This window comes from Malus sylvestris, chromosome 15, assembly GCF_916048215.2.
Source record: "Malus sylvestris chromosome 15, drMalSylv7.2, whole genome shotgun sequence".
NCBI lineage: Eukaryota > Viridiplantae > Streptophyta > Magnoliopsida > Rosales > Rosaceae > Malus > Malus sylvestris.
In genome coordinates this window covers 43,219,298-43,291,386 of record NC_062274.1, presented here as the reverse complement: position 1 = coordinate 43,291,386, position 72,089 = coordinate 43,219,298, and the positions used below count along the sequence as shown (strand labels likewise).

The following is a 72,089-nucleotide window of genomic DNA, read 5'->3' as shown; positions in this document are numbered from 1 at the left end:
TAATTCTGAACAACACTGAATTGTACTCAGCCACTAACTTGAAATCCTGGATCCTTAGGTGAGTCCAGTCATAGCGAGCTCTTGGAAGAATCACCGTTGTCTGGTGATTGTATTTGCTTCTCAAGGCATTCCAGAGGGCTAACGGATCTTCAACCGTTAAGTACTCACTCTTTAGTGCCTCAACAAGATGACGACGAATAAAAATCATGGCCTTCGCCCGATCTTGAGATCATGAGCTGCTCTCTTCCCTGATGGTATCTCCAAGATTCGTTGCTTCTAGATGGATCTTGGTATCCAGTACCTAGGTAAGGTAATTCTTTCCAGTAATGTCCAGGGTAGCGAAATCAAGCTTTGCCAAGTTTGCCATTTTCTTTTCTGACTGAAAAATGAGGTGTGTAAGAACTTGTAATAATATGTGTTCTGGAGGAATATATTGTTAGAACTTCTGGTTCTTACAAATTTTGATCTTCAGGCCAAAATGATAAGTACTCGAAACTTCAGGCTCGAGATTTTCATGATTAATGAGAAGGGTGATTTTTCCGCACCACTTTAAATAGCAGGAAAATTTAAATATACATAGTAGGGTGGACGATTATACCGCACCACCTAAAAAATTGCAATAAAATTTAAATATACAAAGCAGGGTGGACGATTATACCACACCATCTAAAATTGCGATAAAATTTAAATATGCAGAGCAGAGTAGGTGATTATTCCACACCACCTAAAAATTGCGATAAAATTAAATATTTAGAGCAGAATGGGTGATTATTCCACACCACCTAAAATTGCGATAAAATTAAATAGCAGGTAAATTTAAATATGTAGGATAAGGAGGGCGATTATACCGCTCCACTTAAAATTTGCAGTAAAATTAGATCTGCAGTCCAAGATAGGCGATAGAACCACACAATCTTGGATTGCATAAATAATCAGTGGGTTAGTAGTCAATATTTACACCAAACAAGAAATCAAAGATATAAGTAACTGTTAGTTTGAGAACTAGAAGTAAACATGGTGCAAACAGTTCTTCGCGAGGGTATATCCAGCAATTGAGGCAGAGGAAAAAGAAGAACAGTAAAAACCTTAGAGGAAATTTTTTTTTCTTTCGGTGAAGGGAAAAGAGAAATGATTAGAGAGTCGTGCTGATAACGTGTTATAAATAGGCAAAAGTAGAGAAAAACCTTTGCTAAGAGTGAGGACGAAGTGGTGCAAAATATCACACTGACAAAAGTATTGCAGATATTAGAAAATGAGGGATACTGAGAGTATTATATTTCTTTCTTTTCTCTTCTTGACACTCTTCAATTTGAACAATCTAAGTGCTCTATTTATAGAACCATTTCAATGGAAAATTACAAAAGGATTACTATTTAGCTTGTGAGTTTATACTATACACATGTGATACTTTACTATACACATGTGGGCAAACATACCCACTATTTACAACAATATCAAAATTAGTTTGCTACTTCCATTGACAACGAATTAGTTTGTTTCAAAAATCCTTCTAATTTCATTTAGGACATCACTACTATGAGTTTCAATAATATATTGATGTTTCTTGAAAAAAAATTATGATGAAATGCATATTGAAATATTTATAGAATCAAAATAAGATTAATATAAATTTCATATAAGGTATTTGTAGAGTTAGTTTGAGATTGTTGCGGATTTAAAAAACTTGTGTTGAAATGTCTCACATCGACCGTATCAATGAGAAAAGAAAAGTTTAAATATCATAACCCTACTCCAACTAATACCGAGGCCTTTTGTGATAAAACCCCACACTTGACAGATTGTGCAAGTGGTAATTACCAAGTTGGGGACAATATCGGTGTTGTTTGAAGTGGGCCTTTAGCCCATCTTTCTAATAATTCTACATGGTATCAAAGTCAGGGAGTGAGCCCGTACTATACTGTCACGTGATGAGTGGGTTCCCTTGGCCCTGAGCGATGATAGTGGGCCCTTGGCCCCGCATGTAGGGTGAGTCCCCTTGGCTCCACGTGGTTGTGATTGTCTATGTGTGGATCTCCCACGTGTGACCCACTAATTGGGTTCGACGTGAAGGGGCATGTTGAAATGTCCCACATCGACCGTATCAATGAGAAAATAAAAGTTTAAATATCTTAACCTCACTCTAACTAATACCGAGACATTTGTGATAAAACCCCACACCTAACGGATTATGCAGGTGGTAATTACCAAGTTGGGGATAATATTAGTGTTGTTGGAAGTGGGTCTTTGGCCCGTCTCTCTGATACTTCTACAGTTATCATTATTTTTAGAATTGAACACGAGTACTATAATTATTTTTTAAACTAAACACTAATTATTTGTGAAAATGAACACATGTACTACACTGTTTATGAAATTGAATATTGGTACTATCACTATTTCTTAAACCAAGCGCTGATTATTTCTAAAACTGAACATGGGTACTACACTATTTTAGAAACAGGTTACGAGTATTACAATATTTATGAAACTGAACACGATTACTACACTATTTATGAAACTAAACACGGGTATTACACTGTTTATGAAATTAAACACGGATACTACATTATTTATGAAACTGAACACTAGTAATATCATTATTTCTTAAACCGAACGCTAACTACAAGTTCAACCAAGTCTGCTTCCATATCGTGCTCCTCACCCGCAGGCCCTGACCGTTCACTGCCACCCTCATGTCTACCCCTGGGTATCTCCAAATTGCAATTTGACTCATCTTTAACTAAACATTCAACTAATTAATAAAAAGGGCTTTCCTCGATTCTCGGCTTCCGAGCCCTTCCTCCCATATCTTCGTCTCCTTCGAAACCCCATTACTGCCATTGATTCGAGCCCCTATCTCAAGTATAAACAATCACACCATTCACAACCGCACCCTTAAACCTTTATGATTAACTCATAAACACCACACGGACTAGTCTCCAGATCTTTTGGTCACTGTTCGAAGGCTCCTAATATGGTGATTCGAAAATTTTGTGGAATTCGAATGAAAATGGAGATGTGGAAAGATCGAGAGAGAGGTAGAGAGATCTAATTGATTACAAAAGTGGATGAATTGTTTCTGTGCAAAGGAGAGATCGAGATTAGGCAGAGAGTTTGAGAATGGAGATCGAGAAATAAGGATTAGGTGGAAATATTGAGAAACGGAGAGAGGATGGAAAATGTTTGTCGTTAGGGGTAAAACTGGAAACTCATTCTTTGGGCTAGTCTTTTTGGGCTGGTTTGATGTTGGGTTTTGTCATAATCATTAAATAAATTGAGCTTTAATGAAAAGGCTTTGAGCTAAGTTTAATTTAATGAAAACCCATCCTATATTATTATTTAACCAAAAGGGCTTTATATTTAATTATAAGGACAAAACTGATTTATATCAGACCCACAAACATTTAACACACATGGGCTGAACTAAAAGCCCAACGAAATGATTTTTTTTTCCACATTTGCCCCTAACAGCAATGTTATTCTGTGAGTCAATTCTGTTAGAAATAAACTTCCCTTTATTTACAAGTATACCATTATGCCAGCTAGTTCTTTCTCTCTTTCTTTTTTCTTTTGGCCGGTCGTTCTCTCTTCAGGTTTTGCTTTTCTTTTCTTTTTTTCTTGTCGTCCCCCTTCCTCTTGAAATGGAGGTAAAACTCAACGTGGGTGAAGGAGAGTGCCCACTTCCTCAAACCATTTTGCACGTTTAAAGAAAGGGGTGTGCTATCCACACACCTCATTTTACCTCTCATACACCCTTTGATAATTTATGTTCGTTGATCTTCTTCAATTCATCCGATCCGACGGCCGAAAATTAAAAAGGTGTGTGAGAAGTAAAATAGGGTGTGTGGATATCACACCCCTTAAAGAAAATGGGTGCAATTGCTTCCCCAATTTCTTTTATTTTATATATATATATATATATATATATATATTATTGTTATTATTTTATTACTTTTTTGTAATTAGGTGGTTTGGATTCTTTTGTTGATCAATTTCCACCCTTAATTTTGCTTACCACTTAGAACCCATTTTCCTAGAATGCAGGAGCCACTCCATTGGAAATGATCCCAATTTCATTTTCAGTTTGTGAGTCTTTGTAGATTTGCCAGTGGGGTCTCGACTCTTGATGGATAAAACAATGGTCTTGTAGATTTGCTCATAAAGCTCTGGTATTTTCACAAGCTCAGGTGTTTTCAACATCACCACCTTCTTCTTATTATCTGCCTTTACCAGCAGTGTTGTTTGTGGCTTTGTTCTGTTCAAGCAACAACTTGAAAACAAATCAACAAAAAATGTATTGATATCATACTAACAATTTGATACTTTGCGTCTTCAAGTAAAAAAAGGAAAATCATATAGCTTCAATATTTCCCCAAGTAAACAAAATTATCAATTATAAACATTGAACACTAACTATTTCTCGAATTGGATGGGGGTATCGATACTATTTCTTAAATATAACACTAGTACTATTATTATTTCTTAAACTGAACACTGACATTATCATTATTTCTTAAACTGAACACTCACTATTTCTTAAACTAAGTATTAGTACGATCACTATTTCTTAAACTAAACATTCACTATTTCATAAACTGAACACGAGTATTATCATTATTTCTTAAACTGAATACTCACTATTTTGTATACTAAACACGGGTATTATCACTATTTCTTAAACATAAGACTAATATTATCACTATTTCTTAAACTGCATACTAATTATTTCTTACTATTTCTTAAACTGCATACTAATTATTTCTTAAGTTGAACAATGACTATTTTTAGAATTGAACACATGTACTGTCACTATTTCTTAAACTAAACACTGACTATTTCTAGAATTGGAAACTGACTATTTATTAAATTGAAAACTGACTATTTATTAAATTGAAAACTTGTACTATCATTATTTCTTAAACTAAATACTAACTATTTTTTCGAATTGAACAAAGATACTATCACTATTTCTTAAACTGAGTACTGATGTCATCACTAATTTTTAAACTAAACACTATTTCTAGAATTGAACATGTGTATTGTCACTATTTCTTAAACTGAACACTGTTATTATCACTATTTCTTAAACTTAACACTGACTATTTCTTAAACTGAAAATGGGTATTATCACTATTTCTGAAACTGAACACAAGTACCATTTATGAAAGTGAACATGAGAACTATTTATGAAACTGAACACTAGTACTATTTACGAAACTGAATATGAGTACTATTGCTGAAATTGAACACTCACTATTTCTAAAATTGAACATTAACATTTTATACAACTGAACACGAGTAATATCATTATTTCTTAAACTAAACAACGACTATTTTTGTTATGCATGAAACAAAAACACAATTTCAAAACACCTCCAAGTACACCACATAAATTTTCATTTACAAATTTATTATTTTCATTCACAAACACACGACACAGCACCCCAAATGCACACATATAATAGCCAGCCATCATCAAAGGTTTAAAAACTACATCACAAAACAAATCCTTGAGAACATAAGATATTACAAACAAACAAAAAAAATTAAATGAACCAAACTCTCATTTTTATTTTAGCATTCTAATGGCTTAGGTATCGGAGGTTGATCATTTGGAGCTTCATTAAGTAGTACAGTCCCAGAAGACGAAGGCAATAAATGCCTTTGGAACAAACCCACAAACCTCTGATGATCAAGTAAAATCTGACTATCAGATTCTTTCATCTGGTCAAGCTTCCTCTTCATGTTTGTAGCATAGTCATGTGCGAGCCGATGCAACTGTTTATTCTCATGTGCGAGCCCTTTAATCTCCTGTTTGAGACTTATCACTTCAGCCGCCAATGATTCAACTTGGCGGGTTCAAGCAAATAGGCGTTGGGCCATATTAGACACAGAACCTGCACACTGAACACTGAGAGCCAGAGAATCCTTAACAGCCAACTCATCAGACCGTTTGGAAAGTAGTCTGTTATATTTGGGAGTGAGAAGGTTCATGGTCATCACCGCAGCGGTCATATCATTCTTCATCACGGAATCCCTAACGGTAAGAGGACCAGTAAGGGATAAGAAAGATGGGCGCCATATGCTGTCTGGAGAAGGCGTGACTGCCTCTTCAACAAGGTTCAAGTTAAAACGACGGTCGGAGGGGCCTGACATTTTCAAAGGTGTTGAAGAGAGAAGAGGTCAGACAAATTAAGATCTTAGAAGTGCAAGAAGGGAGCTTCTACTGGTGGAGATTCAACTGTGCTTTGGAACTTAATGCCAGCCTCTATAAAAATCTGCACTCAACGGAGCTTCAAAAATCGAAAAGGCGCCTGCTCAGAAATCAAAGAGGCGTTTGCTTTCTTAAAAGATGGGTTGCTCAGAGACCACGAGGGCCGATCTCAGAAATCGAAGAGGCGTTTGCTTTCTCAAAACCAATCTTAGAAATCGAAGAGGCGATTGCTTTCTCAAAAGCTGGGCTGCTCAGAGACCACGAGGGCCGATCTCAGAAATCGAAGAGGCACCTGCTTTTTCAGCCTTGTCAGCACCTGTCACATGCACACTCAGCTTTGCAGAAATTACGGGCATTCTGTCGAAGATTTCTGGTGAAGTAAAAAGCACGTAAATCTTACTGTTCAATCATCCACTTTCCACACGCAACATCAGCTCATGGGTACCACAGATAACTTTGCCAAAGATCTCTGACAAAGTTTAGACACGTGAAGCTTGCAGTTCCCATTACATCACTATGACCAAGAAGGGTAAAAGAATAGCAATGAAACAGCATTAACAAAGTTTAGACACATAAATTTTGAAGGTCTAGCTACCATATTATTACCCACAAGGGTAAAGGAACAACATCACTGTTGGATAATTGGAAAGTCCCTGTGTGTCAACCTCTGTGCTTCGTGGCAAGGTAGACTAGCAAACATGCCCAACCTTTACTCACACTCGAGAAAACACTCCCAACAAGATTGCTTGCTCCAAAATTGAAGAGGCACCGCCCTCCGAATCTCGAGAGCCAGACTCCCAGCAGGATTGCTTTATCAAAAATTGAAGAGGCACCGTTCTCCGAATCTCGAGAGCCAGATCTCCGACAGGATTGCTTGTTCGAAAATCGAAGAGGCATCGCTTTCTCAATTTCGAGAGCCAGATCTCCTTGGATAAAGCTTGTCTGTAATCTTCACACGCAACATCAGTTTTCCAAATACCACAGACCACTTTTTCAAAGTGATTTGACAGAGTTAAAACACGTAAAGCTGGCAGCTCTCACTACCGTGTTATGACCAAGCAGGGTAAAGGAATATCATTACTACTTGTTTTTAGGGAGACTTCTATATATGTCGACCTTCATCCTCAACGGACAGGCAGACCTGCAAAAATGCTCAACCCTTCCTCATATCTGAGAGGGTACTCCCAACGAAGCCTCTCGAAATACTCAGCTTTCTTTCCCCCCGATAATACCTCTACAAACAAGCTACACCAGAGCAAGAATATCTCATATCATCAGGGTTAAAAGCAAGAGTATCCCATATCATGCTTTTTCCTTGTCTTTTCCTTTGGCCTTGTTCTTACCTGCAAGACAAGGAGAAAGAGAGCAATCAGTCAGCACTTGAAATCAAGCTTCCAGTCAGGAACTGACTGCCTGGAACCCCCTTACCTGATTACTTACCTGACATTGCTCTCGAGTACTCATCTTCAACATTTTATGCTTCCAGAGAAGATACCACATCTACCTGAGGAACAGATAGGGCAAGTGAGAAGGATACAAGGAAGCATGTGGAAACAAGCGTAATAGAACATGTGCCGATACATCCACTACTTTTTCAACAGCAAAAGTATCTCATATCAGCAGGGTCGAATGTACTCTAGATTTGATGGATTTGTTTTGACCCTCAAATTCTTCAGTCGGTCTTATACTCTGGAGGAAACCAGAAAACCCTCTAGCCCAGTTCAAGAATAAGCCTGTGGAAAGTTACTTCTTCAAAAGAAAAAGTATCTCATATCATCTCTTCTCTTTTTTCTTCTCTTTATCCTTCATGCTGCCTGCAAGATAAGGAGAATGAGAACAATCAGCCGGAACTTGAAATCAAACTTCTGATCTGGGACTGATTGCTTGGAGCTCTGATTGCTTACCTTGTCTGTCACCTCTTTCATTAGATCTCCTAGCTCGGCGACTTGGGGGACTCCTACTACATGATTTGTATCGCGCTTGACCAAGCCTGAAACTACAAGTAAGCTTCAAGTGAAATTGATACATTACCTTATGCATCTCCACCAGTTAAAGATACCACCCCTGGATGGAGGAAGAGTACTTCCAGAGAAGATGCCGCATCTACCTATGAGACAGATAAGGCAAGTGAAGACGATACCACATTTCGGTACTTAGAAGTTTCGTGATTACGAGATCATTCTCCTATAATATTTCCTAATATCATTTGTACTAAATCATTCACTTGTACTCACTAAATGAGAGCTTGAACCTATGTACTTGTGTAAACCCTTCACAATTAATGATAACTCATCTACTCCGTGGACGTAGCCAATCTGGGTGAACCACGTACATCTTGTGTTTGCTTTCCTGTCTCTATCCATTTACATACTTATCCACACTAATGACCGGAGCAATCTAGCGAAGATCACAAACTTAATACTTTCTGTTGTACCAAAGTCCTCACTGATTTTGTGCATCAACAATCCTTAAGTCCTTACCTTTTTACGTTGGTAATGGATGAGTTAACATGACATATTCAAGATGATATTCCTTGGTGTATGCTTTTCGCAAACGATATAGTGTTGATAGATGAAACTCAAGAAGGGGTAAATGCGAAGCTTAACCTTTGGAAAGAAGTGTTGGAATCTAAAGGTCTTCGCCTAAGCTGATCAAAGACAGAATATATGGAGTGCAAGTTCAGTGCAAATGGAGGCCAAAATGAGTTAGGGGTGAGGATCGAAGATCAGAAAATACCAAAGAGCGACCATTTTCGCTACCTAGGATTTATCTTGCAAAAGAACGGAGAATTAGATGAAGATCTTAACCATAGAATACAAGCTGGATGGTTGAAGTGGAAAAGTGCATCCGGCGTGTTGTGTGACCGTCGTAGGCCACTGAAGCTCAAGGGAAAATTTTATAGGACGACAATAAGGTCGGCGATGCTATATGGCACAGAATGTTGGGCGATGAAGCATAAACACGTACACAAAATGGGTGTAGCGAAGATGAGAATACTTCGTTGGATGTGTGGGCACACGAGAAAGGATAAGATTAGGAATGAGGATATCCGAGGTAAAGTAGGAGTAGCCGAAATTGAAGGAAAGATGAGAGAAAATCGGTTACGGTGGTTTAGACATGTGCAAAGAAGGCCTACTGACGCTCCGGTTCGAAGATGTGACTACGGGACAGAGGTTCAGAGCCGAAGGGGTAGAGGAAGACCTAGGAAAACTTTGGAAGAGACCCTAAAAAAAGACTTAGAGTACTTGGATCTAACGGAGGACATGACACAAAATCGAGCGCAATGGCGTTCTAGAATTCAAATAGCCGACTCCACTTAGTGGGAAAAGGCTTTGTTGTTGTTGTTGTTGTTGTAATGGCTTATTTTCCAAATCAATACAACTTTGCCTTAAATCTGCCTTCCTTTCCAATCAATGTTTTCTCGTACCCAGAAGTAACAAAAGAATGCTCACCAACACTTGCACCGTAACGCAGTAGCTTAGTGATTACAAAAGGGCAGATTTCCCTCAAGTACTTAAATCCATCAGTTTCTCCATTATTCCTTTATGAATTGAATCGAATATATCAACCATGACAAATATTTAATATTTTTCTCTCTAATTTCTTACCAAAAACAGCAATACAATCAAACATTCAACAGAACCCGCAGCCCGCATCTGCCCGTTGATATATTTTCTTCCACAGGAACTCTCCAACAAAAGGAATAACTAGCCAATCCTATGAAGAAATTAAACTACATTCAGAAAGAACACAAAAACAAACACCCTTCATTCCTCTGCAACAATGGTTCCCCTCTCGCTCACATAGATACCATCAAGAAACTTCCTGATATACAAGATGGCATTTCTGGTTGATCAAGGCACAAGATCGAGAAAAATTCATTTCCATCCAAGATGGGGTTATCCTTGACCTTTTCACATTGGGTGATAGAAACATCATCATATCCACCTTACTCACCTTCTTTCAAAATGTTACGTGTGTCGATCGACTTGGCCTCATTAGTGATGGAGGCATTGATGGAAAAATTAGCAAACACAAACGCACCTTGTAGCGATACCCCTTGGTGATGTCGGTGATGAGATTTCCGATGTGGGAGAGAGCAGTGCAGATGGCGGGGCTGATTTTGAGGGAGCCGAACCAGGCCTTGACCTTCAGCTTCCTCTTTCTGGTCTTATTCCCGTGAGGACCTCGATGATCTTGGCATGGACCTTGATCTTGACACCGTTGGGGATGTCCATGGTCTCAGAGGAGAGGATGGTCATCATCTTTGCTGCTCTGGTTGTTTCTCTCTCTCTCTCGCTTTGCAGCTCCTGTTGGTGATGAAATGAGATGAGGAATTTGAGGTTATGGAGGCAGGGAATAGCATAGAGAAGAAAGGAAGAGAGGATAAACGAACAAAGACTTGCCGTCGGGGCAAAATCAAAAATTTATAGTTTGGACCATTTTAATTGCACTAGTTTAATATTGGACTTTGTCTTAATTAGTAAATAAAGTTAGTACATAGTTTTTGGTTAACATTTAAAATTTTCAAGCCCTTATCATTAGTTTTCTTTTTATTTATTCATGCATGCGGAGAGACTCCTTTTAAGCAATTTGCCCAAATTGAAAGCAGTCACTATCGTTGGCCTTTCTTTTGGAGGTCTTTCTTGTCATTGTTGGGTGTTTTTTCTTCCTTGTCATTCTTTCTTCTTTCTCTCCACACAATTCCTATTATCGATATAAAATCATGCAAAAAGTGCCAAGTAAAGCAGAGGTTAAAATTAGAAGAAACCTTACCACTCCAAAGGGAAAAACTTAATTGTGTTCCAATGCTGAAACTGAGCTGAAATATTTGTTGGTAAGGTTATCTTGCATAATACACCTGAAAAATTAGGATTTAATCATTGTTCTAAAAATCCTCTCCTAGGCGCTAGACGGTTGGTCACCATCCCAATTAATCTCTAGATGTTTGAAAATTCAGAAATGATGTCTAAACTTACTAATTGACACTCTCTTTGTATTTGGATTTTACCAAAACTAAATTTTCAATTTCTTGACCCAAGCAACAAAAATATTCACATAAGTGCATGAAAGTTCTAGGATGGGTACTAGTTTAACTTAGAGGAGGGTGAATAGGTTCCAACTTAAAAATCCAATTTAATTTTCAGTTCTCAAATTAATTCCACATTCACATCACATATAAACTATCCTACACATATGCAATTATAAAAATAAATAAAATGTGCACACAGGACGTAGGATTTAACGAGGCAAACCCACCATTGGGAAAATCCTCGGGCTCCCAAGTCAGGACAAACACTAAGAGAAATAAGTACAGAAAGACTTACAAAACTCATCAACTAGACACACATACTAGTAGGCAGTTTTGTCTTCGCACTTTGCTACTCGATCTCTCTTCAGCCTTCGAGTTGAAGTGGCACGACACTAACGCGGCCGTCAATCACTGTCACCTCGAACTTTGCAGGATGCTAACTCGATCATGCAGAATGAATGTACGATGAAATGATTTTTGAAAAACAATCAATTACGAAAATCATAAGGCACATTTTCATAATCAATTTCTAATATAAGTGATGGAAAAAATCAGCGAAAGAAAAACTGAATTTGTCATTTAAACCACACGGACACAAAAACATTTTTTTCTTCAAATAAAAACTACTGATGACAAATCACACTAAAACCCTCACTGTGCTGCCATACAAAGGTTAGATTTACATGCAATTTTTATTGCCATAAATGCAAAGCATGAACATATATATTGGACTCCAAAAACATGCAGCAATAGAAAAGTAGAAAACCTTTTAATGCATGAGGTTTGTTATACGGCAACCATTCAAAATCCTTAAATCATGCATATGACAGCGTCAGCAAAATGTCGAAAACAAAGATGAAAAATGAAGCTCGACTGTGATGCTGCTCTATTCTTTTGTGTTATGCGGCGGCCGCTCAAATGCTATAATAATGATCTGGATCAAGGAAGAAAATATCGGTAATATCGGAAATATCGGTAGTCCGAAAACACGGAAATATCGATGGAAATATCGGTAAAATATCGATATCGATAAAAATTACATGGAAACCACGGAAATTGTAAGATTGAAACTTTGTAGGATGTTTATTTAGTCAATTATCTAATAGTTTATCACAAAAAATTGGAAAGAAATGCATTGCATGATGGATTTAACATTATCAAGTTGATTATATAGCGAGCTGACAAACATTGTGAGTGTAGAAAATATGTAGTAATTAATGAAAGAAGTCTAAACACACCATAATCATTTATATATAATGAATTAGTACAATATTTTACACTTTAGTACCACATAGAGTTTCTATGAGGTTCAAATTTTTCACTATCTTCATCATCTCTACGTGTAGAATGAGTGTATTGTGAAGAGTAGTTATCAAATGATAAATCCCAAAATAGTTTTGCATGTAATTGTTAATATGCCACCCATATGGATCCGAGATTGGTTGAGGTTGTCCATAAGAAAAATCATTTGAAGATTGAGTCTGGGATTGTTTCCATGAGTCGCTCGATTCCATCCCAACAGGAATGGGATATGAAGGGTAGGGAAATGGTTGGTTATGAGTATAACCATAGTTACTACTTCCCAATCCAACAGAGTCTGAAGTTCTAGATAACGAGTCATCTTCTTGACTTGACAAAATCCCCTTGCCTCTTTCTCTGCGAGTATAGTCCTTCCCTATGGCACCAATTCCTGGTCCTGCCCGCCTACTGCCATGGTCATCATCCTGTGTTGCATGCGTGAAGTTTGCCTCACCAGTGAAGGGGCTCATATATCCGGGAGGTAGTGGTCCATAATAGTTTCCATATCCACCACCACTACCTCCAGCTCCACTACCTCCAGCTCCACTATGTCCTTCATCATTCCTACCTCCAGTGGTAGGTGAGTCTCCTGATCTTGTACTAGAGTTATCATTAGTATCAGCACGATGTTGTGGTTGTGTAGGATTGGAAGAAGTTGGAATTCCAATGTTTCTTGGTCTTGGGCGCAAAAGTTCGTCCAAAGAGTCAGCGCTGCTAGACCCCACCTCCTCCTCTAATACTCTTTCTACATTTATCCCTTCATTACGTGCTTCTTCAGCAACTCTGGGAGCTGGGTTGCCTTCATCATCATCTAGATGAAGAGGTCTAATCCATTGAAAAAGTTGGTTACCCTCTGTATCATCATCTTCACCAACAATATCAAACACATCTAGTGGGTCCCCACGGTCAACATGATCTATTTCTGCTTCCTTATCTCGAATTTGAAGCTTCATGTTGTAGTAGCAATAAACTAATTTTTCCAAGCTACTATGAGCCAACTTATTTCTTTGCTTTGTGTGTATGAGTGCAAATGTGCTCTAATTTCTTTCACAAGCAGATGAGGAAGCTGTTTGTGATAATACTTTGATTGCTAACTTTCTCACAGTTGGTGCATCGGTCCCATACATGATCCACCATTCAGCTACAATGAAAAAAAATGTTGATAAGCCTAATAACTCCAACAAATTCTATTATAAACTTATAGTGAAATATGTTTATACTCACTAGGAGACATATTTGTTCGAGCAGCAACTGATGTTGGTTCTCCAAAAGTTCTTCTTGCATCTTTAAACCATGTTAGCTGAATTCAATAAATCGTGTTAGTTTAATCCAACAAAGTAATTATTATAATTTAAGTAATTGTGTACCTCATTTCCAAATTGGCCAACTGCTGGTGATGCAGGGTCTAATTTAGAGAATACATTATGTACAACACGTATAAGGGTACCATCATCTCCAACACCGGGTCTGTATTGGTATCGGGGATTCAAATAATATGTTGTTCAAAGAAACACATACTCTAATAAGAGAAATAATACTTATGCAACTAAAGAAATGAATTGCAAATTATGACATAATTTATACCTGCTGCATGCAAATCGTGGTATAATGTTTTATACCATCGGTCATCAATTATCTTTATGACCCACCTTGCACCATGTTTTCTTTCCAATTCATCATTCACTACACGCATCAACTCATATACTGCCCCTATAGTAGGATACACTTCTGTGTCAACGATCCGTAAAACTTTGTACAGAGGTTCAAACACTTGGCACACATGTTCTGATTGAGTCCAAAAAGCATGATCAAGCACTATACTTTCCACCATACGACCTGTACTTGAGCGGCTGAAATTGTGGTTGGCCCAATCGTCACTAGTGAATAGTTGCTTCAACCCTGCTTTCTTCTTAACTAGGCTGTCTAATGCAATATAATTGGTGGCAAATCGAGTGGTAGCTGGACGAATAATTTCTCCCTTGCAAAATTCACGCATCTTTGCCAACAACCAACTGTGATTGTAAATATAATTTGTGATCGTTCTAGCTCTTTTGACCACAGTAGCAACATTCTCTCTCTTCCCCATTGCCTCAAACATGAGATCAATACAATGTGCTGCACATGATGTCCAAAACACATTATGATGCTTCATTAACTTTTTTTCAGCTTTGACAAATGCAGAACCGTTGTCGGTCACGACTTGGACAACATTATGCTCTCCCACCTCCATGATTACATCCCTCAATAATTTGTAAATATACTTGTAGTTCTTTATATGGTCTGAAGCATCAACAGACTTCAAAAAAACTGTTTTTCCCTTGGAGTATACCATGAAGTTTATGATAGACAATCTGGTCGGGCCAGTCCATCCGTCACACATGATTGTGCAACCATGAGTTTCCCACTTTGACCTCAACTTGTTAACATACTCGCCAATGTCGTTATACTCCCAATCCAAATATTTGTTTCTTATCTCATAGGGAGTGGGAGGTTGTACTCCAACACCGGCTTGTTGACATCCCACTACCATATTTTTGAAATGATGTGATGATGCCTTCACATGAGGGACATTTTCATAGATAAAGAACTTGCTAATTAGACGCCCCATTCCCTCCTTCACATTACCTCCCTTGAAATAATTCCAAACACTCTTTTGACGTGCGTTGGATGACTTATATAAACTTGGGGCTATTGGTGGTGTTGGTTGTGATTCTCTAAGACTGCCTCCCCGTCTCATTTGTGCACCACCACTTGTCCCGGAACCTTGTCCCCTATTAGGAATTTTATGAAGGTGTTCTCTTTCCCATGCTGACTGTTTGGAGGCACGTAATGCTTGTTTCAAACTGCGTCGTTCTTCAGGTCCCATGTCATCATCACATTCGTCCTCATCGTCATCATCATCACTGTCAACCGCTTGGCCAATGACTTCTCCTCGTAGCCCAGCTCGAATATTTTCCATTCCTTGTGTTATCTTTTCCTTCTGCTGTTTTTTATTTTTTAATAATGTGCTGATGAATGCCTTCACTTCTGGGGGGACATTATCGCATCGTTGGACATTTTTTGCTGGATTTAATCCACTAAGATGGTACTTAAGTCGTGTCACTCCACCACTCTTCATTACCCGACCACAATATTTGCAAATTGTGCCATGTTTGTTTCCGTCTATTGGGTCTCCATGTTCCCAAGCTGGATCACGTTTAGTAGCTCCACTAGACATCTTAAACATACCTACATTTATTTTTCATGAAAATTAGACAAATATTTTTTGGCCAAAAAATATAGTAGTGATGACGGTTATATAAGAGAACCTAAATAATAAAGTTATTGTACAGAAGAATTAAATACGAAGTAAAGAAAATGATTGTAAAAATTTAAGTAATTAAAAAAATAATATGGATTAATAAAACCTAATATTAATGAATAATAATCCAATTTGATAAAAAAATAATCCTAATATAAAACATAGTGATGAATAATAATCCAATTTGATAATAATCCAATTTAATGAATAATCCAATTTGATAATAATCCAATTTAATGAATAATCCAATTTGATAATAATAAAAAACCTAATATTAATGAATAATAATCCAATTTGATAAAAAAAAATCCTAATATAAAACATAGTGATGAATAATAATCCAATTTAATGAATAATCCAATTTGATAATAATAAAAAACCTAATATTAATGAATAATAATCCAATTTGATAAAAAAATAATCCTAATATAAAACATAGTGATGAATAATAATCCAATTTGATAATAATCCAATTTAATAATAATCCAATTTAATGAATAGTCCAATTTGATAATAAGCCAATTTAATGAATAATCCAATTTAATGAATAATAATCCAATTTAACAATAATCCAATTTAATGAATAGTCCAATTTGATAATAAGCCAATTTAATGAATAATCCAATTTAATGAATAATAATCGAATTTAACAATAATCCAATTTAATGAATAGTCCAATTTGATAATAAGCCAATTTAATGAATAATCCAATTTAACAATAATCCAATTTAATGAATAGTCCAATTTGATAATAAGCCAATTTAATGAATAATCCAATTTAATTAATAATAATCCAATTTGATAACAATCTAATTTAATGAATAATAATCCAATTTGATAATAAAACCTAATATTAATAAAATAATAAATAACATTAAACATATTAAAATAATCCTAGGGAATAATTATACAACATTACTTAATTACTTAAAAAAAATTAACATGTAATTGTTAACATTACTTAATTACTTACAAAAATTAACATGCAAGTATTAATTACTTAAAAAAATTAACATACAAGTCCATACAAATTTATTTGTTGTTGTATAAATTACAATAATATAAATATAAGTTTGTAAACTTACCTTAAATATGGAACCCTTTGTGTTCAAGCTTTGGAATGAATCTGGAATGACTTTGAAAATGGTAAGGGAAGAAGAAGAAACGAAAATGCTCTGAGGGAATGCCTCTGATACTCCACCTCTGATAAGGTTTTGCACATGCTCTGAGGGAATATAAGTATATAACAGAGAGTGGAACATGGTTTTGCATGTGAAAGCATATCACAGACTCACAGTGACACACGGTTTCATTATTAAAGTTCTATTATTCGTTGTCCATTGTCTGCAATTGTAAAAAGTGATTGAAAAATTAGTGAGGTGAGTCAGATGGGGTCAATCAACCACAGAGGCATACACACAGACATGCTATTATTTGTTGTCCATTGTCTGCAATTGTAAAAAGTGATTGAAAAATTCATGAGGTGAGTCAGATGGGGTCACTCAACCACAGAGGCACACACACACAGAGACATGCCATCACACACGCACACAACACACGCACACATATCTCACACGTATACGGCTCTCTTTCTCTCTCTCTCTCTCATTCTCGATCCTTCTCTCTTCTTCTCTGAGTCTGAGGCGCCGGACCTCTCTTCTCCCCCTTCTCCATTCGACCCACACACACACAGATCTCCCCCTTCTCGATCCTTCTCTCTTCTTCTCTGAGGCCCTTGATCCTTCTCTCTTCTTCTCTGAGGCCTGACCTCTCTGCTCCCCCTTCTCCATTCGACCCACACACACACAGATCTCCCCCTTCTCCCACTCTCTCGATCCTTCGCCCATTCTCTCGATCCTTCGCTGCCGTTGATCGTGGCTCTGGCGAAGTCGGACTTGGCTCAGTCGTCTCTGGTGGTGCGCCGCTGAGCAAGGAGTTGGCCCAGTCATTGATTTTTCAGGTGAGATTCCATTGAAACCCTAAGCCCTAAACCGACATCACATATGTTGAATCGTTGATGCATGCGTGAAATTTGAAGCTTATATGTGAAATTGAAGTTAAAAATCGTGTTTTTGAAAGGTTTTTGGGACGAAATCGGCTCGGGAATAGGCACACCATCTCCGGCGTTCGATATCGGAGTCCGATTGCACCGTTCAACAAAATATCTCGATATTTCCAAAATATCGCGATATTATCGATATTATCGATAATATCGCGATATTTTGATGAAAACCACACGGATACCTATTTAAATATCCATTCCCCGAAAAATCGATATTATCGACGATATTTCGCCGATAATATCGATATTTAAATCCATGATCTGGATATATTTATCGGTTGCACCGCCTTATGAACCTAGACCCTTATATATATACACGCAGCAATTAGGTTAACATACGACCCTGAAGATCACGTGGACCAAATAAGTGAGAGACCTAACCACTAATTCAGTTAAAGATGATAAGATAAACATGTACCCTGATAAGGCTAAAAACCATTTGACTTTATCAACATGTTAATTATGCATAACGCCCAAGTCATGCGGCAAGGACCTATAGCATATACGCTAGGGTTTATTTTATTTTTATGCTGACTTAAATCATGGGCTTAAACTAACGCATAGTTAAACTAAATGGCCCATCGAATGCAAGCTTAGACTATATGAATATGCATGCCAAATTTACCTGAGTGGATGTCTTTGAAACGCTTGCCATTTTATGATCGAAAGCACGTGAGACAAACTTAGACTAAAATAATTACAACTGAAAACAAGCACTAGTCTAAGATTACAAACTCAGGCGTTTTGTTTAAGAACTGCCAATTTTACTCTAACAGTGCATGAAATTATACCATCGATTGAGATCTTGCTCTTAAGGTCTCGTTTTCATTTTAAGGAAACTGAAAGGGGATTAAACATGAAAGTTAATCAGCAATACGTAAAAGTTAAAAAACAGTGCCCACAAACGAAGTGGCATGCCAAGGAAATAAGGCGAAAAAGAAAAAAGCGTAACAACTAACAAGTACAAACCCAGAAAACAACAAAACCTTGTCCTACTAAGTGGAGTCGGCTCTATGAATAAAATAGTATGTGGTATGGAAGAAGATGGCTGTATTTTCAGTGTTTACTTTACCATGGTCATATTTATTCACCCAAAATGACGAAATTAATAGTACAAAACAAGCATATGGCAGTATGGCATAACCAGTTGGCGTATTATCACAACAATCTCAATGGAGTTTAATACGGTTACAGCAGCGGGTACGACTTCAGAAGATTTAAGATACATATAAACTGAAGCTTAAAAAAGATTTACATAACCCAATGAGTTCATTTTCTCAGTTGCTAATGCACTCGACTCTCGTCTGGCTTTATCTGGAAAAAAAGAGACCCTAATAGAACAGCAATACCTGTTAGTGCAATGGTGAACATAAGCCACTTCCGTGAAAACTCGTTCGCCTGTCTTCTTGGAGGACCCTGCCTTCTTTCAGCTACCCTATTATCCCTTTAGATGAAAATCCAAGGATTAATACCCATGACAGATGAACACAACAGGGACAACACTTAACCAGTCACCGTAATTCTAATAAGATTAGACCGTCTCTAATGTCAACCAATGACTACATGTGCTAAAAAGGTTAGGCAGTTTCAAATGAGGTAAACAAAATAAATTCTTTCCCAGCTCATTCAAAGGCGGTGAAATGTTAACAGTGCAGGATTACAAAAGCCTGGTTTTCACAAGATCAACCAACTCGAAGAAATCTAATGAATCTGATCCACCCATAATCAGATTCTAACACCATGCTAACTAAAATGTAAATCAGCTTGTACTGCGAGCATGAGCTAGTAATCACAATATCTTGACTCAATTTCACTTCTCTTGTTACTTTACCGCACTAACAACAAAAAGTTACAAATGCCCCAAATTAAAAAGAAACAGACTTCAAAGACTGATCGGTCAGTGTGTGATAGAACAATTGGGGACACTTTTCATTCCCTTTTTCTTTCCAAATAATTATTTACGCAGTTTTGGTATCTTGGATTCAATTGGATAACTCACTAGATTCAAGGTATGTTGAAGTAAGGAAAGAAGCCCAACATCCAAATTTTGTCCCTGATGAAGGTTAGAATATGGATTAGTCATGAAGGAAACTTAATGCCTTCTAATCCTACCATTTTGTGGGGATTGGAGGGGATTTTCCTTCTTGACTACTCCATCCTTCCACTTGGACAAAATTAAGAAATTGACCTTCAATTCTTACTTCAACATAGATCGAATCTAGCGGGTTATCTAGTTTAATCCAATCTTAGCAACAACCGTAAGTGACAAAAAAAGGATAAATTTGTAATATTACTATGAGTAACTATTACTTATACTGGCGTTGGAACCCAGAGGACCAACATATTCTTCCCAAACCAAGTGAAACTAGTGGGGGTAGGGGGAGGGATATGAGATAGGCATGTCCAAGAATCTATAACTATACCTATGAAGCACAAGTAGTTGACTATCAATTATAAGTTACAAGATGGCAAGTAAATTTGTTCTTAGGCCTTCTCACAAGATATTTCATTAAATTGCTCAATTCCACACAACTATAATATCAAGGTTCTAAAAGACACTAGGCGCTAGTTGGGCGGCGGGCTGGGGCTTAGTGCCTAGGCAGGGCCTAGGCAGACTAGGAGGATTTGAGTATATTTATTATATATCGTACAAATAAGTGCTTGATTATACTAAAAAAATACAGCATTGCATTGGGATAAATAAATTGCAAAATAGAATGATATATAGATTATAAATTATTAGAACATAATGAAAACATGGGGAACATGCATATAATGTGTGTTCATCTAAGTATTCAACAAGTCGCTTACAATTTATTGAAAAAAACAAAATGCAAAATGAAAGTTATCTATTTTCTGTCTAAGTGGGAGTCGTGATCTAGGTGGGTTTGGACGGGCTAGACGGGGGCCTAAGCAAGTATAGGCGCCATTTCTTAATGTTCAAACGCCTATGGATTAATTGGGGCGGTGACCAACAGCCTAGCGCCTAGGCGTGGCCTATACGGCGCTAGGCGGGGATTTTTAGAACAATGTATAATACTATAACATACGATTTAATATATGGAAAGTGCTAAGTGATAGTAACCAACCTGGAAGGACCAGCGGTATTATCTGAGATACCATTACACCTACTTTCATGGTTATAGCGTTCTCGCAGTCTGATGTATCTGTTACAAAGATGACAAAGTTCCGTTCGATTCCCGCATACTTCCTACAATTACAAAGAAGCACTGAGATAACAGTAACACTGATTTGGTGCTGATGTATATAATCCAATGTCATCAAATTTACAATTTTGTTCAGTGTTTACCTGATGCTCAGCAAGATGAATTGCAGGCAATGGGAACTCACAGAAGTCACATGCGACAATTCTGTGAGGGCAGTTTTCACCTTTGTGGATAGCTAATATTTCACGTTCCATTGTCTCACTACAAAGTGAACAGGCTACCTGCAATAATACACGACAATTCGGATGCAAACTATTTACAGTTAAATGGTATATCTACCCAATTTAATATAATAACCAAACAAAATGCGTTGTTAAGTAATTTAAAAAATAAGGTGTGTGCTCAGGCTACAATATAGATGGAAAAGCTTTCACTCTATAGTAAAATGAACAAGCAAGAGGCATAATTAATGATTTGTATGCTTCCAGAATAATATGAACCTTTTGTTTCAATTTGACTGCTAAGTAAACTGACAAGGAGCTTGATACAGAATGCAAAAGTAACCTTTAGGATCATAGACATGTTTTAATCATAATATATCATAAATAGCATTTTAAAAATCTACTTGAGACACTTAGTGCCCCTACAAGGAGTTAATAAATAATGACCGAGTAGTAAATAATTTCCAACATTGTACTACCAATAGGGTTTCCATAATGACTGAGTAGTAAATAAGGAGACAGGCAACTACAAAGGTGGAAGAGAAATGAGGAGGGAGAAGCCAATTTGGATTTTGCAGTGGCATAGGAATTCTTTCTAGCCAATACATTTAAAAAGAGTGAAGCGCATGTGATTACTTTCAAAAGTGGGTCATCAAAAACACAAATAGATTTCTTCTAATGAAGAAGGCAGTGTAACTTGTAAGGATTGCAAAGTTATACCAATGGAGAGCTTGGCTAACCAACATCGATTGTTGGTGATGGATGTACATATCAAAAGAGATAAAAGGAAGAACAAGACCTTCATGTGTCTAGATGGTGGAATCTAAAAGGACAAAAACAAATTACTTTCAAAGAGAAAGTACACACCCAATGCATTTGGGATATATAGGGAAAGCTAGCCAAGTGTGGGATTCCATGGCTACTTGTATCCGGAAAGTTGCAAAAGGGGTATTAAAAAAAAGTCCAAGGGTTTTACTCTACATCAAAAGGAATCTTGTGGTGGAAAGTGGAGGTACATGAAAAGGTTAAGGATAAGAAGTACAAGGATAGTACCGAACCGATGAAATAACGAAGAAGGAGGCAGAGAAAACCATGAGAGAAGCAAAGCTAGCAGCTTTTGACATGTATAAGTGATTAGATACCAAAGAAGGAGAGTTGGATATCTATAAACTGGTTAGAGCAAGGGAAAGGAAGACAAGAGTCCTAAACCAAGTAAGGTGCATCAAGGATGAGAATGGAAATATTCTAGCTATGGAGAATGCCGGTTAAAGACTGATGGAGAGCTTATTTTCATAATCTTTTCAATGAAGGACACGACATGAGTACTTCTTTAGTGAGTTGAGTAACTCTGACCAGTGTAGAAATTACTCCTACCACCAAATCAAGAAAAAGGAAGTGGTTGTGCCTTTGAAAAAATGAAGTATAGAAAAGCAGTGGGTCTTGACAATATACTGATTGAAGTGTTGAAGGTCTTCAGAAAGACGGGTATAGCACGGCTCACAAACCTTTTCCATAAGATTTAAAAAAACGAAGAAGATGCCAATTTAGTGGCAAAAAAGAACATTGGTGCCTGCTACAGATCGAAGCCATAGAATTGTGCTTACACTTCAGTTGCGTCTTACACAACTGTCTACATTACTTAGTTTTCATGTCAGCTTTTGTTACAGGTATTATATTTTTCCTATTCTATTTAAGAAGAGCAAGAAGTGTTTTTGTTACTTTGAGATAATTCAATAAATTCAAGTACCTTAGTTCTATCTTATACTTTCCTTTCTGTCTCTATTTCTCTTTTTGTTCAACCTGTGGTATGGGTTTGTTAATTTATCAAGCATTGTATTGTTTATGGTTCACACATCGGCATACAATTTAGCAGATGAGGATATGCATATACTTCTCTTTTGTTGTGCACAAGAATTTAACAGAATTTGATTGCAGGTTACTTACAGAGTTGTTCCTCAATACACCTTCTACATCTTCAGGAACCTGCAATCTGCTACGTTCTTCAGGGTTGCCTGAGGATTCTGCAAGCACGATTTCTCTGCCCATGTCTTGAATCATATCATGCATGCCTATTTCACCCATACCACAGATTCGAATCATGCGAACATCATTTGATCCTCCAACACCATCTAAATAATCGCAGATTTCTTGCACACGAGAATCTAATCCAACTTGAACATCTGTATAGTAACTGATTTCTTGTAGGGGGGAATCTATTCCAGCTTGCACTTGAGAATGTATTCCATCTTGTCCCGTGGCTACGCCTAAGGATGTGCTCTTCAGTTTTCTAGTGATCTCGTCAACAATTTTCGTGATAAACACTCCTTGATACCTGGTAGCTAAAACCCAAAATTAAGCTGAAGTAAATTTTTTTGCAATTGAACTAATAACTTAATGCAATATGAATGCACAGCTTGGGAGACAATATTGACTTGTGTATTAGTTCAAGAATTGTTTAGTAATTAATGAATCAAAATCTTGGATTACGATTAAAATTTTGAAACCTTCTGAAAGCATTAGTGTACTACGTTGACTCATATTACTAGCTCCATATCAATGTGTAAAATGTTGGTGATTAAGCTTGTTGCAGTGACCATCGAATGCTTGGAATGCAAGTTTTGTTCTACAATGTATGGCTGAGATTAAAACATCTCAGTAGCTTGTATTGTGCCACTTGTTATTTTCTTTTAAGAGTTTAAGTGAAACATGTGCCTCACATGGGGTTTGTTAGAACTATAGGCATGTGAGGATCACGTGTAGCATAACGGCTAGATTCCCCTTGTATTCTCTCACACTTCTTGCTTGAGTTTAAATGGATTCAGTGTGCGTGCGCACTGCGAGAGCCATGTACTCTCTGAAACATTCTCCATTGATTTCATCATCGTTTTCTTCATTGATTTCAACATTTGGTAAATAGAGGTTTAAGAAACCAATACTTTCGTTCAATGATATTAAAGAAATTAAGCAAGGTTTTAGAAGAAAAAAGGGAAAGGATAAAAGTAAGCAATTACCCGTCAGTCTTTGCAAAATCCTCACTGGGCAAATCTGCAGCTTCAGTAAGAGCGTTTCTCCACGGCCCTAGCTTTTCTTCCTTATCTTTAACTTGATGGAATCTGTCTTTGTGTTTCTGAAATGCTTCTGCGAAAGTCCCAGACTGATTCTGGACATCCGAAGGATCAACATCATAAAATATTGGCAAAACCATTTGCCCCATTGTTCTTTTACACTCCATGATCTTCACCAGCTCCTCAAGACACCGGATGGAATCCGCATACCTCCTTGAGAAGATGATGACAGCGATCCTAGACCCTTGGATAGCTTGCTTCACTTTGTCTGATATGATTTCCCCTATGCTCATTGACTCGTTCTCGTCAATAAAGGTGTCGACTCTGGCAGCTTTCAATGTCCAGTAGAGGTGGTCTGTGAATGTTTTCCGTGTGTCTTCACCACTAAAGCTCAAGAACACGTCGTAAATCTCATCTTCTATTGAGGAGGAGGAGGATGTGGGGGATGAAGGTGAGGATGGACAGGAGGCTTCAAGGGCTGTACAGGCATCCATTAATTGTTGCTGCTCCTGCTGCGATTAAAACTGCAAAATTAATGGTCTTTCAACTTGCATGTCTTGCGTTGTACAGACAGATTAGTCATCGGATAATACTAACTATATTGACTACTTCAATCGGATAGATAGAATAGGATAAATAGACATGCTGCCTATTTCAATCGGATAGGATAAATAGTCATCCGATAGTACTGACTAAATTAGTCAACTGTTTGGTGAATGTCGAACTAATAATCGTATTATTTATACTGTGTTTGGCACTTGTTAATAATATTTTTGAATTAATATTAAAAAAAATACAAATGTGTTCTTAAAAATAAAAGTTCACAATCCAAACAAAAAAATTCACAAAAAAATAAAAAATAAAAACAAAAAAGCAAATAAAAAATCAAAAAAGTCTTTCGCCACCATCATCGTCTTCTTTTTCTTTCATTCACCAACCAATCAAATTTGCAGAAGCAAATCTCCAAATTATTGATCGGAGCTTGCTCACTCAGCAAGCAGAAAGTCATGCTTTACAAGGGAGTCAGTGCAGCCAAAAACCCAGTTTTGAGTTTTTAATCAATTGAAACCAAACCTCAGATGAAAACTTTTCCAGTTTTGAGTTTAATCACCGAACATCATAAAAAACAAATAACAATTAAGCCAAAAACCCAGATAATGTCTCTCCACAACAGGAACGGCATGACTTGGATTCAATCTGCCACCTCTGGTTTTCCGTTCAAAATCTGCTTGATACTAATCGGAGGTGGGGATGGAGAAATAGGGAGAGAACGAATACCTTGGTTGAGAAAGAGCTCCCGATGTGCAAGAGCAGATGGCGAGATGGTTGGTGAAGTTCGTGAACCCGACTAAATAATAAGTGGGGCCGGATTAATAATCCGGTGCTTATTTAGTCCAAAACTCACATAAACCCAAAACTCACCAAACACCTGTTTCATATTATATAGTACTATCCGAAATGGTGCGTCAAACGAAGCCCTACTTTCATAGTTGCAATCTGACAGATGCAAAAGAAAATTTATGCAACCGTCATTGGAAGGCAAGTAGGAAGAATAATACATCCATCCTTCCCGTCCACCAACAGATAATAGTCCCGCTGTAACATACTCATATCATAGACTACAAAAATTTTCAAGAGAAAAATATTTAATATGAACATGAAAAATACTACTAATTTTAAAAGAGGTGGATTATAATTAAAAAAGATCTATAGCTAGAATCAATTTGTTTGTGATATACGGAGATTAGATACAAAAACATAGATAAAATTCTTCGACCTTTCTCCAAAGGAGTCGAACATTTCTAATAATAGCTCACAAAATTAGATTTATATTGAATTTTATCATTTTCTTTAATTCATATGGATGATTAAGCAATCTTAGATCGAATTAATATTTCCATAAAGAATAATAATAACAAAAATAAACGATTCCAATAATTGCAGTGAAACGATGTCTCAGGAGGAGGAGGGAAGTATTGACCAAATTACAAGTACACAGAATTACAAGTCAAGTCCGACCCTTGGTTTCACCCCAAAAAAATAACAGAGTGAAAATACTCGATCAAAGACAAATCCAACACCCAAGTAAAATTAAATGAGAATTCCAGAACTAGATAAGAAAAATAAAGACGATCGAAAGAGAGAAAAACCTGTACGATCCTCAGCCTCTGACGGATAAATAGAAGTTTCCCCAATTTGCAGAAATAATTCGTGGGTGGGAGGGACGAAGGGAGGGAGGATGAAGAAGAGAAGCAGAGAGAAATACGGATGATATGAAAATTAAGGGAGAGTCAGAGAAAGGGTCCAACGAGAGGAGAGAGAGAGAGAAATTTAAAATGTCAATTGCAATTTTTTTATGGGTTAGACTTCTCTTTCTTCCTCTCTATCAATCTCTTAGAGCAAATCCACCCTTAAGGACTTTACGCCAGCACGCAGCGCATTTATTCACTCAAGTAAACAGTAATGGACTGGAGTGAACAGTAATAGGCCAAGGCATCTCCACCCCTAAAAAAATGCGCTGGCACCCAGCACATTTATTTGGTGTGTTTTTTTTTAAGTTTATTTCGGATAAGATTTTTAATCAATTTCGGATAAAATTTCAAATAAACTTAAAAAAAAAATACACACTAAAATAAAATTACATACTCATCAAATAAACTTAAAAAAAAAACACACTAAAATAAAATTACATAAACTCATCAAATAAACTATAAAAAAAACACACTAAAATGAAATTACATAAACTCATCAAATACACTTTATTCTTCAACCACAAACTTTATTATTTATAGAAAAAAAATAACATTTTTAAAAATTTTATGTATTTTTTTTATAATTTTTCTATATTTTTTTATAATTTTTAATAAATTTTAATATAATTAATTAATCTAGACCGTTGGATTTGAAAAATATTCAAATCCAAGAGCCAGAAAGTTGCCACGTGGCCACTTGCCCAGCTTCTTGGTCAGTCAATTTTGAGCTGGCCCAGAGACCAGCATAGGCTGGGCCCCAGGCTGTTGCGCGGGCTGGAGGTAATGGACAGGGTGCTGGGCTGTTTTTTGGACTGTGTGCTGGGCAATGTCCACTCCGGTGGACTTGCTCTTACTGTTTTCTCATTTCACATTCTTTAATTTGTTTCTTTTTTATAAAATATTAATATAAAATATTAACATGATTTAATCGTAATTTTTTAAATAGAAAAAAAAAAAGAAAAAACATCCTACTCTTTTTTTTTTTTTAACGAGAGAGCAGGTAAGCCGTCAGTGGAGGTCCTGTCACTTTATTTCTTAAACTCATAAAAAGATTTTTTTCGGATATTTTTTTTTAATCTAAAGATTAAGTGATTTAAATTTTTAAAATTTGATCCAAAAGGTAAAAGTTATTATAAGTTTTAAAATATTTTTACTAATTTCTCTATTTTTAACCGTTTAATCAAATTTTAAAGATTCGGATTATTTGATTTCTGGGTTTTGAATCTGGATCTCTTCCCTATTTAAAATGCCAATTACAGTGTCTTTTCTGCTAATTTAAGGAATATGATTTAGCCACTTAGTACTATGGTCTAGTGGTATTCCTCTTTACTTGTAAATAGAAGGTCTTAGGTTCGATTCTCTCCAAATGCAAATTTGAACTACATTATTGCTAACTCATTGTGAGGTTAAGCTGATCACATCCTTCTTAGTGTAAATAATATTGTTTGTTCTAAAAAAAGTACCAGGACTTGAACGTAACAGAAGCCGTGACATTGCATATAAATTATAAATTAAATAACTCTGGTACCATGTGAGATTGCATATAAATTATGAATTAAATAATAAAAAATAGATTTTAATCTTTAAATAATATAAGGTTTAGAAAAACGTTTTATACAAGGTTAAAATTTGATTTTAGTCCTTAGATTTTTAGCCAAAATTGTCCATAAGATTTGAAATCAATAGAATTTGTCTCTGAGTTTGTCTACCATCAATCATTTTGGTTATTCGTTGAAAAATCTCCATTAAATAAGAATAGAATGACCAAAATACCCTCAATTTTTGTCAAATCATTTTGGCTCATTATTTATTAAATTGAGGGTATATTTGTCATTTTGATCCATGTTTAACATAATTTTGCACGGAATGACCAAAATGATTGATGGTTGACAATCTCAATGACCATTTCTATTGATTTCAAATCTCAAAGACCATTTTGGTTAAAAAGTCTTTTATTTAATGTGCATATGCATTCAGCGACTATCTTTTTTATTTATAATTTTATGGTGTTCATAAATTAAATTTTATGAAAATTATTATAAATTTTAATTCTCTTTATGGTAAGTATTTTATATAAGAAAATATTTTTGTAGAGATTTTTTGGTACACTTATGTTTTTGTCTATTTTTTTATGTGCTTCATTACAATATATTTAAGTATGAATATTTCGGTACACTAGATTAGTATAATACGTTTAGGTACAAACATTTCGGTACAATAATTTAGTATAATATATTTAGGTACATGCATTTCGGTACACTAGTTTAGTATCATATGTTTAGGTATGGAATTCTCGGTACACTTATGTTTTTGCATATTTTCTTATGTACCACTAATTCACTACAATATATTTAGGTACGGATATTTTGGTACACTAATTTAATAAAATATATTATGATACAGACGTTTAGGTACACTAATTAGAGAAAGTTTAAATTAAGGGTGCTTTTGTATAAAATCAATTAAAAGTTATGATATTAAGAATAGGTCAATCAAATTTATTGAAATTATAAATAGGTTAATGAGACTTTAAGATACATTAAAACACCTCAATCAAATTAAAATTACAAATGATGTCATTATCATTTAAAACACTAAACATTTCCATCTCTTTCATTGTAAATCGCACAGCAGCCATAAAAACTCTCAAACTTCAACATCCCAGCCTCCCACCACCTTCAACCTCCATGCTTCCCACCACCTTCAACCTCCATTACTTCAACCTCCCCTATCTCCAAACACCTTCATCATCCGACGAACAATTCGCATTTGCGCTGATTCCAATGAACAATTCGCACTTGAGACTAAGAAATCACGATCAAGATAATTTGTTTCTTCCTATTTTCTTCTTGTTCTTCAATTTTTACATTTTTGGTTATTTGAGTTGTGTTTTTGAGAGATTTGGTGTAATTTTACACACTATACATATTGGTTTTGAATTTGAGCTTGTTTGGATGTTAAAATTGGTTTGGGCATAAAACAAATTTAGTCTGTTCTAGCATATTTGTTGGCTATGTGTATGTTTATTCATGGTGGTTATGTCGTTTAGTTTAATCGCCGCTTCCCGTGTTTTGTGATTTTGCATTCAGATTCAAATAGGTTTGTGGATTCAAACACTGCAACACAGTCTCTGTTTCTTGTTCTGTGGATTCAGACACTTCGTTGCAGTGTCTGTTTCCTGTTCTGTGATTTTGTATTGAGATTTGTTTGTGCCATACTTGACCAATCCTGAAACTACTGAGCACCGGTCAACGTTATACCGTCAAGGACCCATAAGAGTTTCCCTCCAACCAGGAGGCCAATCACAACGCGACACGTGTCGACATCAGAAGCCAATCATAGCGCGACACATGTCAACATCAGAAGCCAATCACAACACGACACGTGTCAATGTCAAAATGAAACTAAAAACTCTCTTCTATAAATAAAGATCATTCTCTCACAATATTGCCGAATGTCATTTGTACTAAATCATTCACTAGTACTCATTCAAGGAGAGCTTGAACATATTTACTTATGTAAACCCATCACAATTAATGAGAACTCCTCTACTCTGTAGACGTAGCCAATCTGGATGAACCACGTACATCTTGTGTTTGCTTCCATGTCCCTATCCATTTACTTACTTATCCACACTAGTGACTGGAGCAATCTAGCGAAGGTCACAAACTTAACACTTTCTGTTGTACCAAAGTCCTCGCTGATTTTGTGCATCAACATTTGGCGCCGTCTGTGGGAACGACACTTATTCCCACTCTCTTCAGCTTTGCCAAGCTCGTTTCCACCATTCGTACACTCTCTTTTGACCAGGCATCCCTTGAAGCCACAGCACACAGAATGACACCCCTCTTGCACCTAATGCGAAGCAACGAAAGAATGAAGGAAATAGGGTTACTCTTCAAGCTAAAGTCGATGAGCTAGAAGCTTAGAACAACAAGATAACAATGAAGAATGAAGTCCTGCAAGAGCAGTATGAGAAGCTCTTTGAGATGCTTCACGATATTAGGCGTACCCAAACACGCGAGCTCGTTGCCCATGTGGACATCAACCATCATCTGGGTGCCCCTCAACACGGAGGGTCACATCCCTTCGACATGGGTATCCCTGATGAGGAGCGAGCTAATCATCAAAACATTGATCAACATGAGACTTCTCTCAACCCAGATGCTTCAACCCGAAGTAGAAGAAGTGGAGAAAGACACCTCCTTGTAGAAGGGTTGGAAGGATCGAAAGCCGTTTATCGTGACTGTCGAGACTTCCTAAAGTAACTTCGAGAGAATCCCCTCCACATATGCTCGAAGATCAATGACCCAATGATTTCTAAAAAACTCGGTCTCCTCCTACGACCCAGACCAGCTGCCAATCTAGGAAAGGAACGACAGGTCCCAGAGGAACATGAAGGTACGGAGGACTCTGAGGTATTCCGACAGACTCGCCCTAGAAGTTAGTATGGTGAGTCCAAGAAAAAACCACACGCCATTGGTTAAACTTTCCTACTTCCAAGAGGCGATGGAGACTTACTAAAGAAAATTCCAGTGGCACATGACTCCACTCAGGACCTCCTTGTCCTACAGTTCCTTGAGGAAGTAAACAAGCTGAAAGTCGAACGTCAGGCCGAGATACCTGACTGGAACCAACCCAGGCCTGGCCCTTTCACAAGAATGATCACCAACACCCCCTTCAAGTGAAGACAAAACAAAAGCTTAGTTTACAACTTTAGACTGGAAGAGATGACCCAATTGAACACCTTAACCTCTTTAGGTCCACCATGGCATATCGGATGCACACCAATGAAGAGGGATGTCTTCTCTTCCCTTCCACCCTCTCTGGCGGAGCTCTAAACTGGTATTGCCGTCTTCCACCTGAGACAATAGACTCATTTGAGGAATTGAGGAAACTGTTTGTCTCTCAACACATCTTCCAGACCGATCACTTGCATTATGCAGATGACTTGTACATTATTCGCCAGAAGCCGGACGAGTCACTACGAGAGTATGCTGGTCGCTTCAGCCATGAGTATTCTCGTTGCGCTGAGGCAGATGACAAGACCGCCTTCAAAGCCTTCACGGCAGGCCTACGTGATTGTTTCTTCAAGTACATGATCAAAGTCAACACTTGGAATACTTATTCTGAGGTGATGGCACAGGCTTATAACCACGCATCCGCCGAAGCAAGGATATACCAAGGGAACCCCCATATGGTTAACACCTATCAACAAATGGGAAGTGGAAGTCAAGTTCTACCAAGTGAGGAGATATTGGCCATTCAGACACCCATTGCATCATCTCCTGCCTCATTTAACTACTTGCTAAGTCAATAAACGTATCTGTCTCTTGGTAAGAGGAAGGATTTTTACTCTCAGCAAGCCTATTACAACAAGAGGGATAAAAGTTCGTATCAAGACAACCAGGGGTGAACGTACCGTCGACTATTATGACTATGGGGCCAAGCCTCACTCTTTCAAAGTGGAGGACTAGATATTGAAGGAAATGCTATTATAAGAAGGCATACACATTACAGATGTTTTGACTCTCAACTGCTTGAGATCTTTTGTCACACATGCCATTCGGCAAATATTTAAAGAAGAGGGAATTTAGACAACTTTTTCTGAGTCTTTTGTGTTCTAGCACTGGAACACTTGGTGTACATTGACCTACCCTTATACTCCAACTCAGAGCATCAACATGTGTACTTTGACACAAAGTATGTGATACTAAGTGTTACAACCAACATGGTTCACATATCAATAGCATGGATCCCTTCATGCATAGCAAAACATTCATAAGCATCACTTATATCAATCAACATAAATATTATACATTCCAACACATTCATACATAAACATCATACATTCCAACACATTCATACATAAACATCATACATTCCAACACATTCATACATGAACATCATACATTCCAACACATTCATACATAAACATCATACATTCCAACACATCCATACATAAGCCAACTGTGCTTCGAAATGGTTCAATATACTTTGTATCTTCGACACTTGCTACAATGTGCCTCGACACCTTGCCCTTATTCTCACCAACCAGGTAATGAAATGTGAAGAATGAACTCATCTTCATACCACCAACCAGGTGATGAAATGTACAACCTGTACTCTAATATCATTTGGCAACTTGCCACTTATGCCATCAACCAGGTGAAGAAGGAACTCATCTTTATGCCATCAACCAGGTGATGAAATGTACAACCCGTACTCTAATATCATTTGGCAACTTGTCACTCATGCCACCAATTAGGTGAAGAATGAACTCATCTTCATGCCACCAACTAGGTGATGAAATGTACAACCCGTACTCTTCTTCATGCCACCAACCGGGTGATGAAATCTACAACTCGTACTCTAATATCATTTGACAACTTGCCATTCATGCCACCAACCAGGTGAAGAAGGAACTCATCTTCATGCCACAAACCAAGTGATGAAATGTACAATGAAGGAAATTTTGTGAAAAACATGTTCATTTGAGCAACATCTATGGCATGCAATTAAAGGTGGAATCATGCTTATATGCACTCAAAAATAAAACATTACCGATGAAATTCAAAGCCTAGTAGAAGGGTGAACCAAGACTCAACTCAAAACAAAGTGAGTTGAGAAACTTTATACCTTTGAAGCACCTCTTTGCTTAGCAAAGGTTAATCACACATGTGAGGGCCTTCTTTCCTTTGTCACCTTACTCTTTGGCTCCATGGATATGGATAGAGGAACTTTGCTTCTTGGCTCCATGCCTTCTTGGATATGGATGGAAGAATTGGTTTCTCCAAAAGTCCCCAAAGTTTGAGACCTTTCGACACCAAGGATGGTTGAGGAAGAAGATAAGTGGCCATGGAAGAGTTAAATGCTAGTAAACTCTCCCATGGTGGCCGACTATTCTAGAGAGAAAAGAGAGAGAGTTTTTCTCACTTTTCATCCTTAGAAAACCCTAATGAGGATGGAGCAAAGATACCCCTTCTATGCTTTCAACTTTTGTATTCATTTTGGACCAAAAGGCCCTTCCTCTCTTTATGGCCGGTTTTCCCAAGCCTTTGGACTGTTTTGGGTTTCTTGAATTTTGTTTGTTAAGTTGTCATACAACTTAAGCTAATGGGCTTGACGATTCGAAGCCCAATTTGGGCTTTAAGACCCAAAACTAACTCAAGGTTTAAAACGAACATATTCATTTGATTAATTAACATATTAATTAATTCTTGCCATAAACAATTAAACCATTTAATTGTCCTTACTCATCTCCGTCAAATCCTTCAAGCATTACCTTACACGGTGTGCGATCCATTAGGTTCCTTTTAACGAGGCAGTGGGCGATTAGAACTTTTTCAAATCGATTGTGAATTGAAACTTACTTTCAATTCTCCCTTTAGTGATTATGAGTGACACCTAGCAGTATGTCATGGTTACCCAAGCTAATCAGAAAAGGTGGAGAACCTATTCAATTTAGGATTACAATGCAATACGGTCTTTTTCTAATACAATACTCTTGACCACATTGTTTGGATTGATAGTTTATTCATGTCTACTATCCAATGTGATTCATTTACTTATATGATTACCTTGAATGTGATTTGGAATGACTTCCTAAATCTCATTCATACTCTGCCCAGAGATTCTTAATCATATCATAGAGTATTCACCCTCAAACGGTTTGAAGGTTAGAGATCATTTGTTGCGCATTCACTTGCCTCCATGGCTAAGTGGCTTAACTCCAACTATGTCGTGGACACCCTCGGATAGAGTGACTTTGACATAGTCAAAGATCAAGGACCTAACTACAAGACAACTATGATGCCTCAGGTCAAAGGACTACTTTGCATTATCCCAACCATGAGTTCTCATGTGACATGAGTATAAGAACTCCTTGTTGATCACGTTCAGTGAACTCATTCTCTATTGAGCACCTACGTACTTGTCTTGGTGTCAGTTACACCAATGACTCGAGATCAGTCACTCTCCCTAAGAGAAGACATAGCATGTACTGATCTTAACGGACTGTCAATGCCCAATATCATTTGGCAACTTGCCACTCATGCCACCAACCAGGTGAAGAAGGAACTCATCTTCATACCACCAACCAGGTGATGAAATGTACAACCTGTACTTTCCTTCATGCCACAAACCAGGTGATGAAATGTACAACCCGTACACTAATATCATTTGGCAACTTGCCACTCATGCCATCAACCAGGTGAAGAAGGAACTCATCTTCATGCCACAAACCAGGTGATGAAATGTACAACCTGTACTCTCGTTCATGCCACAAACCAGGTGATGAAATGTACAACTAGTACTCTAATATCATTTGGCAACTTGCCAATCATGCCACCAACCAGGTAAAGAAGGAACTCATCTTCATGCCACCAACCAGGTGATGAAATGTACAACTCGTACTCTCCTTCATGCCACCAACCAGGTGATGAAATGCACAACCTGTACTCTAATATCATTTGGCAACTTGCCATTTATGCCACCAACCAGGTGAAGAAGGAACTCATCCTCGTGCCACCAACTAGGTGATGAAATGTGATGAAAGATGATGAAGGAACTCACCTTCGTACCACTAACCAAGTGATGAAAACAATTCACCATTCATTCCACCTACCAGAAGACGAGTGGTACAACTTGTACATGTGAACTTCTAGCATTCACAAATAATAAAAAACCCTCAAGCTTGACAACTCAACTAGGGGAGCACTTATGCCCAACAAGAGTTATAGTCACCAACAAAGTTTTATTGCAAGCCAACAACAACTTCAGTGCATGGCATACGAAGATCAAGCTATTCAGCCCTCTTACATTTGCTTTAGACATTTCCCTTCTGTAATAATGCAAACACTACAACTCGTAAAAAGCTTCACACTCTTGATCAAGACAGTGTGAAGTAAAACCAATTTATGGTGCCAACAAGAGCTTCATCAAAGGAGTTCAACCACAATTCTCAAAAGCTTCACACACTCTTGATCAAGACAGTGTGAAGCAAAACCAATTTATAGTGCCAATACGAGCTTCATCAATGGAGGACAACCACAATTCTCAAAAGCTTCACACACTCTTGATCAAGACAGTGTAAAGCAAAACCAATTTATGGTGCTTACAAGAGCTTCATCAATGGAGATCAACCACAATTCTCAAAAGCTTCACACACTCTTGATCAAGATAATGTGAAGTAAAACCAATTTATGGTGCCAACAAAAGCTTCATCAAAGGAGTTCAACCACAATTCTCAAAAGCTTCACACATTCTTGATCAAGACAGTGTGAAGCAAAACCAATTTATGGTGCCAACAAGAGCTTCATCAATAGAGGGTAACCACAATTCTAAAAAACTTCACACACACTTTTGATCAAGACAGTGTGAAGCAAAACCAATTTATGGTGCCAATAAAAGCTTCATCAATGGAGGGCAACTACAATTCTCAAACCTTCGAGGCAAATTCAAGACTATTCGAAGCAAATTCAATTTATATGGTTCATCCAAACCTTCGACTACTACAAGGTGTGGCTTGTATCACAATCTCTTGCTCAACAATGTGGAAGAAAAATTTGTATATGTTGTCTCTTCCACATTTTCAAATTTCTAGTTTCCCCAAAAAAAAAAAAAAAAAGGAAATTCAACAAAGCTTCATAAATAGAGGACAATTACAAATTCTCAAAAGCTTCACACTATCTTGATCAAGATAGTATGAAGCAAAATCAATTCGTGGTACCCAACAAAGCTTCACCAACAAAAGCTTCATCAATGGAGGACAACTACAAATTCTTAAAAGCTTCACACTATCTTGATCAAGATAGTGTGAAGCAAAATCAATTCATGTTACCCAACAAAAGCTTCAACTCCAAAGCTTCACCTACAAAGCTTCACCTACAAAAGCTTCACCCACAATAGCTTCACCTACAAAAGTTTCACCCACCACAAAAGCTTCACCTACAAAAGCTTCACCCACAAAAATTTCACCCATAAAAGCTTAACCAACAACAAAAGCTTCACCCACAAAACTTCACCTACAAAAGCTTCCCCCACCACAAAAGCTTCACCCACAAAAGCTTTCCCCACAACAAAAGAGGGGAACATGGCAATAGAGGGGATCATGGAGTGGTGTAGCAATTGAGTACAATGATGCATGAAATCTGAAATGATGGAGGGAACAAGGAATGGTGTAGCAATTGAGTGCAATGATTCAATGTAATGATGCATGAAATTTGAAATGATGAAGGGAACAAGGAATGGTGTAGCAATTGAGTGCAATGATTCAATGTAATGATGCATGAATCTTAAATGATGGAGGGAACAAGGAATGGTGTAGCAATTGAGTGCAATGATTCAATGTAATGATGCATGAAATCTGAAATAATGAAGAGGACAAGGAATGGTGTAGCAATTGAGTGCAATGATTCAATGTAATTATGCATGAATCTGAAATGATGGAGGGAACAAGGAATGGTGTAGCAATTGAGTGCAATGATTCAATGTAATGATGCATGAAATCTGAAATAATGAAAGGGACAAAGGTGATGATGCACAGCATGGGTGGAAATTGGAGTGATTTATGGCAGAAAATAGGAAAGGGATGGCTTCCTTGCACGGCAAGGAAGAGAAATGGTAAAGGATGATATGGCTTGGACTTTTTAAGGTAGGTTTAGGACTTGTAGAATATGTAATGAAATGTCCCAAAGTATTTAGAAACCCTTCGTGTGACTGAATCTTTGGTAATTTAGATTACAAAAGGTAAAGACAAGATAAGGCAAGTTTGACTAGTCTTTCCTCTTTCTTGATGGTTTCCTTGTCTTCCTTGGTCCTCTATTTATTTTCTTCCTCTCCTTGGCACATTTCTAGCTTCTTTATATCTTTAATTTCGTCCAACCACTTTGCTCCATGCATGTGCTATCCATTCCAAGCCCAAAACTGCTCCAAAATGCACCTTATTGCATACTTTGTCCTTAGAACCTGAAATTGCACGAAAATGACTTTAAACACTAAAACAACTAAGGAATAACAACATAAATGCATGAGAACAAGCTAACTCAGTCGCATAAATATGCTCCTATCAATATATATATATATTCGGAAATTCAAAAATTCAAAAATTCGGAAAACCCACCACAAAAGCTTCACCTACAAAGCTTCAACACAAAAGCTTCACACTATCTTGATCAAGATAGTGTGAAGCAAAATCAATTCATGGTACCCAACAAAGCTTCAACCTCAAAGCTTCACCTACAAAGCTTCACCTATAAAGCTTAATATATATTCGGAAATTTGAAAATTCGAAAAAAAAAAAAATTGCCTAGGCCTCCTCTTCTTTGGGCCTAACAACTTTCATAACAAATATATATGAATGAGGAGTTTTGGGCTACCACTTAGAAAGGAAAATGATGAAGTTTTGTTACTTTGGAAACTTGGTTACTAGTAAGACACCTCCTTCGTCAACTCCCTCAACCGGAGACTTGGAGGACTCCTACCATATGCTACTGCACCTTGATACTTGGAAGTCTCACGACCACTCAGTGACTTGGATTTTTTTCAAGTCTTCAACCGAGAAGTTTTCCTCACTTAGGAAATTAAGGGAGCACTACCTCAACCTACATGCTTCACTCACAAAGCTTCAATATACAAGATTCAACAAAAGAAAAAAATTCAAAGTACTTAGTGAAGAAGGCCTTGGTGTATTTAACACAATACGTTGAAATGAAGCAAAGCTTGTTTATTGATATCTGATAAGAGCATATTTATGCAACTTAGTTAGCTTGTTTCTTGGCATTTACTTAGTTTAATTCTAGTTATTTTAGTACTTTAAGCTATTTTCGTGTGTTTGTAGGTTCAAATAACAAAGTTAGCAACAAAGTGCTATTTGGAGCATTTTGGAGCATGTTTGGGCCAAGATTGGATAGTGCAAGCATGGAGACATGAGGATTTGAAGGCTAGAAATCAGCATGTGTGTGTGCAAGTGTGTTGACCTACAACTCCAAACATCCATCCACTACACCCATTACATCCACTCATTACCAAACACTCACCCACTACACACATTACATCCACTCATTACCAAACATCCATCCACTACACCCATTACATCCACTCATTACCAAACACTCATCCACACCCATTACATCCACTCATTACCACAACATACACCACTACCACCTTAATTAGATGGTGGTCCTCTCCCTAGCCTATAAATACATCCACCTTTCACCATAACAAAAACAACAGAAAAAATCCATCCAAAGACACTACATTCACATCTCACAACTCCATACACTTACACTTTCATTCCTTGGCCGTGAGCACCATCCATTCATCCATTCATCCATCCATTTCCTATATATCTCAAAACACTACTCCATACACTCCCTTCCCTTGGCCGAGACATTCACCAATCTTAAATGCATTCATAACATTTCCATATATCCATATACATCCTTAGACACTTATGCTGCAACAAGGTGGTGAAAACGAAGGTCTTTGGCGTTTCAAGCTTGAAACTTTGGAGCGTTTTAGGTGTACTTCGTTCTTGCTTTCAATGTCTACTTTGTTATTTTTTGATTTTGTTGCAATTATGAGTAACTAAACCCCCCCTTAGCTAGGGGGAATTCAAAGCCATGAACATACTTGCAATATGAATTGATTACCTTCAGTTGTGATTTCATAAGTTGTGAATTCAATTTGTTTAACTGCTTGATTGATAACTTATTCGTGTATGTTTATTAAGAGTGCACACTTAGATTGCATGCATGAATGTGATGCTAGAGTATAAAGGAGTTTCACCTAATAGTTACAAACTTATATTCACAAGTAGTGGAGGTCGCTTATAAACGATCGCGTTAAATGAATTCTTGGCAGGAGTTTCATGCTCATCATAGTAACGAATGCCTCGTCAATACTTATAGTTTTAATAATGCTTAATGATCTTTGATTGTATCTTTATTGTGCTGTTCACGTAAAGGACTTTTGAAGAATGCTTGAATTGTTGTATGCACTTTCCCATCCAATTCAATAACTTAAGGAGAACTTGAAGGTTAATTGAAGCGGACTTAATTAACCTGGGGTGTTGAGTTTCATGATTTATCAAAAGAACAACTGAAAATTGGTGTATGTGCAAGTGTCTCATGTGTGGAGAAGAACCCTCTAGCTAGTCCATTGTTGAGCAAAAATTGTACATAATATGTAAACAAATAATTCACTCGACACAATTTCACCCTCGTTCATTTTTCGAAGAGGGTTTTATTAATTCGAGTTCGACCCATTCTAGGCTACGCGCCTATTAATTACAACCTTTCATTTGGGAAATGAACACCCTTTGATTCTAATATGAATAAATCGTAACTTGGGAATTTAGATGTTTATTTGATTTTGTGACTGCATCTAGATAGAGCCCTAGATTGCCTACGTACCCTCGTTGAGGGATCAAGTCACTTATAGTTCCTTGGTATTTGGTACTTGTTTGATTTTGATGCCTTATGCAGTTTTAGCTCATGCAGGCGAGGACTTTAAGTCATTGGAGCATTAATGCCTTGTGCAGTTTTAGCTCATGTGGGCGAGGACTTTTAAGCCATTGGAGCATTAATGCCTTGTGCAGTTTTAGCTCATGCAGGCGAGGACTTTAAGCCATTGGAGCAATAATGCCTTGTGCAGTTTTAGCTCATACAGGCAAGGACTTTAAGTCATTGGAGCATTTGATTCGGCTTCATGCCATTTGAGATTTTTCTTCAGCTTCATGCCTTTTGTGATTTGATGCGGCTTCATGCCATTTGAAATTTGAAGCGGCTCGCTTCTCTTTTACTCTTCGTAGAATTTGTAATTACTTGGTCAAAGTAACAGAAGTGAATTTAGTTTATATAAACCAGGGATTCGTCTTGATTTCAACTTCACGGTTGCGTCTAAAATTTTAATATTAGACTGCCTACGTATCCTTAACGGAATCAAACCGGCGTAGTTCATAAAAACTTGATATCATGGTTGTGTCTGAAAATTGATATCAGACTGCCTACGTATCCTTAACGGAATCAAACCAGCGTAGTTCATAAAAACTTGAATGATTTTTGTGTTTAGACTTTTTAGGAAAATGAGGAGCCATTTGGATTAGATTTGAATAATTAATGGGTAATGTAAATGACCCATTAATTTGAGTATGACAAACTGGGAGGGTTTTTTAGGAGCATGTCGCATCCACTTTTTTTTCACCACTTGAACTTCACGTGAAGTACTTTAGTTCAAAGTGGAAAGAGGTTTGCTTTTCCTTTCATTAAAAAATGGGACTCAAAATCTATCTCACATGAGGTGTATAGGTCAAAACTTATTTAGAGAACCTTTCTTTTTATTTTCAACACCATTAAAAAAAGAATGGGACTTTGAACCCACTTTGATTTTTCAAACATTCTGACAACAAGCTTTTACTCCTCCCTTTTTTCTATGTAACTCTTCCAAGTCCAAAGACTTTCTTTTCTACGTGTCTAAACTCCCACGTGTGATGCATCTTTATCCAGGCCCCCTCTTGTGTAATTGCTTCGGAAGTCCTCATTTTCTTGACTCAAAACAGGTGGTTTTCATCCAGCAGGAACCGTAATACTTGGGCTTCAAATAATTTCGTAATGTTTTGGAATTCTTTTCAGGTTTGTCAACCGTTGATTTCCAAAGGAAGATGAGTGAGATTGATAGAGTTCAAACTCCTTTTGATTTGTTCCAATTTATCTTTTTTTCCTCCCTAAACCGTAAGGACTCTTTTTTTTTTTTATGAGGTCATGATTTCTTCTTTCTACTGCCTTCATTCTTTTTGCTCGGGTGCTTTCTTTGTAGGTCGAAAGAAAATCAAGACGAAGAGGAGAAGAGATCGAGTAGGTTTCCCCCTTTTCGTTTTCTATTTTCTGGGTTTGATTTTGGAGTGGGTTGAAGTTCTGAACTGCAACTGATTGGTTTAATTATTCCATGCAGGCTGTCCTGGCAATAGACCTCTCTTCCATTCGATTGTTTGGACAAGCGTTAATTTATGGCACCACAGGTGAGGAATGCACTCTGAAGTCTGTGGGATGCCCCTTATTTCTTTTTGCTTCTTCCTGTGTGCTGCCTTTGATGCCTACCATATTTTCTCCATTGTACAAAGTGATGTTTGCCTATGTGAATGCCCATGAACTTGCTAAAGTTTTCATTAACTTTCAAATCTTTTTGAAGAATAGGCAAACATGCCTTCAAATGCTTGCTAGTCCTGCCGTGAGAAAGCATATTTGAATTCGAATTCAATTTTTCATTTTGCTACGGGTTGTTCCGCTTGGTGGGTTGGTTTCCTAAATGACTTGGCAGCAAATCTTTTTTTCTTCCCATTTTCACATGGTTTGTCCCATTTTTACATGGCAGAGAGCAAGTGAGAAATTTTGACAGGATGAAGCTCTTTGTTTCACCTTCACGTAGCAAGGGACCAAATGCCTTTTAGCTACTTCTTTAGAGTTTGAAAAAAAAAAAATTCTTTCTTTCCCGTTTGTCTTGTAGCATATTGACAGTTTCATTTCAATGCTTTTGGTCAATATTTTGACCCAATATTTGACAAAAAAAAATGGCATCCACATTGTTCATTTGTCTTTATCAGGTGTTGAATTAGGGAACTTCCCAAGCATGAGTCGGTCACCTCTTTTGCTTTTACAGAAAGATGTCTTTATTTGTCAATCACGTGGCCTTACTCCCTCTAGCTTTTCCAAATATGATATCCACCTTCTTTAGCTTTTATATAAACTTTTCTTCCTTTAGTATTCTTTTGCAGTATGTTTTCCTACTTTTCTTCTTGAATTGGGGAATTTCCAAGCATGAATCGGTCAAGGGAAGTTTTCATATAAATTTTAGCCAAAGGCATCCTCAATGCTTTGTACCCGTGGGTAGCAAAAACACCAAACATAATAATTTCTTCTCTTTGAGTTGCATCTTTGTATATGTTGCCTCTTTGCTGTCTTACTTCTCGGGGACTTAAGCCTAGAACTTTGAAACTGCACTTGACAATTTGGCAAAGGGGTAGACCATTTAGACTTGGTTTAAACTTCACGGGGTGGTCTAGGCCACCCCGAAGAAATTCATGGGATTCTTGGAGATTATTTCTGCTGCAGTTTGTAGGAAGTCGGTGGATTGTTCAGAGTCTCCACCTCCATTTGATTGGTGAAGTATGCCAAACAAAGAGACAAAGGCCTTATATGCCTTTGCTTGTTTCCCTTTCCTCATTTTTTGTTTCTCTACTGCTTTTCAGTTTTGTGTTTGCTGCTACAATGCTTTTTTATTTGCTGTGGTCTCTGCTCTCATTTTGTTCTTTCTGCAACATAACAAGAGAAAATAATAATTTAAATAGAACTTGTTTCATACCTGGTGATGAATGTTCTTCTTTAAATCTTGACTTGAAAGCACGAAATGGTTGAATAGCTTGCTCTCTTTCCTGGCAGCACCTTGTTGCTTTTGGTATTTTCTCTAAAAGTTGCTCTTATTTTCGGCAGAGTTTCCCCTCTTTTTTCTGTGTCCCTTTACTTGCTGCAGGTGATGCCTATTTATACGTGTCCCAAGAAAGCTCTAGAATTTGTTACGTGGGGGAAAATGGAGGTTCTAACCTCCTGTCACTTTCCCTTAACTTCTCCCACTAACTATGCAGTTTTTTTTTCATGGCTTGCAGGAAAAAAAACGGCTTTGCACAGTTTCCTCCCCCTTTTGTAGGAAGACATTCAGATTTATTTTTTTTATTTTATTTACTTATGGATATTAATTTGTATGTAAAGCCCATCCTCTTTTTTTTTTGGCTGGATCACATTTTTGTTTTGCCTTGTAATTTGACCCAATTTGTATGGACTTTATTTTTTTGTTGTATATTTTTGTTGTTCAACAGATTGCCCTCTCAAGCCTTATGCGTGAATTTATTTTGAGCGTATAAGGCTTGATATGATCGTATTGTATACTGAGGTTTTGACCAATGCTATATTATGCATTTCAGGGAACGAATACAGATGGCCACATTTGTACTCAACGAGCTGTTGACATAGCCGGGAAAGAGTTTGCCACGGGTTTAGGGTACAGGCGTTCTTCTCCGTTGGCTTCACTTAACTACAACTTTTCTTTCAGTGATCCTCCCACTTGGTTTCTTCCTTCCAAAGTGAACTCTGGTCATCTTGATTTTATTCCGGAAGATGGTGCTATCAAGGTTGGTCGGCATCAGGGCGATTTATTTCAGGCTTATACTCTGATGAAAGTGAATAATGAGGCTGATGGAGACACCAAGTTTAAAGTTGATCCAAATTTTTTCCCGCTTTTACACAGAATGATCCGAGAGAAGACAGATTGGGGTTTGAGTGTCAAGGTCACAGGTTGTGCTACTTTTCAAGTTGGTGTGCTGGAGTGGACAGAGACTACTTTACGAACTTATGCAAGTGTGCTGCGTCAGGCAAATATTTATGGTGCTGTGGCAGTGTCTCGTTATCCTTACAAATACTCCTCTAATGTATGGAAAGCTTTCTGTGAGCTATGGGGGCCTTTGACCAACACCTTCCACCAGGGAAATGGGGAAATGAGCATTTCATTATATGACTTGAAGGTGATATGTGGTTTACCAATTCTTGGTGCTCCTTATGAAGAGTTTATTCCTCCAAATGATGACCTGTGCAAGAAAGAAACTTACCCGTCTACTCTTCCTGAACTTTTGAGAATTCATTCCCAATTGTGCAAATTTTATGGGCAGAAACATATATTTTGGAATCAATGGTTGGACCATTTTTATCGAGGAAAAATAGTTTATGCGGGCTATGGTGAGAAAAATCAGCGGATGTCCCCGAATGAGCAAAAGATCTTTAAAGCCCGAAGAATCTTGCTGGAAGTCACAAAAGAAGGGGCCTTGGCTGCATTTTTGGTATTCTGGCTTTGCAGATTTGTTTTGCCATTAAAGGGCGGTAAAGTGAGACCCGAGACTTTTCCCATGGCTTGTTTAATGGCGCAGGGCTCTAAAGTCTCTCTTGCGCCAACTGTTCTTGGCTATATTTATCGCGGCCTTGGGGATATCGTTTCTTGTCCGAGGGGACCTGGATTCACATATATTTCCATGCCAGTTCACTATATTGTCGGTTGGTTAGGGGAGCATTTTCCATACTTATACCGTTCTCGTCCTGACAATGATTTTCCTAAGGGTTATCCTCAATTGGCGAGATATGCGGGCATTGAACCCAGGGAGGTTAATATATCTCAAGCCAGGTTTATTTTTCGGAGTAACAAATCTGTTGTTTATCGCCCAACCGTTTTTGTGGAAGAGAAAGGTTGTTCTTTGATGGATAATGAAGACCTATCTGATGATTATTTTGAATTTTTGGTCTGTGTTCGCACTGCAAAGCTTCCTGTCAGAATTGGTGAACACCTTTGGCTAGAACCATATTTTCCTAACAGATTTGCTCGTCAATTTGGCTTTGATCAAGGAGTTCCAACGAACAATTTAGCATTTGGTGTTTCTAGTAGACAAAATTGTAGTGTTGAGGCTATGTTCGAAGCGCAGACGGTGCTTCTTAAAAGGAACACCGGATCTCTTTTTTATGTTCCATGTTCAACACATCAAGGGATCTGTACCTATTGGTATTGCAAGTGGTGGAGGATTTCTTGTGTAACATATCTTGGGATTTCTTTGGCTGATATTTATGCTATCTTCAATAAGCGTCCTCTTAATAAAAAGACAGTTTTTAGTGTGTCAGTTCTGAGAGACATAACTCCAGGTTTGAGAAAAGAGTTTTTGCTTTCTGAGGTGGGAATTGAGAAGTCACCTAGCTTGCAAGCAGTTGGTCAGAGTTCAGGTTTTTCTAAGAACAGGAATGCAACGGCTGACGAGAAATGTAAGGCTATCCTGGATTTTTCTTCATCAGGGTCCTCTTTAGGGAGTAATCATGATGTGAATTTTAAGCGTGCTCGTTATGAGAAACCTGATGACCGTAGTGGTACAAATATTGAAGCCGAAATTGCTGTTGATGCAGATAATTTTATTCCAGAAATGGTATCTGAAAATTTGAATGCACCATCTTCTCATGTGAAGGTAATGAACCAGCCTTATGGGGAGAAGTCAGCTGCTTATGTGCCAGATGAAGTTGTTCCATCATCTTTGCAAGAAGTGAAAACATCCATCCATGTTTTGTTTGGCTCGGAGGTTAGCAATCTTAGGCAAGGATATATCATTGGTGAAGTAGAGAATATTTTTGTCAAACTTTCCTCTTGCAACTCACCTACAGAAATTCTTGGCTGTCGTGAGGAAGTGAATCTGGTGTTTGATGTTTTGCGTCCCATTATTAACCTTTTGGAATCTGGTCGAACAGAGCTTGAGTGGTTTGAAAAAACTGTTCGCCATGTTTTTATATGTGCTTCTCAGATTTCTACTAATGATGGGATTATTGATCAAGGTAATCAGATTCGTGATTTGTTTCGTCGACATGATGAGTGTTTGTCAACTAAGAAGGCCTTGGAGTCAGAGTTAACTAATTCCATTCAGGAGCTTAAGAAAATTGAAACTGAAGAATTGCCTGTTAAAGAAGCAGAGGAGATTGCTCGTGTTCTTCGTCAACAATATGATTCTGGAAGACTTGCTGTTAAGCGTCGTGTGAGTGACCTTAAAGCTTCAATTGAGCGACAGAAGAAATTGGATGTAGAATTTCGTCAGTCCCGGATTGATGCGAATGAAGGGCTTCTCCCAGATGTGCGTGCTGAAACATTGAACAAATCTGCAGAAGAAGGAATTTTAAATTCAATCGCTTCCCTGCTCCACTTTTGCAGCAAACCGGAGTAGGCTTTAAGTTGTTTCCTTCTGTTTTGCATTTCTGCAATTTGGGATATTTAAGTTTAGCTTTTCCTCTTCTTTCTTCCTTGCTGATTCTTTTGAGCGAACTTCGGTTGAGAATAATGGGTTTATTGAACCCAGTACGTTTGAACTTTATTTGAATTTTTTATGTTATTCAAACCATATTACTTTTCCATCGCCCTTGCTCAGTTCACGTGCTATGTTCAGCATGCCGTACCCTTTCTTCTATATATATATATATATATAGAAATGCTTTAGTTGAATGTCGTACCTTTACCTATATATAGATATGCTTTAATTGGCAATCTTGTAACGAGTACCTCCTTTCCTTTATGTTTAACAGGTGTCTCTCTTTTCCTTTTTTTTTTTTATGGCATGTTTCTGTAAACATAACATAGCTGCACAAAACATAGCTGCCACTTTTAGTTTTTAGTCTACACGGCATGGTTCCTTGTAGATAGCTGTACCAACACATAGCTGTTGCTTCAAATTTTTGGTCAAGTACAGCTGCTGTGGATTTTTTTTTTTTTTTTCGTAATTAAGCATGCATGACAATTTTTCAATGCATTGGACTCCTCTTTGTTTCATCACCCTACACAAGTGAAAATCACCTATGCAACTCTCGCCTGGGAAGAGTTCAAACCAAAATTAGCATATGACAATTTGAACAACTGCTAATTCCGTTGGGGGACAAATATATAATTTTTGATGAATTATGGCTGCATCTAATTTTGGGGATCAGATTGCCTACGTACCCTGTGAAGGGATCAAGCCAAACGTAGTTCATCCCTTGTTTTCGGGAAAGTGGCTTTTTTTACGGCTGTATCTAGTAATAAAGCTAGACTACCTACGTACCCCATGAAGGGATCAAGCCGAACGTAGTTCACCCCTTGATTTTGGGAAAATGATTTTTACGGCTGTATCTAGTAATAAAGCTAGACTGCCTACGTACCCTATGAAGGGATCAAGCCGAACGTAGTTCACCCCTTAATTTTCGGGATTTGATTTTGATTTTGATTTTTTTTTTTATAACTGCACCCACTTTTAATGATAGGCTGCCTACGTATCCTTTTTTGAGGGATCAAGTCATACGTAGTTCAGAGGAAAGGATTTTTTTCTTGCTCGCTTCCTCTGCACTTGCTTCCATCTCGGAGTTCGTTAGGCACTGTTTATGCGTAGAACTTCTTCATGAGCTTTCCGTTGACACATGGGTATATGCATTTCCCATTGGCGTTAGAGAGTTCGTAGGCACCTTTTGTGAAGACTTTTGTAACAACATACGGTCCTTCCCATTTGGCTTCAAATTTTCCTTGCATCTTTCTGGTGACGACGACGGGTCTTCGGACGGTTAAGACTAAATCTCCAACAGAGAATGATCTAAACTTAACCTTTTTGTTGAATGTACCTGCCACTTGAGCTTGATAGATTTCAAGTCTTTGTTGCACTGCAAGTCGTTTTTCATCAAGTGCTTCAAGTTCCGCTAGCCTGATTTTTACATTTTCCTCAGGATTTGTCAGTTGTGTGGCTACTCTTAAGGAAGGTAGTTGAATTTCCAAGGGTAGCACATCTTCTGATCCATACACCAGACTATATGGAGTACATTGAGTGGATGTACGGACGGTGGTCCTATAGGCCCATAATGCTTCGGGAAGGCGTTCGTGCCAATCTCTTTTGTTCTTTGCCACCATCTTTTTTAGGATGTTGCACAACACTTTGTTGAAAGCCTCTGCTTGACCATTGGCGGTTGGGTTGTAACTTGCGGAGAAGGCTTGTTGAATGTTGTACTTTTTGCAAAGATTATCCATGGCCCTACACTTGAAGTAGAGGGCGTTGTCTGAGATTATTTTGGACGGGACTCCGTAGCGATAGATTATGTTTTTCTTTATGAAATTTGCAACATCTTCCGCTTTCACTTCTTTCAACGGTATTGCCTCAGCCCACTTTGAGAAATAATCCGTGCCTGCTAGGATGTACTGATGTTGGAGAGACGATTTTGGGCTTATCATGCCTATCACATCTAAGCCCCATGCATTGAATGGCCAAGACAAGATGGTCGGATGGAGGGGTAATGGATTTTGGTGTTTGAAGTCTCCATGTATTTGACATGCCTGACATGACTTCACATGTTTCATCGCATCTTGAACCATTGTAGGCCAGTAATACCCAAGTCTTTTCAATTGAGCTGCAAGCTTAGGTCCAGATTGATGGGCTCCGCAAATACCGGCATGAGTTTCAGAGAGAGCATAGGTCGCTTCTTCTTTTGATAAACACCTTAGCAATATTCCGTCAAATGATCTTTTGTATAATGTGTCATTCATATACACAAATCGGTTGGCCCTTCTTCGTACATCAACTCTTCCTCTGGGATCAGTTGGTAGTTTTCCATTTTGAAGATAGTCAATCAAAGATTGCCGCCAATCTGAACATTCATCTACTTCCAGGACTGTAACCGCATTGACTTCATGATTTTCTTCAATCCGCTCTAGTGTTGAAGGAAGTAAATGTCGTTCTCCCACTGTAATTTTAACTTCTCGTTCCTCAGGGAGAGTTAAAGATGCCGCTAGTTTTGCCAATGCATCGGCTTTGTTATTTTCAGACCTTGGAATGTAAGCAATGTTGATTTCTTGGAATTGTGACGCCAAGTGTTTTGCTCTTTTATGATACAAGGTTAGATTTTCATTTTTCACAGCATATTGACCATTCATTTGCTTGATGATTAGTTGTGAATCACCATAAGCTTGAAGGCAATCAACATGTAGTTCGAGTGCAATTTCAAGTCCAATGATAAGTGCCTCGTATTCTGCCACATTGTTTGAACATAACTCTATGAGCGAAAATGAATACGGGATTAGGCCTCCACATGGTGTAATGAAAACAATACCTGCCCCCGCGCCTTTTTTCCTTGCCGCTCCGTCAAAGTAAAGTTGCCATTGAGAAACATATGTCGAGAATACTTCTTCATCCGGCAAATCGCTTGGTAACTCCATGTTGTCGGGAACAGGATGAGCTGCTAAGAAATCAGCTAGTGCTTGTCCCTTTATAGCTTTTTGAGAGACATACTTGATTTCAAATTCCGATAGTAGCAAAGACCATTTTGCAAGACGACCGGATGACACTGGTTTTGACATCAAGTATCTAAGCCGGTCCGCTTTAGATATCAAAGTAATGCTGTGTGACAATAAATAATGTCGTAGTTTTTGTACAGCGAAAACTAAGGCCAAGCAAACCTTCTCAATAGGGGTGTAATTTTGCTCTGCCCCTACAAGCGTTCGACTTAAATAGTAGAGAGCATTTTCTTTTCCTTCTTCATTGTTTTGAGCAAGCATTGCCCCCAGTGAGCGTTCAAGTGCTGCGATATACAAAATTAAAGGTTTCCCTTTGATTGGAGCCATTAATACTGGAGGTTTCAAAAGATATTCTTTAATGCTACTGAGAGCGTTTTGACACGTGTCATCCCACACGAAAGGCACATCCTTTTTCATCAGCCTTGTGAATGGTTGACATCTCCCAGATAAGTTTGAGATGAATCTCCTGATGTACGCCAATCTTCCTTGTAGTCCTCGTAGCTCTCGCAGGTTTCGAGGAGGAGGCATTTCATGATTGCCTTGATTTTTGAAGGGTCGACTTCAATTCCCCGGTACCTTACCACAAAGCCAAGAAATTTTCCAGAAGCCACTCCAAATGCGCATTTCAAAGGATTCATCTTTAATTGATGTTTTCGGAGTCTGTCAAAGACTTTCTTCAAGTCGTTCAAATGACGTTCCCTTTTTCTTGTTTTGACGACAAGATCGTCTACATAACATTCGATGGTGCTATGCAACATGTCACTGAAAATAATTCTCATGGCTCTTTGGTATGTGGCCCCTGCATTTTTTAGTCCAAACGGCATTACAGTGTAGCAGTAGATTCCTTTCGGAGTGCGGAATGCTGTAAGTTCTTCATCTTCAGGTGCCATTTTAATTTGATTGTATCCTGAAAATCCATCCATGAAAGATAGAGCCTCAAAACCAGTTGTGGCGTCTACCAATAATTCAGTTATTGGAAGTGGGAACTCATCTTTTGGACATGCATCATTAAGGTCTCTGAAATCTATGCAGACACGAATTTGTCCATTTTTCTTCTTTACCGGTACAATACTGGCGAGCCACGTAGGGTACCGTACTTCCCTGATAAACCCAACATCTATCAGTTTGTCAATTTCAGCCTTAATTTGTACTTCAAGCTCAGGTCGAAAACGTCGAGGTGCCTGTTTAACATAACGCCTTTCTTTTGATACAGCCAGCTTATGAACTGCCACCTTAGTGTCTAAACCAGGCATATCTTGATAGCCCCATGCAAACACATCTCGGTAATCTTGGAGAAGACTTTTGTAATCTTCTAATTCTTCCAGTGTTAGTAGGGCACTTACAAATACAGGCTTTGGCTCGTCATCTGTTCCGAGATTGATTTCTCGGAGTTCATCCACAGTGGCTTGCCCCCCGTCTTCTATTTGAGGTGGTGCCGGTTGAACGTTGTTAATAAACTCGGTTGAGTTATCACCATTCTCATCTTTTTCATCTTCAATGGTAACACAGTTTACTTGAGCAACATTATGAACCTCCTCTTCTATGCTTGATTCCTCATCCATTTCATAAGCTTCACTTAGAAGTGGCGGTGCATTGTTGTGAGTTCTGAAGCTTGCGCAAACACGATTTTGCCCATTTTTCTTTTTGACAGAAAAGCCGGTGGGAAATTGCCTAACAAGCTTAATTGGCTCGTTATCAGACTCCTTGCTTCTTTCTTTGCTACCGATCATGCTAACTTGAACAACGTCTTGTTCCTCTTCTGCATCATTATTTTTATCTTGGTTTATCTTCACCTTTTGGCTTTTGACTCTCCACTTTTTGCTTTTATGAGATTTCTTAGGCTGAGAGTTGGCGATTTTACCAAGTCGTTGGAAGACTGAGACTCGAGGTGGCTTGCTATTGGACTCTTCTTCAGTTAACATTGCTTTCTCGAGATTAGTAAAGCCTTCAAACTCATGATTCTTGGTTTCCGAGACAAATGCTTTGAGCATTCCATTTCCTTGGTGCACTGTGACATTGATAACACTTTTAGCTTTATGCCTTTTCGCTTTTATCTTTAATGGAATTTTTGACGAGGACTCATTTCTTTTGAACGAAACAATGCGACCATGTCGACCATCATTCCTTTGTAAATTTGTTGAGACTATCAAATTGCTTCCAGGAATTGATTGGTTAATTCTGCGTAAAGGCTTCGTGTAGCTGGTCATGAGTGCTTCAAATGCATTTTGGATTTGTTCCATTGCTTTCTCATCAGGTTCTCTTTGATCTTTAAACAAGCGATTGAGAACTACTTTTTTGGATTTTGGAGTTTTAGCACTCGTAATTTTGACCACCCTTGATGGTTTTGCCTTTTCCACAGTTGGTGATTGTGATTCCTTCTGCACTACTTCATCTTTTGTTGGTTGTGAAAAAGTGACCTTTGACTGTTTGTAGAATTTTGCATCTGCATAATTCACTTCTTCACCCTTAAATGGGTCGGTATCCGCTAGAACTGTCTTGACTTCGCCATTTATCAAAAACTTGAAGCACTGATGGAGTGTAGAAGGAACAACACCATATGTATGAAGCCATGGACGCCCTAATAAAACATTGTAAGATGTGTTAGCATCGATTACATGAAAAAGGGCGTCGGAGTATAACTCTCCTATCTCCATTTGTAAGGCTATCGTTCCCATTGCTTTTTGTCCCACTTGATTGAAACCTTGAATAGTTAACATTGATGGTGTTAGTTGACGAACATTAATCCCCAAAGCTCGAAGTGTTCGAAGAGGAAGCAGGTTCATTGCTGATCCACAATCAAGCAAGATTCGATTTATCGATGTATCTCCCACTAGTCCACTGACGTACAAAGGTCGATTATGATACTCGTCTCCAAGTATAAGGTCATCTTCATCAAATGTGATACTTGCGAGGCAGCAAGCGCAATACTTTGGCAACGTTGTATCTACTTCTGCAAATTTGAAGTTTGTTTCAAATACTTCAGGATTTGTCAAAGCCGTAATGAGTGCTTCTCTAAGCTCCTTTGACATTTTCAGAGCATCGTACACACTAAGAAGAGATGGAATGCGCTTAAGATGGTCGACGATGTCATATTTTCCATCTTGGGATTGTAATACATTTTTTGCATGTCTCTTAGAGGTACTTGCTTTTGTGTTTGAGACCGAAATTTCTACCGCAGGCTCTACAGTAGTAATGACTGGAACTTGTCTTGCACTTGATTGATCAGAATGTTTGACTGAATCAACTACTTCTTTTCCTTCTTTTTTGTCTGCGGACGGGATCCTTTGGCCAGAGCGTAGAGTTATTTCATCTACTTCATCATCGTTGTGGATTTCACATGAAGTTGTGCGACAATTTCCAATTTCTTCCTCACCTCCCTTACTCTTAAAAAGTTTTGGAGGGAGGTAGTCTCCAAGGGTTATTGGTGCTCTGAAAGGCTGCTTGTACTCATCATCTTGAAAGACTTTAGACTTTCTTTGAGTATTCTTCTTCTTTTTCTTTCCATCCTTTGAGGGTGGTCTACCCCATAATTTTCCTTTTGATCGCTTTGTGGAAGAAAGACGTTTAGCAATCTTTTTCACCTTCTTTTCACTGATGGTTTGCCACTCGTCTTCGGATTCAAGCGATGACGAATCCTCCCAAACATCAAAACTTGGAGCCGTCATGAGCTCGTACAGAGTTGGAATTTTTGGATTTCCGGAACGAGGTATGCTAGGATAAGCATAGTCAACTGTGGTTTCATTATCGACATGGAATCCTACAGGGATTGCCCCTTCTGGTAATGGAGCGGAAGGTGTTGACTTTCCTTCGATCATATTGGACGTTGCCGTCTGATGTTTCGAGGATGAATCCACCTCGATCTCATGCTTGTTGATTTTTTCCTGAATTATATCCTTAAGGATATAACAGTCATCTATCGTATGGCTGATGAGTCGATGATATCGACAATACTTTGGATCATCGGTCTTGTTTACTTCAGCGGGACGCTTCGGTTCAGGAAGCGTGATCATCTTTGCTGCAAGAAGTTCATCGAAGATAGTTCCAACATCTTCATCATCAAAACTATATTTAACTTCTTTTCTTTCTTTAAGCGAAAGCCTCCTCGTCCCCTTGGTTTCTTCTTTTCTTTTTACATTGTCACTTTTCTTGTCTACTTTGACAAATGTCGCCATAGAATCTCCTTTCTTCGACATTCTTTTGTTATCCCCCTTCTTGATGTCAGACTTCTTTTCTAAGTCTTGAATCATCTTTCCAATCACATTTTTTCGAGACATCTGCTTCTCCACATTGCTTGCTTTGGATACCAACTCGTCGAAAGTTCGAGGCTCCGCAATTCCTACAAATGTTGCAATCTCAGGGATGAGGTTATTGTAACATATTTGCACTGCCGAAAATTCGGAAATCTTTTCCATGCATTGTAGGTTAAGGCTCCTCCATCTTGTGATGAATTCGCTCGCGCTTTCTCCAAGCCTTTGTGTTGTTTGAGCTAAATCCATTAACGTGACTTTCTTCTTTGAACTGACGAATTGAGCTAGAAAAGCTCTTTGCATATCATCCCATGTTATAATAGATCCGGGCTCTAACTGAGTGTACCATGTGAAAGCAGACCCTCTTAGTGACTGAACAAATTGCCGAACCAATAAGGGATCCGACTGCGATGTCTCCCCACAAGCTGAGTAAAAATGAGCTAAGTGTTCTTGAGGAGAACCACTTAAACCATCAAACTTATCAAAGCTCGGTTTTTGATACCCTTGGGGAAATGGCACTGTGTCATAGTGAGCTGGATAAGGCTTTCGGTATCCAAGAATTGGTGTTGTTAAAGACATTTGAAATTCACGAATCTTTTCAGCGAAAATTGCATTGATATCTTGATGCGTAATTTGGCTACCGGAACTTTCTCCTTCTGTTTCTTTCCTTGCTCTTTCTCCAGCATTATTTATGCTAGCTTGAGCGGCTAACTAAGCTGCTAAAGTTGCAATTTCAGCTTCCTTATCAGCTACCAAAGTTGCCATTTGTGCTTCTTTTTCTGCTAGTTTTCGTTGCATTTCTAGCAGTTGTTCTTCTATATTTGATGCACCAGTCATCAGAACTTGCATGTTCTCAGATTCGACATCTTCATTTATCTCCAACCTTTGGAATTGAGTCATTACTCTAGGAATCTCTTCTTGGAAAAAATATTTGTTTCCTCCAAGAATATCTCCAAGGGAAGATGAACTCTCGGGAGAATGGTTTGCCAATACTTGGGCCCTTGCACGTGTGATAGGCCCCTCGAATTGAATGTTGTTACCTTTCTCGACAACTTCATAGGCCTTGGCCTTTTGTTGAACATTTCCAGACACTACTGGCAAGATTTCTTCATTTTCCTCGACGGAGGTCATCATGACCAACTCCGTTGTAGGTAAAGTGATTGGGATTGTTCCAATCATGATTTGAGTAATGACGGGAACCTTGGTAAGTGGTGATGATGTCACTTTGACAATCTTGCGTCGAGGGACCTTGGTGTCCTTAGATGAAATAGCTCCAAGAAGCTCCCTTGAGATGATTTCAATATCTTCAAGTACACACTCCTTAGCAATCTTCTTCCTAAGAGCTCGTGCTGCTCTCTTCCTTGCGTTCCTTAGGGCGTTCTTGGATGGGCATTTTTTCGGTCTAACCTTGATGACTTTTACAGCCGCCTTGTTTGTCTTTGTTGCTACCTTAGCCTTCACCATGTTGCAGCTAGTTGGTGCTTCATTGATAGTGAATGAGATTCGGCGACAAGCACGTTCTCCATGTCCAAGTTTGAATGCAGCAGAGAGTTCATGGAAGTAAACAGTAACTTGTGGTGCCATGCTTCCTTTTTCTGTAAAAAAAAAAGAAAATACATAGCACATTAATTATCTTTAAAATTAGAGATGAAAGGGAAAATGGGTCCCACTGGGCGTGCCAAAAATTATGTTGAGCAAAAATTGTACATAATATGTAAACAAATAATTCACTCGACACAATTTCACCCTCGTTCATTTTTCGAAGAGGGTTTTATTAATTCGAGTTCGACCCATTCTAGGCTACGCGCCTATTAATTACAACCTTTCATTTGGGAAATGAACACCCTTTGATTCTAATATGAATAAATCGTAACTTGGGAATTTAGATGTTTATTTGATTTTGTGACTGCATCTAGATAGAGCCCTAGATTGCCTACGTACCCTCGTTGAGGGATCAAGTCACTTGTAGTTCCTTGGTATTTGGTACTTGTTTGATTTTGATGCCTTATGCAGTTTTAGCTCATGCAGGCGAGGACTTTAAGTCATTGGAGCATTAATGCCTTGTGCAGTTTTAGCTCATGTGGGCGAGGACTTTTAAGCCATTGGAGCATTAATGCCTTGTGCAGTTTTAGCTCATGCAGGCGAGGACTTTAAGCCATTGGAGCAATAATGCCTTGTGCAGTTTTAGCTCATACAGGCAAGGACTTTAAGTCATTGGAGCATTTGATTCGGCTTCATGCCATTTGAGATTTTTCTTCAGCTTCATGCCTTTTGTGATTTGATGCGGCTTCATGCCATTTGAAATTTGAAGCGGCTCGCTTCTCTTTTACTCTTCGTAGAATTTGTAATTACTTGGTCAAAGTAACAGAAGTGAATTTAGTTTATATAAACCAGGGATTCGTCTTGATTTCAACTTCACGGTTGCGTCTAAAATTTTAATATTAGACTGCCTACGTATCCTTAACGGAATCAAACCGGCGTAGTTCATAAAAACTTGATATCATGGTTGTGTCTGAAAATTGATATCAGACTGCCTACGTATCCTTAACGGAATCAAACCAGCGTAGTTCATAAAAACTTGAATGATTTTTGTGTTTAGACTTTTTAGGAAAATGAGGAGCCATTTGGATTAGATTTGAATAATTAATGGGTAATGTAAATGACCCATTAATTTGAGTATGACAAACTGGGAGGGTTTTTTAGGAGCATGTCACATCCACTTTTTTTTCCCCACTTGAACTTCACGTGAAGTACTTTAGTTCAAAGTGGAAAGAGGTTTGCTTTTCCTTTCATTAAAAAATGGGACTCAAAATCTATCTCACATGAGGTGTATAGGTCAAAACTTATTTAGAGAACCTTTCTTTTTATTTTCAACACCATTAAAAAAAGAATGGGACTTTGAACCCACTTTGATTTTTCAAACATTCTGACAACAAGCTTTTACTCCTCCCTTTTTTCTATGTAACTCTTCCAAGTCCAAAGACTTTCTTTTCTACGTGTCTAAACTCCCACGTGTGATGCATCTTTATCCAGGCCCCCTCTTGTGTAATTGCTTCGGAAGTCCTCATTTTCTTGACTCAAAACAGGTGGTTTTCATCCAGCAGGAACCGTAATACTTGGGCTTCAAATAATTTCGTAATGTTTTGGAATTCTTTTCAGGTTTGTCAACCGTTGATTTCCAAAGGAAGATGGGTGAGATTGATAGAGTTCAAACTCCTTTTGATTTGTTCCAATTTATCTTTTTTTCCTCCCTAAACCGTAAGGACTCTTGTTTTTTTTTTTATGAGGTCATGATTTCTTCTTTCTACTGCCTTCATTCTTTTTGCTCGTGTGCTTTCTTTGTAGGTCGAAAGAAAATCAAGACGAAGAGGAGAAGAGATCGAGTAGGTTTCCCCCTTTTCGTTTTCTATTTTCTGGGTTTGATTTTGGAGTGGGTTGAAGTTCTGAACTGCAACTGATTGGTTTAATTATTCCATGCAGGCTGTCCTGGCAATAGACCTCTCTTCCATTCGATTGTTTGGACAAGCGTTAATTTATGGCACCACAGGTGAGGAATGCACTCTGAAGTTTGTGGGATGCCCCTTATTTCTTTTTGCTTCTTCCTGTGTGCTGCCTTTGATGCCTACCATATTTTCTCCATTGTACAAAGTGATGTTTGCCTATGTGAATGCCCATGAACTTGCTAAAGTTTTCATTAACTTTCAAATCTTTTTGAAGAATAGGCAAACATGCCTTCAAATGCTTGCTAGTCCTGCCGTGAGAAAGCATATTTGAATTCGAATTCAATTTTTCATTTTGCTACGGGTTGTTCCGCTTGGTGGGTTGGTTTCCTAAATGACTTGGCAGCAAATCTTTTTTTCTTCCCATTTTCACATGGTTTGTCCCATTTTTACATGGCAGAGAGCAAGTGAGAAATTTTGACAGGATGAAGCTCTTTGTTTCACCTTCACGTAGCAAGGGACCAAATGCCTTTTAGCTACTTCTTTAGAGTTTGAAAAAAAAAAAAATTCTTTCTTTCCCGTTTGTCTTGTAGCATATTGACAGTTTCATTTCAATGCTTTTGGTCAATATTTTGACCCAATATTTGACAAAAAAAAATGGCATCCACATTGTTCATTTGTCTTTATCAGGTGTTGAATTAGGGAACTTCCCAAGCATGAGTCGGTCACCTCTTTTGCTTTTACAGAAAGATGTCTTTATTTGTCAATCACGTGGCCTTACTCCCTCTAGCTTTTCCAAATATGATATCCACCTTCTTTAGCTTTTATATAAACTTTTCTTCCTTTAGTATTCTTTTGCAGTATGTTTTCCTACTTTTCTTCTTGAATTGGGGAATTTCCAAGCATGAATCGGTCAAGGGAAGTTTTCAAATAAATTTTAGCCAAAGGCATCCTCAATGCTTTGTACCCGTGGGTAGCAAAAACACCAAACATAATAATTTCTTCTCTTTGAGTTGCATCTTTGTATATGTTGCCTCTTTGCTGTCTTACTTCTCGGGGACTTAAGCCTAGAACTTTGAAACTGCACTTGACAATTTGGCAAAGGGGTAGACCATTTAGACTTGGTTTAAACTTCACGGGGTGGTCTAGGCCACCCCGAAGAAATTCATGGGATTCTTGGAGATTATTTCTGCTGCAGTTTGTAGGAAGTCGGTGGATTGTTCAGAGTCTCCACCTCCATTTGATTGGTGAAGTATGCCAAACAAAGAGACAAAGGCCTTATATGCCTTTGCTTGTTTCCCTTTCCTCATTTTTTGTTTCTCTACTGCTTTTCAGTTTTGTGTTTGCTGCTACAATGCTTTTTTATTTGCTGTGGTCTCTGCTCTCATTTTGTTCTTTCTGCAACATAACAAGAGAAAATAATAATTTAAATAGAACTTGTTTCATACCTGGTGATGAATGTTCTTCTTTAAATCTTGACTTGAAAGCACGAAATGGTTGAATAGCTTGCTCTCTTTCCTGGCAGCACCTTGTTGCTTTTGGTATTTTCTCTAAAAGTTGCTCTTATTTTCGGCAGAGTTTCCCCTCTTTTTTCTGTGTCCCTTTACTTGCTGCAGGTGATGCCTATTTATACGTGTCCCAAGAAAGCTCTAGAATTTGTTACGTGGGGGAAAATGGAGGTTCTAACCTCCTGTCACTTTCCCTTAACTTCTCCCACTAACTATGCAGTTTTTTTTTTCATGGCTTGCAGGAAAAAAAACGGCTTTGCACAGTTTCCTCCCCCTTTTGTAGGAAGACATTCAGATTTATTTTTTTTATTTTATTTACTTATGGATATTAATTTGTATGTAAAGCCCATCCTCTTTTTTTTTTGGCTGGATCACATTTTTGTTTTGCCTCGTAATTTGACCCAATTTGTATGGACTTTATTTTTTTGTTGTATATTTTTGTTGTTCAACATCCATCATCCATAGTTTACCCAAATTCGTCCAAAATCTGTTTGTTTTGTTTTCAAATTCGTCAAAATCAAATCCCCTTTTACTTTAAAGTGTTTTATTAGTCAAAATCTGTTTTGATTTGTGTTTTTAAGTGTCTTGAGTCAAGTTAGAACCTAATTTCGTCCAAAACCATCCCTAGAGTCAGTTTAGAGTCTAATTCATTGTTTTAAGCTGTTTTGAGTCTTTTAAACTAGTTTTGAGTCTTTTTAGTTTGTAATGCATCTTTTGATTCTAGTTTGGTGTTTTAAACTTAATTTTACGTTTTTAAGTCAGTTTCAAGTGTTTTAGCAATCCCTCCTAATCCCCGGCCAAGAACGATCCCTACTTACATTCTTTACTACAATTGACAACAAGAGGGTTTAATTTGTGTGTTAAGATAATTTTCGCATCAATATCTTCGATAAATGTACATATACATGAATCAAAATAAACAAACAAGAGGGAGCCTTCACAAATGTTGCTCAGGAGAAGTCTTAGTAGTCGGCAGAGCCCCAGAAAGAGGAGGCACCAGAGGGTGATTATTCGGAGCCTCAGTACTAGGCAGAACCCCATAAGGAGGGGGCACCGAAGGTTGATCATTTGGAGCTTCATTACGTGGTACAGCCTTAGAAGACGAAGGCAATAAATGCATTTGGAACAAATCCACAAACCTCTGATGATCAAGTAAAATCTGACCATCGGATTCTTGCAGCTGGTCGAGCTTTCTCTTCATGTTTGTAGCATAGTCATGTGCGAGCCTGTGCAACTGTTTATTCTCATGCTTAAGCCCTCTGATATCCTTTTTGAGACTTATCACTTCAGCCGCTAATGATTCAATTTGGCGGGTTCGAACAAATAGGCGTTAGGCCATATTAGACACAGAACCTGCACACTGAACACTGAGAGCCAAAAAATCCTTAACAGCCAAGTCATCAGACCATTTGGAAAGTAGTATGTTATCTTTGGGAGTAAGAAGGTTCCTGGCCACCACCGCAGCTATCATATCATTCTTCATCACAAAGCCCCCAACAGTAAGATGACTAGTAGGGGATAAGAAGGATGAGCGCCATATGTTGTCTTGAGAAGGCATGGCTGCCTCTTCACCAAAGTTCAAGTCAAAATGACGGTCGGATGGGCCAAACATTCTCAGAAATGATGAAAGAGAAATGAGGTGCAATAAATCTCTGAAGTAAGGGGAAAATTCCTACAAGCAATAACTCTCTGAATGTACTTCTTGTACATAATTGGTGCCCTTATAAAAGAAAGGGCAACAGGGCCGTTGGTTCAAAAATTGAAGAGGCACCACTCTCCGGATTCAGAAGAGGCACCACTTTCCACACACAACATCAGCTCCTCGGGTACCACAGATAACTTTGCCAAAGATCTCTGACAAAGTTTAGACACATAAATTTTGAAAGTCTAGCTACCCTACTATTACCCACAAGGGTAAAGGAACAACACCACTGCTTGATAACTAAAAAGTCCCAATGTATGTCAACCTCCGTGCTCCGTGGCAAGGCAGACTGGCAAAAATGCCCAACCTTTACTCACATTCGAGAAAATACTCCCAACAAGATTACTTGCTCAAAAATCGAAGAGGCACTGCCCTCCGAATCTCGAGAGCCAGACTCCCTATCCTGAGAACGAGCGCCATCAATCGAGGCTCCGAGGCTACAACCCTTTAACATATCAGTGAGTGGGCTTTTGGTTTTCTGTATATACCTATATACTTGATTTTTCCCAGAAAATGAATTTGAATGAAATTACATTTTGAAATGCCATGCAAAATATATGTCTATTTTATTATGCAGTAGTAGTTGCATCTATTTATGATTGGTGTTGCGGATGCACAGGTAAGTGACAGGTAAGTTTATAAATTAAGGGTATGAGGTTGCTTCAGTTATGTGAGATATGATGTGATGTATTGAGAGCTCATAAACTTGCATCCTGGTGTTAGTGCTCCTGCCCAGAGTTAGGACACATTCCTTCACGTGATGTTCACCTCCCGCACCATATGCTCACCTTGGATACAAGTTAGGTGCAGAGGTTTGTCGTACACCACTTTTAGGTGGTTCCGACTCGTAGGTGACACGCGATTATTCGCACAGCCTTCACGTGATCGTAGCACTAGAGCATATTTACACCTAGTCATGTCGTACAAACAACTTTAGGTGGTTTCGACTCATGTGCAGGGTTTGATTTGATTTGATATCATTGAGATTGGTTATGAGCTAAATACTTAGCCGTACAGATTGAGTTAGAGGGATTTGGCTGATGCGATACTTGACATTGATATATTTTGCCTGGATTACTTATAGCATTGCATCGAGATACTTTGGCTTGGTATATTTCTATGGATTTTCTTCATAAGCATGATTTTTGATATAGCATATATTATATTTTCTGGGAAATTATACAGGTTTTACGGCGAGGGGTTAGAACTTTTGAGAAATGAAATGATTTTGAAAAGCTTTGTTTTTGCCCACTCACGCTTTCTGTTTTGCGCCCCTCCAGGTTTTAGGTAGCAGTGCTTGGGTGGCTCACGAGGACTTCGACGGTGATTCTGACAGAACATCATAAATGTAGGATCACCTTTAGGTGTTTTATATCTAGTACTTGTCTTGCTTGACTGTACTTAGGCTATTTATGCTCTGGTTGTGTATTTCACATTTAATCTCGCACTAGCACTCTATCTTAGTTAGTACTATTGGTAGTTTGGTTTTTATTCCTTCGTATTTCCCTTATATCTTTATTGCTTCCACACTGTGCACATGGTTACGTCACTCTCACGTGATGGCCAACATGCCTCGATGTAGGTTTTTATTAAATTTTAATCTTCTTCAAGGATTAAAGTTCAGAAATCCCATTAAATAACTCTGATACCATGTAAAATTGTATTTTCTTGTATTATTATGTCAACAATTGTACAGTATATATAGGGTTCCATGAGCCCCTAATTAGGAGAAACGATACAATAAATACAAGGAAAATACAAGGAAATTTTATCTAATGCATATAACTTTTTTGTACAACCAACTTACTCTATACATCCACTTATATTTTTATTAAAATATTAGTATCTCTTTAAACCCAATTAACTATCTAAACTATCCTTATAAACCATACAATAAATACAAGAAAAATATAAGGTGTATGTTGAGAATATGGGGTGTGAGGGTATTATGGGAAAATATGTGAGGTGTATTAAAATAATTTTTAATTGAAAAAATAAATATGAGGTCTATTAAGTGTCACAGCTCGTCCCGAATATTTAATTTTCGACGATGTGAAATGACAGTTTTATCCTTGGACGTTGAAATTGTAGTGTGTGTGTGTGACTTATTATGAGACTTAGATGTTATTTCCTTGGTTGGTTGGTGACCACGTGGAGTTCACACATACAACACTCACCCTCTCTCTTCTCTCCTATGCTCTCTCATCTCTCGGACTCTCTCTATCTCCTTCCCTCACGTACGGATGAGTGCCAACCCACGCACTCATGCACGGATCGAAGTTTTAAAGGTAAGATTCTTGCCCATTGTAACCTCCTAAGTTCATTGGTACATTTGTTTGGACGTGAATGCTTTGAAAAACCCTAGAACCCGTAACCCAAAAATTTAGCACTGTTCATGTGGACGTAAATATGATTGTTTCAGGGAATTTCAAGCTCATAGGGAGCTTAAGGAGGTCCTTACGAAGCTCGGAGTACTTCGTTTAAAGAAATTGGATGTCGAAATCATGAGAACGAAAAGTTTCAAATTTGGCCGGAATTATCAAGGCCTTTTCCAGCGAATTTCCAACGATTTGGAGGTTGGGGCAAGCATGGTTTTGTTCGTCTTGTTGAGATCTTTAAAATGGTACCAATTATGTTGAAAATGGTGCAAAAATGAAGAAGTTAGGACGATTTATTTAGTTTTCCAGAAACTAGCGAAGTCATCGGCGACTGGCGACTCGCCGGAGAAGACAAGGAATATTCCGTCAGTTTTGATGGAATATGCTAACGGCGTTGGCTGACGCCGTTAAGAATCTAACGGTATATGCTAGGATTTGATGGAATATTCCTAACGGCGTTAACTGACGCCGTCAGAGTGCCTGGCATGTTCCCGCTCGTGGGCGGCGCGTAGGGCCGTGCCCTTGCCGGCGCGTGGGTGATCGAAAAATTATTCTAAAAATATGGGGATGTTCGTGGAGTTGTGTAGATCACATTGGTATATTCAAACACCCCATTTGAGTATTGTATGAGAAGTTATTAGCTAGTTTTGTCTATGTGCTTTAAATAATGTTTTTATAGTTAATTCGCATATAGGTGAGACTTATCCCAAGGACGAGCACGTTCAATGGCGACTCGGGGGCTACGACCCTTCGACATATCAGTGAGTGGGCTTTTGGTTTTCAGTATATATTTATATACTTGATATTTTCCCAGAAAATATGATTTAATGAGATTATGCCCTGAATGCCATGCATATAAGTTTATAATTCGTATATGAATTGGTATATAATGCATTATATATATAAATATGGTGCTGTGGACGCTCAGGTAAGCTCAGGTGAGTTATGTTTGGTTATGTGAATTATCAATGATGTAATATGTGATTGAATAATATTGAGCTCATAAAACTGCACCTAGGGTGATTGCGATTTAGCCAGAGATATGGCACATGCCTGTTTATAATGTCACTCCCGCACCATATGCTCATATTGGATCCAATTTAGGTGCATGTTAGAATATTTCACATCAAATTTTGGCTAATGTGTTGAGAACTACGAGTCATAAACTAGTACCTGAAACGAAGAAACAAACACAATCAGCAACAAATAGTAAGCACGGTAGAAACACACAAATACACACACAAACACACGGACTCACTTTAAAGAAAACACAAAGACACGAAAATAAACAAGGGATTAGCAATCCCTGGCAACGGCGCCAAAATTTGATGTGAAAATTAACTTGACACATAAATTAAACCCTATTGATGACAATTGTAGTAGAGATGCAAGTAGGGATCGTTCTATGAAGGATGATTTTGTGAAAACATGTTCATTTGAGCAACATCATATAGCATGCAATTAACAATTAAAGGCGGAATCATGCTTGCATGCACTCAAAAACAAAACATTACCCATGAAATTCAAAGCCTAGTAGATTGGTGAACCAAAACTCAACTCAAAACAAAGTGAGTTGAAATCATACCTTTGTAGATTCCTCTTTGCATAAGCAAAGGCTAATCACCCAAAGAGAGGGCCTTCATTCCTTGCATCTAAAATCTATGGATTTGGATGGATGAAAAGGTTTCTCCAAGTTCCCAAAATTGAGTACCTCTAAGTATCTTCACCAAGGTTAGATTGGAGAAGAAATGAGTGACCTTGGAGTAGTTAGTATGGCTAGATACACCCTCCAAGGGCCCGGCCTCTTTAGAGAGAAAAGGAGAGACAAGTTCTCACCAATTTTCTCCAAAAGAAAACCTTAATGAATTTTGGCTATAAAGTCATATTTATACCTTAATTCATTGGAGTGGCAAACTTGTAAATAAGTCCAAAACCCATTCCATCTCTAATATGGCCGGCCATTGGGATATTTTTGGACTAATTGGGCCTTTGTGAATCATTATTCATTAAGTTGTCATACAACTTAAGTTACTGGGTTTGACGTTCGAAGCCCATTGGGCCTTAAGGTCCAAAACTATCCCGAGGTCTTTAACGAACTTATTCGTTTGATTAATTAACATATTAATTAATCCTTACCATAAATAATTAAACCATTTAATTATTCTTACTCATTTCTATTGTTTCTTCAATCTCCACCTTACACGGTGTACGATCCATTAGGTTTCTTTTAGCGAGGCAGTGGGCGATTAAAACCATTTCAAATCGATTGTGAATTGAAACTTACTTTCAATTCTCCCTTTAGTGATTATACACGTTTAGGGCTTCCACAAACCATGAGTGACACCTAGCAGCATATCATGGTTACCCAAGCTAATCAGAAGAGGTGGAAAACCTATTCAGTTTAGGACTACAAATGCAATACGGTCTTTCTCTAATACAATACTCTTGACCACATTGTTTGGTTTGATAGTTTATTTATTCATGTCTACTATCCAATGTGATTCGTGTGCTTATATGATTACCTTGAAGGTGATTTGGAACGACTTCCTAAATCTCATTCATACTCTGGCGCCAGAGATTCTAAATCATATCATAGAGTATTCTTCCTCAAACGGTTTGAAGGTTAGAGATCCCTTGTTGCGCATTCACTTGTCTCCATGGCTAAGTGGCTTAACCCCAACGATGCCGTGGACACCCCGATGGGGTGACTTTGACATAATCAAAGATCAAGGACTTAACCACAAGACAACTGTGATGCCTCAGGTCAAATGACTACTTTGCATTATCCCAACCATGAGTTCTCATGTGACATGAATATGAGAACTCTTCGTTGATCGTGTTCAGTGAACTCATTCTCTATTGAGCACCTACGTACTTGTCTTGATGTCACACACACCAATGACTCAAGATTAGTCACTCTCCCTGAGAGAAGACACAGGATGTACTGATCTTAACGGACTGTCAATGCCCAATTGGCAATCCTATGATCAGGAATGTTTAGGATGTGTCTACGAAAGAATGGTCTCATGAATCTAACTTCTTTAGATCGTATTCTTCAAATCACATATTCCTTGGACTTATCGTTTAAGCATATAACATTTATATGAGACGGCTTAAACAATAATCTTTGCCCTTTATAGTTAAACTAGATTAGTTTAACATGTGAAATGTCCGTAAAGTATCATCATATGATTGGTTTTAGGGCACATTTCCAACATTCTAGGCCAGGGATTAACTAGGGATGCTAATTAACACAAAAACACTAAACTGGACTCTATAGACTTAAAACACTAAAAACAGCAAGAAACAATAAAAAAGACTCAATTCTAGACCTAACAAGTGATTTGGACGAAAATAAAATTTAACTTGACTCAAAAGACTAAAAGAAAACAGATTATGACTCAACTAACAAGACTTAAGAAAAAGGGATTTTGTTTTGACGAAATTAAAACTTCAAAACAGAATCTTAAGAAACAAACTTAAGAAGACACGAAATTGATGAAATAGAATGGTGAAAGGCTAGTTAGAGGGTTCCTTCTCCACACATGAAACATATGCATACGAATCAATTTCAAGTTATTCTTTCGACAAACCATGAATGACGATGCCCCGAATTAATTGTATTGAACTAATTAATTCTCAGATTTCCCTAGATTCATTGAATTGAATGGATAACGCATCACAACCAAATTATTCTTTATCAAGTTCCCTAACTATGGAATACGCATGACGAGGCATTCATAACTATGAAAAGCATGTTACTCTTGCCTAGGATTTACTTAACACAATCGTGACTAGCGACTTTTACTACTCATGAATATAAGTTCATAACGATTAGGTGAAATTCCCTTATACTGTAGCATCAAATTCATGCATGCAAACTAAGTTGGCCATCTTAATCAACATACAAGAACAAGTTCTTAATAAAATAGATAAGTAAACCACATTCACGATTCATGAAACAATAACTGGAGGAAATCAATTCATATAAAACATATAATCATGGATTCGAATTCACCTCCAACTATAAAGAAATTAGTTCCTCATGTTCGCAATTAAACAAAGATAATTTAAATTAAACATTGAAATCAAAGATAGAATACATCTAAGAACGCTCCAGCAATCCAATCTTCTTGAATGGCAAGCACGACTCCAAATTTCTTCCTTCTTCTCCTTCCTTAGCTATGGCATAATGAGGGATTTATGGTGAATGGTGTAGTAAATTGTGGTAGAGGGTGGTGCCCTGAATGGTGCGGCATATATGTGTATTTATAGGGCTTAAGTGCAGCACCTATGTAGCAAAGGAAAAGGATTTCAAGGCCTAGTTTGTATAGGAAAATAATAACACAATCCTTGAAGGAAAAGGGTCATATAGAAGGACAGAAACCAACAAGGAAAGGGAGAATCAGGTTTCTAGAACTTCTAGAAAGGTTTGGGGCGCCATATTTGTAGGACAAGGAATAAGGCCTTCTAGAAAGGTTGTTTTGTGGCTGATTCCTAGAAAAACTAGGGATAAGGTGCGGCACCTTTGTAGGAGTGGATAAGGGCTTATAGAAACCAATTTTAATGTGTTTTATTTGTATAATTATCCCTTGGAAATAGCTGGAATTAAGGCACAAACTGATGTAGATAAGATAAGATAGGATAAAGCTAGATTAGGCAAGGATAAGATAAGATAAGGTTGGATAAGGTTTTGGATAATGTTTCTTCTTTTGAGCTGATTCCTTATCTTCTTTGTCTTAGATTTATTTCCTTTATCTTTTCAGCACATTCCTAGCCTCTTGAACTTCAAATTCGTCCATCCTTCTTGCTCCATTCATAAGTTATCCATTTAATGCCCAAAACAGCCTCAAAATGCTCCAAATTGTACTTTCTTGCCAACTTTGTCATATGGACCTACAAACACACGAAACTAGCTTAAAACACTATAATAAACATAAACAAACTATGAAAATGCAAGAAAACAAGCTAATTAAGTCGCATAAATATGCTCCTATCAGTGCACAGTCTTGTCGTACAGACCTTATTTATGGTTCTGACACGTAGGTGACTAACGATTTATCGCCCAGCTATTATGTGAGAGTAGTATTGAGCATGATTATATTATACTCATTATTGTCATACATACCTTTTCATTTGGTTCCGACTCTTGTGCAGTATATTGCCGTATAGGTCATTGTAGTGACTCCGACTAGATTGACTTTTGAGCTATGAATTCAGCCGTACAAACTACCACATGGGTTCCGGCTAACATGTTATATTTATATGAAATTATTCTTACCTGAATTGCTTACTCTGTTATATCTTGGCATGGCATACATTTGGATATGATTATGTGAAGCATGACTTGAATTGATATATTTACATATATATTTATGTATATGCTTATATCTTGATTTGGGGAAAAATTATACCTATTTTACAGCGAGGGGTTAGATATGTTGATAAATGAAATGGTTTTGTAAAACATTTGTTTTTGCCAACTCACGTTTTCTGTTTTGCGCCCCTCCAGGTTTTAAGTAAGCTTGCTGTCGATGACCTTGAGGATTTCGGCGATTCTGACCTATCAAAATAATTGTAGGACATCTTATGGTATTGTATAATTAGTACTTGTCCTACTGGACTGCACCTAGACTTTCTATGCTAGGAGTATTTACTTTTGTATCTTACTCCTAACACTTCTTGTTTAGTACTGCACTCTAATAATTTCAATTTTTAATTATTCATATATTTCTTATCTTTAACGCTTCCGCATTGTGCACATGGCTACGTCACCTTCACGTGACGGCCAACATGTCTTGATCTCGGTCGGGGTGTGTCAGTTTGGTATCAGAGCCAATCCTTGGCCGGAAGTGTGCCGACGAGAATGTTCACATCCCTACCTAGCACGAGGCCTTTTGGTAGCTCACTGGCTTCGGGTTCCGTCAGAACTCTGAAGTTAAGCGAAAAGGTGGCCAGAGCACTCCCATGATGGGTGACCTACTGGGAAGTTGCTTGTGAGTTCCCAGAAACAAAATCGTGAGGGCGTGGTCGGGGCCCAAAGCGGACAATATCATGCTATGGTGGTGGAGCGGGCCTGGGAAGCGGTCCATCCTGGGCCGGGATGTGACAGTTTGGTATCAGAGCCTAGGTTTAGCAGTCATGTATAGTTCTTGAATATTCTAATCCTTGTGATGTCTTATGTCAGAACTATGCCGCCTCGTAGAGAGCCCCGTCGCTCAGCTGAGCCTAGTTTCCCTGATATTGCTCAATTAGGGGAAGCTATAGTTACTGCTATTCAATCTGCATTCCGTCCTCCCTAAAGGACACCTCTTGAGACTGTGTATAATCTGAAGCTGAATCACATTATAGAAAATGAAGGACATGAGGGAGCGGAAAAATGGCTTAATCATATCGAGAAGACCTTTCTCGTGATGTAGATTCAGGGGAATCTTCCTCCGGATATGTGGGTCGAGACGACTACCTGGTTTTTAGGGGAGCAGTCTGCATCCTGGTAGAGACAGGAGTCTTACTAGTTGACCCTAGCGGAGATTGCGGACTGGGGAGTATTTAAATAGTTGTTTCGAAAAAGGTTCATTCCTTTTGAGTACATTGATCGTAAGAAACAATAGTTTACTTATCTGAAGCAAGGAAAAATGTCAGCTAATAAGTATTATAGGAGGTTTAATGATTTATCTCGATATGATCTGGAGGTTGCAGCTAATCCAATCAAGATGCTTCGCCGTTTCAGGTTGGGTACTAAGAAGAAATGGCGTTCTATAGCAACATCGACTCCCTATGTCACTTACCAGGAGTTTTATGAGGTTTTACTGCAGAATTTTAAGAGAAGAATGAGGATGAGGAAGAAAAGAATGGGAACCAAAGGCGAGATGATAAAGGAAAATGGCAAGCATTTCAGGGACCTCGTAAGACCCAGAATTTTAAGAGAAGCGGTAGCAGTTCTAGCACTTCTAGCGGAGGATTGAGTTCTAATATGCAGAAGAGAGGTGGTAGATTTATTGGAGGCCCTAGATTTCAAAGACAAAGAGACTTTGGTGGTACAGGTGCTCATTTTTACCGCAGGTGTAATAATAGGCATTTTGGGGAGTGTAGGAGAGGCAGCGGTGGATGTTATACTTATGGACAGATGGGTCATAGGGTTGCTCAATGCCCTCAGAATCAGCAGAGACCCCAGCAGTCTTCCTTCCTACCACCTGCACTGACCCAGCAAGCTTCAGGATTTAGTGGTTATACTTATGGACAGATGGGTCGTAGAGGTGCCTATCATTATCAGGGAGACGCCACTCCTTATTCTTCAGGGCAGTATCAGTACTCTCAGGACCCTCAGTATCAGGGAGGTTCTATGTCATATCAGCCATATTTAGCCGGTGGGTCTCAGTGGTACCAAGAGGGACAACCCTAGCAAGGAGAGATTGCTGCTAGCAGTGCAGGATCTTCGAGGCAGTCTGGTTGATAGGAGCATATTTATGCGACTTAGTTAGCTTTTTTCTTGGCATTTATGTTGTTAGTTCATAGTTATTTTAGTATTTTAAGCTATTTTCGTGTGTTTGTAGGTCCAAAGGGTTAATGTGGCGAAGAAGTGCATTTTGGAGCATTTTGGAGTATTTTTGGCCATGGAATGGATAACATATGCTTGGAGCAAAAGGAATAGATGAAATTTGAAGTTTGTGCATCATCCTCTCCCTATAAATAACCATTTTAGCACTCATTTCACCCAACACATCCATTCACCTACCACTACATCCACTCATTCCACCCAACACATTCACCTACCACTACATCCACTCATTACAACCACCCAACACATTCATCTACCACTACATCCACTCATTTCAACCACCCAACAACGCTCACCCACTACACCCATTACATCCACTCATTACAACTCCATACACTCCTCTCCCTAACCTATAAATACATCCACCCTTCACCATAACTAGAATTCCATTCAAAAGACCTTACATTCATCCATATATTCCCACATCCCACAAACACATACAATTCTATTCCCTCGCCGTGGCACTCATCCAACCAAAAATAGAACACAATCCACCCATCCACCCTTCACCATAACTCACCTATATCCATCCACCACCATAATTTACCATTCATCCATCAAACCACACCTTATGCCGCAACAGAGAGAATAAGGAGGACCCTTGGACGTGCTTGCCATTCAAGTTGGACTGTTGGAGCGTTTTTAGGTGTTTTCATTCTTTTGTTTTCAATGTCTAAATTTGTTTATCTTTGCTTTGTGAGTATGAGGAACTAAACCCCCCCTTAGCTAGAGGGGAATTCGAAATCATGTTCATGCTTGCAATATGATTTGATTACCTTCAGTTGTGATTTAATAAGTTGTGAATTCAATTTGTTTAACTGCTTGGTTGATAACTTATTCGTGTATGTTTATTAAGAGTGCACACTTAGTTTGCATGCATGAATATGATGCTAGAGTATAAGGGAGTTTCACCTAATAGTTACAAACTTATATTCACAAGTAGTGGAGGTCGCTTATAAACGATCGTGTTATATAAATTCTTGGCAGAGTTTCATGCTCATCATAGTAATGAATGCCTCATCAATACTTATAGTTTTCATAATGCTTAATGATCTTTGATTGTATCTTTATTGTGCTGTTCATGTAAAGAACTTTTGAAGAATGCTTGAATTGTTGTATGCGCTTTCCCATCCAATTTAATAACTTAAGGAGAACTTGAAGGTTAATTTAAGCAGACTTAATTAACCTGGGGTGTTGAGTTTCATGATTGATCGAAAGAACAACTGAAAATTGGTTTATGTGTAAGTATGTCATGTGTGGAGAAGAACCTCCTAGCTTGCCTTCCATCCATTCAATTTACTCAAATTCGTGTAGATTTCATTAGTTCTTTAATTTACTTGTTTTGTTTTCAAATTCGTCAAAACCAAAACCCCCTTTACTTTAAAGTGTTTTATTAGTCAAAATTTGTTTTGATTTGTGTTTTTAGGTGTCCCAAAAGTGTGTTAGAGTTCAAATCTACCCAGTTTGTGTTTTTAGGTAGATTTGAGCATTTTTAGCTTGTTTTGAGTCCTTTGAATTTGTTTAAAGCTCTTTGAGTCTAGTTTAGTGTTTTTAACTTTGTTTATATGTTTTTAAGTCAGTTTAGAGGTTTTTGCAGGCCCTTCTAATCCCCGGTTTAGAACGATCCCTACTTGCATTTATACTACAAGTTGACAACAAGAGGGTTTAATTTGTGTGTTAAGTTAATTTTCGCATCAAATTTTTGGCGTTGTTGCCGAGGATTTGCAACTTTGCTAATCCCCCGTTGTTTCTTTTTCATGTCTTTTGTTTTAGTCAC

At 38.0% G+C, this 72,089-nt stretch overlaps 3 protein-coding genes and 1 pseudogene across 10 annotated transcripts; 2 read left to right on the top strand and 2 right to left on the bottom strand.

The window, feature by feature from the left end:
- Positions 1 to 9,934: 9,934 nt before the first annotated feature.
- LOC126605369 (60S ribosomal protein L9-like) lies at positions 9,935 to 10,625 on the bottom strand (annotated as a pseudogene).
- An 8,336-nt stretch (positions 10,626 to 18,961) lies between these two features.
- Positions 18,962 to 26,676, bottom strand: LOC126605366 (disease resistance protein RUN1-like). Of its 6 annotated transcripts, none has more exons than XM_050272749.1 (7): positions 26,512 to 26,653; positions 25,640 to 25,858; positions 24,308 to 24,885; positions 23,241 to 23,628; positions 21,219 to 21,356; positions 20,998 to 21,119; positions 18,962 to 19,352 (listed from the first exon to the last, which is right to left on the bottom strand). In XM_050272749.1, the coding sequence occupies exons 3-7, from the start codon at positions 24,853 to 24,855 to the stop codon at positions 19,193 to 19,195; spliced, it is 1,356 nt and encodes a 451-aa protein (XP_050128706.1). In that variant the 5' UTR covers positions 24,856 to 24,885; positions 25,640 to 25,858; positions 26,512 to 26,653; the 3' UTR covers positions 18,962 to 19,192. The 6 variants fall into 6 exon arrangements, with proteins under 6 accessions (XP_050128706.1, XP_050128709.1, XP_050128708.1 ...); XM_050272752.1 differs by having other exon boundaries at positions 24,308 to 24,873; XM_050272751.1 differs by having other exon boundaries at positions 24,308 to 24,870.
- A 14,204-nt stretch (positions 26,677 to 40,880) lies between these two features.
- LOC126605362 (uncharacterized) lies at positions 40,881 to 46,587 on the top strand. 2 transcript variants are annotated; one of them, XM_050272743.1, is made up of 3 exons: positions 40,881 to 41,246; positions 41,431 to 41,468; positions 41,566 to 46,587. In XM_050272743.1, the coding sequence occupies exon 3, from the start codon at positions 43,568 to 43,570 to the stop codon at positions 46,400 to 46,402; it is 2,835 nt and encodes a 944-aa protein (XP_050128700.1). In that variant the 5' UTR covers positions 40,881 to 41,246; positions 41,431 to 41,468; positions 41,566 to 43,567; the 3' UTR covers positions 46,403 to 46,587. The 2 variants fall into 2 exon arrangements, with proteins under 2 accessions (XP_050128700.1, XP_050128699.1); XM_050272742.1 differs by having other exon boundaries at positions 40,881 to 41,345.
- A 9,758-nt stretch (positions 46,588 to 56,345) lies between these two features.
- On the top strand, positions 56,346 to 57,725 carry LOC126605370 (uncharacterized). 2 transcript variants are annotated; one of them, XM_050272755.1, is made up of 3 exons: positions 56,346 to 56,918; positions 57,072 to 57,109; positions 57,207 to 57,725. In XM_050272755.1, exons 1-3 carry the CDS (start codon positions 56,915 to 56,917, stop codon positions 57,498 to 57,500), a joined length of 336 nt encoding a protein of 111 aa, XP_050128712.1. In that variant the 5' UTR covers positions 56,346 to 56,914; the 3' UTR covers positions 57,501 to 57,725. The 2 variants fall into 2 exon arrangements, with proteins under 2 accessions (XP_050128712.1, XP_050128711.1); XM_050272754.1 differs by having other exon boundaries at positions 56,349 to 56,984.
- Positions 57,726 to 72,089: the final 14,364 nt, after the last annotated feature.

What these genes read in the sequence shown, in the direction of transcription:
- LOC126605366 (XM_050272748.1), bottom strand. Translation starts at nt 24,855, where the DNA reads ATGGATGCCTGTACAGCCCTTGAAGCCTCCTGTCCATCCTCACCTTCA. An exon ending in GATTTTGCAAAGACTGACGG is followed by an intron (nt 23,629 to 24,307) that starts GTAATTGCTTAC and finishes TTTAGCTACCAG; the next exon opens with GTATCAAGGAGTGTTTATCA. An exon ending in TTCATCTTGCTGAGCATCAG is followed by an intron (nt 21,120 to 21,218) that starts GTAAACACTGAA and finishes TTGTAATTGTAG; the next exon opens with GAAGTATGCGGGAATCGAAC.
- LOC126605362 (XM_050272743.1), top strand. Translation starts at nt 43,568, where the DNA reads ATGCTATATTATGCATTTCAGGGAACGAATACAGATGGCCACATTTGT.
- LOC126605370 (XM_050272754.1), top strand. Translation starts at nt 56,915, where the DNA reads ATGGGTGAGATTGATAGAGTTCAAACTCCTTTTGATTTGTTCCAATTT. An exon ending in CTTTTTTTCCTCCCTAAACC is followed by an intron (nt 56,985 to 57,071) that starts GTAAGGACTCTT and finishes CTTTCTTTGTAG; the next exon opens with GTCGAAAGAAAATCAAGACG. An exon ending in CGAAGAGGAGAAGAGATCGA is followed by an intron (nt 57,110 to 57,206) that starts GTAGGTTTCCCC and finishes TATTCCATGCAG; the next exon opens with GCTGTCCTGGCAATAGACCT.